This window comes from Mustela lutreola, chromosome 7 (genome assembly GCF_030435805.1).
Source record: "Mustela lutreola isolate mMusLut2 chromosome 7, mMusLut2.pri, whole genome shotgun sequence".
In the NCBI taxonomy this organism is placed as follows: Eukaryota; Metazoa; Chordata; class Mammalia; order Carnivora; family Mustelidae; genus Mustela; species Mustela lutreola.
In genome coordinates, this window is record NC_081296.1 from 39,726,530 (window position 1) to 39,797,902 (window position 71,373).

The following is a 71,373-nucleotide window of genomic DNA, read 5'->3' on the forward strand; positions in this document are numbered from 1 at the left end:
GGTGGAAGGAAGCCACTCCCACCTGGGAGCCTACTCCTGACCCACGGGGCTGGGCACGAGGGGGACACATATGCAGCAGAGCCCCCCCTCGTTCTGCCCTGAGACACCAGTGATCTCTCCTGCCAGCTCTGGTTTCAAAGCACCTGTTCTGTGTATTTTGTATTCTTTTCTCTTATGTTCTATGTCATTGATTTCAGTTATTGATCAATTCCCTTTTTGTACTTTTTTTGTTCACTTATTTTTTTAAAAAAATTCCTTATGATGTGTACTCAGCTCCTTTATTTTTAGTCTTTCTTCTTTAATAAGAAGGCATTTCAGGCCTTGATTTCCCCTGAGTTGAGCTTTTTTGGGGGATCCCATAGGTTTTGAAATAAATGTTCTCCTTTTTATCTGTTTCTACATGGTTTTTAATCCCCCCCCCCTTTTTAAAAAAGATTTATTTATTTATTAGAGAGAGCATGAGAGAGGAACAGAGGGAGAGAAGAGGGGAGAGAACCCTAAGCAGAGACTCCTCCTTGAGCCTGGAGCCCAATGCAGAGCTTGATCCCAGGACCCTGAGATCATGACCTGAGCCGAAACCAAGAGTTGGATGCTTAACTGACTGAGCCACCCAGGCTCCCCTAGTTTTCATTTTAATATTTCTTTTGTTCCATGGATTATCTAGAACTGTGTTTATTAATTCCCCAGTAGTTAAGAATATTTTCAGCCCCATTTTTTTATTTGAAAATTTTGGATTATAGTAAGAGATTGTGACCTATAAAATCTCTAATTTAAAATTTAAAAACTTTTTTCTTTGCGCCCAAGGATACAATAGAATTTTATAAATGTTCTATGGGGAAGAAATAGCTGAGGTGGTCAGACAGAAGCTGGAGAGAATGGAGTTCTAACATGTCCTTGTTCGGCAGATGAATCACCCCATTTCAGATCTCACTTCTCTCCGTTTCCAGCTGTGTGTCCATGGACAAGACACGGAATTTTGGGGAGAATTTATTTTCCATCTTTAAAATGGGAGCAATAGGAATGTGCACCTGTCAGCGTTTCTGGGAAGATGCGAAGAGATTGTGTCAGGAAACACGCCTAGAGTGTTGGCTGGCACAGAGAAAACAGTTACTAAATAGAATTATTGCTATTTTTATTGTTGGTTTGTGCAGAGCAGAAAGGGAGGAACTTTACTGTTAGTGCCCTAAGCTTTATTCCTGCCACAGAACTGTAGTTTCTGGTTATTGAGAGGCCTGGAAGGAAAGAGGAAATGGATAGCTCAGTGAAGCCACCCCCTCCCTGGGAGGGGAGCCACCTGAAGCCCAGAGGAATGGGGCTACTTGCCCAAACAAACACAGCAGTTTGGTGACACAGCCAGGCTTCCAGCTCAGGTCTCACCTGGCCAGTCCCTCTCCCTCTGCTGGCGGCCACTCTTGAGAGAAGAGGCAACTGACCGAAGGTTACCTCTGTGGTGAGGCAGGGCTGCAAGCTCCTGGTGCGTGGCCACCTCTGAGCTGTCATGTGACACCTTCACCATCCAGGAAGGGCAACTCTGAGGTCAGTAACCTTGAAGGGGAAGCTGGGCAGAGAGGGTTGGTGGGGTGTGGTTGGATGCTTGGGACATTGCTGCTTTGTTGCTTCATGGGGGGCGGGGGGAAATCGGGACTTAAGCTGGGGGAGGGGTCCTCCAAGGGTGGCTGCACCGCTCTGGGCTTCAACCCTTTGTGCCAGTCTGCCATGCTTCTCAAGCCCTGGGCTGACCTGGCAATGGCGAGTGCTCCCAGGGACGCCATCTTTGTCCCTCTGGCAAACCTCAGGGGCAGTGCTCCGTGCTGCTGATCCGTTGTCTCGGCAGCACGGCCGCGCTCCTGGAAACTGGAGGGGCAGAGGGGCAGCTGAGTAGCACTGTGGGTGCCTAATTAAGAAGTAAGGCCAAATGAGACGTGGTGCTGGCTCGGCCTTCCCGCTGACATCTGAGCTGTGCGGACACTCCACCCTGGCTTGCAAGGAACTGGGAAGCCATGGGACCTTCTCTTTGATGGGAGGCTTGGGAGGGGATGGAGCCACTAAAAGCAATGTCAAGGCAGAGGGTGTCTGAACTGTCTGCTCCGGGCCACTGAACTTGGTTGCACGGTCATCTGTTGGCTAAGGATACCCTGTATCCATAAGGATCACCTAACTATGTATGGACCATGAGGGGAGAAGCAAGCCTCTAACAGACATGCATGTGTCATGGTAGCCGGACTCTGACCTCAGATAGGGGTAGGTGCTGGAGGATAGGCTGCCGCCAGGTAAGGCCCAGGATTCAGGGCTGATTCTGGTGGCTCTTCCATAGAAAATTAAAAAAAAAAAATTATAAGGTCCCTTATCATTATTATGAAAATTCAGTAAGTCAATGCTTGCTTGGTAAATATCAGCATAAATGCAGAAGAAAGTTGCGGGATTAGACTTTGGTCTGAAGATGCTAGCTGATTCTTTACTGTGTTCCCAGCTCTTTGTTAGAAGCTGTAGAGAAATGGGGTGAAGTCTTATTCCCCCATCATGGGGCTAGAGGGCTTTCTCAATGTGAAATGCTTTGTAAGCATCATCCTTTCCTCTCATCTTCCCCCGAACACACTTCAGTTAAGCACCTACTACAAGTCAGGTTCTGGGCTAGGAGCTGGATAATATAGAGATCACTGCCTACGAGGAAACAGACAACAGCAAATGGGTAGGGACCAAGCTCTGCTTGGCCGCCAGGGATTGTCCCAGAGAAATGGATAGGTTCAATGGGTGCAGGCAAGAAGGCAACGAGCAGCAAACTCAGGAAGGCTTCTGGAAAGCTCCCGATAGAGGGGACACCCGATGTGGCTTTTGATGAAGGAACAGGGATGAGGAGCAGGGTCCTCGTGGGGAACCTGGGCAGGAGAACAGTGCACACAAAGACCTCCAGGTGAGAAAGCCACCCACACAAGCACATCAGGGAAGCACAAGGGCCTAATTTCAAATTTTGATCCCAGGGTGCACAATGGAAATCCTCTTGGAGCTCAGAAAAGTTGATGGCCCCCAATGGGATACATACACTTAAAGAAACTTACCATGGCGTAGACACAGAGCAGGGCCAGAGCAGTAGGTCAACGGTGGGTGTAGTGGGAAAGGCGTGGGGTTTGAAGCAGAAAGCTCTGCTTCTAATTCAGGCCTAGCTCTGTGACCTGGGGTCACTATGAACCTCTCTGGGCTTCAATTTCATTCTCTCTAAAATAGGGACAGGTGACCTGAACATTCTCCTGGAACTCTTCAACTTTGGCTGGAAGGAGTCACCACAAGATGGGGTGGGTGAGCGGATAGAAGCCAGTTTACACGGAACACAGTACGGGGAGCCGAGACGTTGTGATGTTGGCCTTTCTAGAGTCCACAGTGTGGTGGAAAGACAAGAAAGCAGCCAGTTACCACACAGTCTGGTCTGAGTTTTGGCAGGCTGAGCGAGGACAGGACATAGGGGAGCCCAGAGGACAAGCCCCCTTTTGCCCAGCCTGGGAAGTCAGAGAACAAGTTAGCAAGGCAGAGATGCAAGGAAGGGGCTGGCTAGGCAGAGGGAACAGAATGAGCAGAGGCATGCAGTGGGAGGCCAAGAGCAGTTCTGTCTAGCCAAGATCCAGAAATGGAGAGTGAAACGGCTTCAGTAGGTTGACAGTGAACTTGAACGCTGTGTTAGGGAACTTGGACTTTATCCTGTATGTAGCAGGGAGCTATTGAAGATTCAGAAGCACGAGACCAAGGATTCATCAGGCTTGGCCACCCATATGGCAAATTGTGAGTGGATCTGGGGAGGTGGGCTGCAGAAATCCTGAATGCAACGTGCAAGGCACTTGTGGTGGTCTCATGGAGGCTGCTCTTGCTGCGGCTGCTTGGACTGCAAGGGACATTTCCCTCAAGCAAAATGATGACCTTGGGGAAAGGATATGGCAATATTTCACAAAACCCAGGGGTGAGAACTTCAGCCCCGCCCTGGAGGAACTAGAATCAGGAACTACGGAGTCATGCCTAGGGCTCTTCTCCTTGTCTCACGGCTGTTCTTCCTCTTTCTTCTCTCCATTTTCGAGCCAGCTGTCTCTGGTAGAGGGGTGCCCCGCTACCTGACTCCTACTCCTCACCGCCAAATGCTCTGCAGAGGCAGAGGGCAGGATCTCCCTCCTGGCGTTGGTCTCATGGGCAGGCCCTGTGGCTAAGCCCCGGGCGGGCAGATTTGTGGCCTTGGGGCAGGGGGCCTGTGGCTAAGAAAGGGGGTGTCTCCCAGACAGCGTGGCTCCAGAACCCACTCCCGTGGGTCTGTTGGGGGGTGTGCTTGTGGATGAGTGGGGTGCTGGCTCTAGATTGGTCCCCAAGGGCTGTTTGTTCTATAGAGACCCTTACTCCAGGGAGGGTGGGTAGGGTGGGTCACTGGGCTTTTGGGTGAGCCTGCTCTCCAGATATACAGTAGCCAGAATCCACAGAGACCTCCACTGACTTCTTCAGGAAGGGAGAAACCCAGAAAGTAAAACCCAGAAAAATCCCCATGTTCGCTATTGTGGAGAGTGAACACCGACCATGAAAGAGTCTGAGAGGAGCTTGTTTTGGGGGTGTGTGTGTGGGGGGCTGGGCCTTTCTGCAGCAGGCTTGGGGAGCAGGCAGGCTCAGGGCCCAGGGGTCTGGTTGGAGGTGGCCACTCTTGGAGGACGCAGCCGAGGCCCTAGGGCTGGAGGCTACCCAAGAAGGATCTGGCAGCCTGGGGATGAGGAGGGCACCCAGGACTTCTGGGGTGAATCTGTGGTGTTCCTTTGTTTCAGATTCCCCTTGGACTTCACACAGCATTAGCTTGAGGAACCAGAAACATTTGGTGATTTTCCCCAAATGTGGAGGGATCTTTCTTTCCCCTCTCTCATCTCTCGCGTTGGGCTTCCCAGGGGTTCTCATAAACCCAGGAGGCTCTGCCCTCATTTTCCTATAGAATGGATTCCCTGAATAACAAGGAAGGCCAGCTGTAGCTGATGGAACAGAAAGCAGCATGGGCTGCGGGGGGGGGGGGGGGGGGATGAAAGTGGGCTCCTATCCCTGTGTGTGGCAGCCCGTCCCCACGGGAGGGAGTGGCCCAGGGGTCAAGCATGTGGCCTCTGCACCACATACTTCAACTCTAGCACTGTTGCTTACTGGTCGAAATTGCAGGCAAATGACTTAAATCTTGCCAGGTCTTTGTTTTCTCACCTGTGAAATGGGCATAATGATAGCTCAAAGAAAGGTACTGGTCCTCAGGATTTAACGAGTCCCGGAGAAGCACTAAGCACGTTGTATGGATGGGCCCACCAAAGCTAGCAGTTTCGATGCTTACTGTCCCTGCTCTGGCGCACACTGCAGTGCCTCAGCCCAGTCTCCGGTGCTGTATTTGTTTGTTCCCAGTGCGTGGTGACAACACACCTGACATACTAGCCATCCCTACCCCCTCCATGTTTGCTAACCCCTACCCACCCCCTTGCTGCCACCTCTGGGATTTCACTTGGGCTCTTTCTTCCTCTGTCATCACTGCTTGTGAAAGCTGCCTTGTCAAGACCCCACCACACCTCAGGATTCAGCCTGATCTGCTGCCCTTCTTTGTGACAGCTGGCCGCAGATCTGGGAAGGAGCCACTGCCTCGCTTCCACTCCCCATCAATCTGTGTGAGAAGGAGGCAGCATCCTGCAGTCCATCGTGCCTCAGGGCAGCTCTGGAGTTGCCAGTGCAGTGCCCAGTCTAGCGCTGCGACCTTGGCTTGCCTATGCCTCAGTTTCCCTGCGTGTCCCACGGAGATAATGCAAGCAGTGTACTTTGTTCACGGGGCTGTTGGAAGGCGCGTCAGGTGCAGACAATGCTGTTTGGTACCTCTGAAGGGCTCACCAAAGGTGGGATACTTCTATAAATAATCTTCAGGGGTGCCTGGGTGGCTCAGTGGGTTAAGCGTCTGTCTAAGGCTCAGGTCATGATCTCGGGGTCCTGGGATTGAGCCCTGTGTCAGGCTCCCTGCTCTGTGGGGAGTCTGCTTCTCCCTCTCCCTCTGTGCTCTCTTTCTCTTTCTCTCTCTCAAATAAATAAATAAAATCTTTTAAAAAAATAAACAAAATAAAATAATCTCCAAAAACATGACTGTTAATGTCTGCATAGTCTTCTATTATGTGGGGAGGTCCTAATTTATTCAACCAGCCCCTTGCTATTGGCACTTTAGGCCATTTCCGCTCCTTCACTATTATAAATAATGCTGTAATGAACATCTTGTGTATAAATCTTCCTGTTTATCTCTGATGGTTTCCTCAGAAAAACTCCCCAAATCTTGTTTGTCTTCGAACAAAGCCCTGTCCCCTAGACTTTTCAATGATATCCTTTGAAATAAAAGCAAAGCCTATTATCCATCAGGGAAAGAAACATATGGAATATGTTAGCCAAGAGGTAGTTCAGGAGGAAGGTAGAAATAGGTTCAAGATGGGTTTGGATCCATTTCAGGATGTCTGACACAAAGTCAGCTGTACAGCTCCCCTCGAGTCTCCTTCCGGAAGAGAGGCAGAGGCTGATCCTCAGGGACCACTGACTTCTTTCTTTGAGGGAAATTCAAAGGGCTTTGATGTTCTTGGTGTTGGAGAAGTGGCAATGACAGATCAATAAGTGAAGCCGGTGTGTGTGGACAACTCCTCCAGCCAGTAGGGGGCGATATCGCCTGTCTCTGTCATCCAGTTGGGACTGGGATTTCTGGCGAACAAGGACTTCCTCTGTTGTTTTAAAAGTTTGGCTTATGTTTTATATATTTCTCTTGCCTGTTTTTCTTCCCTTCTTCCCACCTATATACTTTTCAGAACCATGGTTTGCCATTTATGCATCCATTCATTTGGGAGAAATCTATGGCATGCTTCCCCCAGGCCAGACGTCAAGGCGGTTTTCAGACTTTCTAAGACCTAGACACACTTGCTTTGGAAGCTCCAACTCACACATATCAAACATAGTGTAATTCACCCATATTCCATATTAAGTGTATTTTTTTTTCTGTAAAGAAAAATAAAGATTATTTTTATAACTTCACGTTTGGAATTATTTGGCTACAAGTAATTCATTCGATCTATGCCTGTCTTTGATTTCTCAGCAGTGATGGGGGTACTCAAGAATTCTTGCAAAGTGAGAAAATCTAACCGGCACATCGTTTCCAAGTATAATGAAATTTTTATGAATTTTTATGAATACTAAATGAAACCATTAATGTGGTTGATGTAATATTTTGTTTTGGAGACATTTCATTAAAATTTTATTAATTTCTACTGCGAAGTTTTTCCTTCGTGTTTTGGGTCCAATCATTTTGTTTTCCGGTCTCAAACTTTTTTTGGGGATCTCTGGAAAGTTCCCAGGCTCTATGGAGCCCCAGTGGCGAAGCAGAGCTCTATCAGTCTTGGACACATAGAAACCAAAGAGTTGGTACAGTTTTTATGGAGTTCCCAGGCCATCGAGTGACAAGTTGTGTGAACTATTCCCACGAGAGTAAGTATGGCCATGATGGAGTGTGAGTGAGGCATGGGGGCCGCAGGGGGTCAAGGAAGACTTGGAGAAAGCAGGCGTGCCCAAGCCAGACCATGCATGGCAAACAGTTTTCTAAGCAGGTTCCAGAAGGGAAAGATGTTGCAGGCAGAGGAAATGCGGAAGGAGCCGACTGGGAGAAGAAACTACGTATGAACAAGGGGGCTGACTACCCAGTTCTGCTCACACTGCTCGCCAGAGCCTTGCTTTTTTGGACCAGCAGCACTGATATTATCCAGAAGCTTGCAAGAAATGCAGTTTCAGGTCCCCCAGCCCTCCTCCACATTAATAGGATCCCTGGATCGGGGCTAGGCCTCCTTGAGGGCTTGGGGCTGTGGGAGCTGGGGAGGGCGGCTGGTGGTCGGCCCATGGAGCTGCAGCCTCAGGCCGAGGGGCAGTTGTTTCAAAAAAATGTTTTTTTCAAGTGTGGCCTGTGATCTTATCTCTGGGGGCCCAGGCGGCTCAACCGTTGTCGGAGGGTTGGGCGCTTTTCTGTTTCAAGGCTCCTCCAAGCGCTGGGCCCACATGGTCCCTTCTGCTGGCCTTCGCTACAGACAGCCCGTCTTGCCTGTTGGCTCCTGAGCCAGCACATCACCGATGACTTAATAGACTGTAGGCTGGGTGCATAATTTATTCCTGTGAGTAATTGATCGTGTTTGGATGAGCAGGGGAAGTACCGGGAAGGGAAGGGAGAAGAGGCATCGATAACCAGGGGAAGGAAACCTGCCACAGTCAGCTAATTCCATGTCTCTCTGAGGCAGCTCTTTCAACACGGTGGCCCCCCCTTGCTGCTGTGGGCCCACCATCCCCTCCTCTGCCCCATGTGTGGACGGGCTTTTTGATGAGTGACGGCTAGTGGAAGAAGCTGGAGACCGAGCCAGGAAACTTGGTTTACAGGCCAGGTCGTTATAGGAAAATTCCATCTCCCTGGGCCTCAGTTTTATGGACTGTGAAATGGGAAGCCTGGATCAGTGGTTTCCAAATGTGGCTGATAACAGAATCACCAGGGATATTTTAGAAAACATGGACTCCCCAGTTTCTGGTACAGTAGGCACAGAGGGCGGCCAGGAGCCCGAGTTGTGACAAACATTTCTGGTGATTCCGAAGCACTGGACAGTTGGAAATTGGGGAACCCCTGGGTTGGAAAGATAACCTTAAAGTTCCTGTCCTGCTCTGATCTTTTCAGACCACCGGTAAGGCTGCACTTCCCCATGACCTCTTCAGGGCATCAGGACAGTCCTGAAGAGAAGAGACTAGAAACTAGAAGGCATCGTCTACTCCTGGGTCTGTCGCCAGTTCACTAGGTGTTAAGCTTTTCCCCGGGCTCCGCCTAGCCTACCACTACCCCCGCTGATGATGCCACAGTACTCTTATCTGAGCACCGGGTCACTGTACCTGGGGAGATTTGAAAACACAGCCGAATGGTTCCCATGGTCTCTGGGATTCTGCTTCACAATGTCTGGAGTAGCTCAGGATGCCGAATGTTTGGATCACCAGGTCCATAAGCCTGTCTGAAGACATCACAGAATGGGCCGCAGGGGTCCAACGGGGCTGACTGGGGAGCATCCGGTTGGAGGAGGCCACTCCCATGCTGGCAGGAAGCAGGGGTCGTGAAAGGCAGATCTTCACTCTCTTTTGGCCTCGTGTGAGTCTAGACACACCTGCCCTTGGAGGAGTCCGCTGCGTTGCACCCGAGCAAACAGAAGACGTGTTGGAACCTGCTGCTTGTACTCATAGAGGAACAGAAGCACAGGAGCCTGTTTTGTTGTCTGTAAGATAGAGTCAATAGAAACTCCGGCCATCCTCCCAGCCCGGTTGGGAGGATTAAGCGGAACCACTCGAAGCCCGTGCTCTGTAAGCGGTCACACTCTGCAGATTGTCTGTCTCATCCCAGCTTCCCCCAGCTGCCTGCCCTGAGACCGGTGGGAACCAGGCTGGCTGAAGGTTGACATCTCTCACTGTGATGGAAGCAGGACGTGGAGGGTCTGTGGCTACACTGGGCCAGAGAGGCGCTGAGGAGGTAGACCAGCTTTTGGTTCCGGTGGAAACTTCTGGAACTCCTCCATGCTGCACAGCCAGCTGCTCAACCCAGTGCTTTCATGTCTTCTCTCATCTTTTGGAGCCTTCCATGATGGCCCCAGGCCAACAGGCACCTTCATGCCAGATACCCAGTGAGGCTGAAGCCAGTTCTATGGGGACTGAAGTTTCTCAAATCTGTCACTTTCTGTCCATCCCCTTCTTCATCACCTTAATCCAAGGAACCTTCCAGGGACCAGTATTGCCCTCTGCAGATGTTTCTCCTCATAAGAGCCAGAGAAGTCCCCTTATGGTGTAAATTCGGTCATGCCATTAATTTTGACTAGCTTGCCATTCTCACTGAGTAAGATCTAAACAGGCATGTGAGGAATGCCCTGGAATGGCTTCTCATTCTCTCTGCATGGACGTCACCCTTCTCCCCCTGGTTTCCATGGCCTTGAATAACCCCACTTCCATCTCTCCTTCCTCGCTTTCTGGGGGCAGGGGCGGGCATTGCTGTGTGTTCTCTCAACCTGTTACTGTCCTTCCACACATGTGGCTACACACCGTCCCCCGTGCTCCTCTGCAGGGAGGCAGGACCAGATCTTTGAGCTCCAGTCAATGGTATATGAGTGCAAATGACCCCCACCACCTCTGGCCTTGACCCCCAAATGTCCAAGAGATTTTTTTTTTTGCTATTGGCTGCAAGCAAAGGATATAATGGACAACTTCACCGAGACCTTAGGGGACAGTGGGGAGTTTGGATTTTTGAGTAACTGAGCTAAAGACCACCCACCAAATACCAAATTGGTTCTGACAAGAACAAGGACTAAACTCGTATTGTCTGAAATCACTGAGATTTGGGCTTGTGTGTTCCATGGCCTGACTCCTGGCTGTTCTCCGTTCCTAGAATATGTTAAGATTCATCCTGCTTTTTGCCAGGCTGTTCCCTCTGCTTGGAATGCTTTTCCCTATCGTTCCTTACAAACGTGTGTCTTTAGCCTCTTGGTCTTCATTTAAAAATTACTGCCAACTCTTAGCTTTTATTTGTGTTCTTGTCTATTTTCTTACAGAACTTTTTACAACTTGGATGTCATTTTTTAAAAATTTGTTTTTCATTGTGCTCTCCCCCTAGAATGTAAGCTCCCAAAGGCACGAATCAAGTTTGTCTTACTCCCCTGTGTATATCCTATGCCTAACAAAGTGTCTGGCAAAAAGTAATCATTTAACAACGGTTAGCTGATGGATTAAATGAACGGATGAACCATTTATCTATGATTCATTTCAATTCAAATATTTACTGGGCCCCAAATTTATGTCAGGCAATTTACACACATATAAAGCATTCTCTACTCAATTCCTCAGAAAGATCCTAGTGGGGAGGTAAGATCATTATCCCCCCTTTCCACATAGGAATCAGGAACCGTGGCAACCGTAACCCAGACCTTTGCCATGGCACCCTCTGGTCATCATCTTACTTCTGAAAGGTAGGTGCTATGATCTCCATTTTATAACTGGAGACACACACGCTCAGACAGACCGAGTCACTTTCCCAAGGTCATGCTGCTAATGAGGTCGTGGAGCTGGGATTTAAACCCAGGTCCAGGGGGAGGGAGTGGAAGAGAATGGAGACCCACCTCTCTTACAGGGCTATGCTTCCTGACAGCCTCATTAGAAGTCCCCAAGAATATCCCGATCGTGGGAGGAAAGGAAGACGTGAAATTCGTCCAGAGTCCCCTGAGCTTGGTTTGCCACAGGATTTCATTTCAAATGCAGGACCCATTCTCTCCTCTGGCGCCTGGGATTGGGGGCGCCATTTTGCATCATGGGAATGCAGCTCTCTTGACCCTGGGTGAGCCGGGCTCGGCTGGCCACCGCCAATAAGCCTGAGGCATGAGTGCCCAGGTTCATCTGGGGAGAGCAGCCGGTGCTGTTGATAGGCAGAGAAAATCTGTGATTAATTATGGCAGATGAAAGTATGAAGTAATGACTCCTTCTTGAGGGCTGGGCAAGCCAAAGAGCCTTGCTTTCTGGGTGCGTCTGGAGACTGCCCAGCCCCTTCTGAAACCAGCAGGAAACTTTAATGGCTGCAAGTTCTGTAACTTGGCGGGCTGCGAATGGGGTGGCGTAGAACTCACAAATCCTCCGGGGTGGGAGCTAATTAGGGTGCAATTTTTCAATTACGGCACATTGAGCGAGCCTCTCCCCAGACCCCCGCACCATCCCTCCATGGATACACTCCATTTGTCTGTTTTCCTTTATTTCTTAATCATTTGATGATAGGACAGCAATTATTTGTCATTTGGAAGGGAAAATCGTCACGCAGCTATTGTTTGCCTCCTGAAACCCCGGCTCTTCAGTGGAGATGGTTACATTTGATAAATGTTTTGCATTCCCGCCGCACCTCCCCCACTCCCACCAGGGGTTGGTGTGGCAACAGGAAAACATTAGCCTGTGACGCTAGCCTGCTCTGATGGAAATGCTGTTTGCAGAATGGCCTGGAAAAGAGTAGGATTGGGTTTAAAAGAGCCGCAGCCCAGAGTTCCAGGCCCACCCACGTCACCTAGATTGAGGCTGTGGGACGCTGGCTTGGGGAAATTTGGTCACTTCTCTGAGCTAATAAGCCAGCATCAGAATCGGGAATGCAAAACAGAAACGGAGCACAAAGGAAAAAGGCAAAGAAGAAAGCCGCACTCTGCCAGAAATGGGAAAACTTAAATGACTTTGTTTAAATGTCACGGTACTCTCAAAGCCCTGTTCTCATATGTATGCAAGTTAATTAAATGGAAAAATGTCAAATTAGTTGCTTAAAATATTAATGGCAGGAATTATCCCAGATTCTAGAGCAGGCAGTATAGAGGAAATGAACCTTTTCGGGCTTAACCCTTTTCTGGGTCATCTTGCTCTCAGAAAATAGAGCTTTCTCAAAGCAAGCATGAGAAGATCAGTCACGACTGAAGGGTTTTGTGGGTTTCAGGACTCGAGCTTTACAATGGGTTTGCAAGCTATGACACAGAACCCACTGGTGTCATTTACTTGGGCAGCATTGGCTCTGCATAGGGGGATCTGAGGTTTCCAGAAAGGCCCAATGATCATGACCGGGTCCTGGTGGTCTGTTCTGGAGTCTGGGTCATTTGCCAATTTTTCTTTCGGCCTTTGAAGGGTATTTTGGTTTAAAAAACCCGTTACAATGCAAAACTGAAAAAGATGGTACACAGAAGAGCATCCCTGTTCTAATCACCGAGTGTTTAATCAGTACGAAGGAGGTCCAAAGGCTGTGCTGAGCAAAATGGTGGGAAAAGGGGGAGTCCCAGACTCAAGGGCTTTGGACCCAGCAGGGAGAGGCCACAGGGCTCTGAATCTAGTCTCCTGTTAGCATGTAGGGGAACTGAAACCTCGAGAAAACAAGGAACATTCCAAAAGACACACAGCTACCGAGCGATGATAAGGCTCATTTATTCATGCAACACAGTTCCTGCCCACCTCCCCCCATCCCGGGACTTCCATATATTTTGGGACGACAGGACAAACAGACACAAGCCCATGCCTGCTGCGTGCCTGACATTGTGGACGAAAGGGGAGAGGATGGAAAGCAGAGCCGTGGCTATCAGGGAGACCTTCCCTCTATCAGCCAACCAGCACTTAAACTGCCCACAGCAGCAGCCCGCGCTCTGTGCCGGCAAAGGCAGGCCAGGAAGTCAAGTGGCGTCTATTGAGAAATTATGGCTGTTCACCGTACAGACACGCTTAATGTCTTTCCAACTTATTTCCAATTGGAATTTGATAAGTTCAACCCTGACAGATGTTGTCCCTCTTTTATAGATTAGGAAAGTAGGAGAACCTTTAAGCCAAGGAGATGGACCAAATAAGATCAGCAGAAATTGATAATCCCACAGGAGGCAACCGGATATCAGTTTAGTGATAACTGCAAATTAGCAATAGAAACACCAGATAATAGGGGTTCCAATTTCAAAAAACTTGGGGAAACCATATATATATATGGCCAATGAGGTCAGCTGAACCACGGACTTGAACACATCCACATCTTCATCTCCAGAACTTAGGAATGCTGCCTCCTATGGTGAAAAGGACCATGCAGATGTGATTCCGTTAAGCATCCTGAGATGGGAAGACTATTCTGCATGATTCGCATGGGCCCAATGTAGTCACAGGGTCCCTGGAAGATGGAGACAGGAGGGTCAGAGTGAGGAAGAAGAGAGGTCATGTAACAGAAGCAGATGCTGAGTGATGTGCTTGGAAGACTGAGACAGGAGCCCTGAACCAGAGGATATCGGTAGCCCCTTGAAGCTGCGAAAGGCAAGGTGGTGGGTTCTTTCCTGGACCCTCTAGAAGGAACTGGCCCTGTCAATATCTTGACTTTCGTCCAGGGAGACAGATTTTGGATGTAAGAGAATAAATGGGCAGTGCTCTAAGCCCCTCAGGTTGTGGTCATTTGTTACAACAGCAGTAAGAAACTGATACAGTCTGTAACTGCTAAGAGATACTGTCTCATTCCTTGGCCCGAAGAGGTTGGGTGGAGCAACACTGGCTCAGATTATGGGTTGCTTTTAAGTCTCCTCCTCAGCTGCATTCTGGGGGACTGGTTGCTAGAGGTGTGCTCTTTTCATGGCAGGGGCAAAACTGGGAGAGAAAACTAGTAGACACTTGCAAAGTCTGTGGCCATTTCAGCTCTGAGACCCCACTTCTGCCCATCTTCCATGGGTCACATGGCCAACCTTAACATCCGTGGGAACCGGAACTATACACGGTCCAGTCTGGGGGAGGCACAGCAAAAGCACACAGCAAAGGGCAGGGATGTACGATCCTTACACTGGGTCGGGGGTAGTAAATAGTTGGGACGTTCCATGGTTTCCTGAAGATCTATAATACACCTTAACATGAGGATAGCTCTGAGAAGTTCTGTAGAACATAAGCCTGGGTAACGTTGTTCACACAGAGTTCCCCAAGCGTCTTGGAGAACAGAGCCTGACTATTATCCTACAAGGTTAAGATTTTGAGACACGCTCATGAAGTTCAAGGGAGAAGAAGACAAGGGGCTTGACTGGGCCTTGAAGAGTGGATTCAAGCAAGGGAGGAGCTTTTCACCATGGGCGGAGCAAAACTGAAACTTTTTTTATATGGGTTCCTGTCCCTTATCCTTGAGGGACCACTTGTCATGGGAATTTTGTCAAATACTCCATTCCCTCAGGATAAGAAGAACCCAAAATGATATCCGTGTTGTCTAAAAGAGCAAACAGCACTGTCTGGGAGTCCAGTCTGTATCAGCCCAAGGGCCTGCTGGAAATTCCTCCAAAGGTGGGCGCTCACCTACCGTCCAAGATCTGGAGCTTCTCTGGTCAACCAGCCTTCCTGAAAATAAGCACCGATTTGGGAAGTATTTCAGACAGAGGTGGTGAAACAGGTTTCCCACCAGAGTTGATCATCAGGCCCGCTACTAGAAGTTTTCCCCTTCCTGCGAGCCCCTAGACGAGGAACAGGCAGAGGAGTTGGAAGCAAGCCTCCTGGCGTGGGCTCTGTCAACTCCAGCCCACGCAAGTGAACAGAGTCACTGACTCCAGGAGGGTCGCAGGGAAAAGCGGGGAGCCTCTTGCTTGCGGGGGGCCTCCACTGCTCTGAGAAACAGGGGTGAGGAGGATGTGCTCTCCTGTGCCCTGCCTGGCTCCCTCCACTGTGAGTCACCACAGCGCTGCCCGGGGAGGGCTGGCCACTCTGTGGGATGATGACTTATTTGACACACTTAATTAGTCTATTTCCATGTAACATGTTTTAACGGAGGCCATTACAGCCTAATAAAAGGAAACAATAGTGCCATAAATCCCGGGATCAATAGAAGGGAAAGCAGTGAGGCTGAGAGCGGCTTCCTCTGAAAGACCCAGAGGGGCTTCAAGAAAGCAATTCCCCTTGAAATTGAAGGATGAAGGGAAAGAATGTGTGCCCGCTCACCCACGCATTCAGCGAATACTTAGAGGGGGCCCCAACTGTGGGCCCGTCTCTCCCTGTAGCCCCATAGAGGCAGACAAAAGGCACAGCCTGGTGGAAGAGAAAGACACAAGAACAGGAATGTCGCCACTCAGTGTGGCTGATGTTATGAACAAGGGCTGGAAAGAGAGATTTCCTGGAGGCAGAATATTTGAATGGGTTTTGAAGGGTAAATAGGAGTTTTCTGGGTGGAGAAGGGAGTCAGGGAGGACACTGCCGAGAGCGGGAGGGGCACAGGGAAAGCACGGGAAAGGGGCATGCTAAGTTTGGGGAACAAAGGATGCGAAAGAAGCAGAGAGAGGCTGCGGCTGGAGAAGCATATTGAGGCACGGTGGATCAGAGCCTACTTTGCCAAGCCGACTTTGGAATTCTTTGTAAATTCAGAGAAGGTGAAGGAGCTCGGAAGGCAGTTACCAGGGACAAGTACTGCAGAGAAAACCCCTTGTCTTGATTCATTCGGGACCCTTGGGGGCTGAGTCTGTCTCTCCGGTGATGATAAGAAGAAATCGCACAGGTCTGTGTGTTGCATTCAAGAGGAGAGGCAGATTTTAGCTTAACTTGGCCATCAGCCAGTGACTTCACTGCGGACTACTCACTCTAACCATCCGAATTTCAGTTTCTTGATGATAAATGAATGAGTTTTCCTCAGTACCTCTCTCCTTCCCCAAAGCATCCAATCAAGTCCCGTGGATTTCACCACCCCAAATATGTGTCCAACTACGAGGGGTGGTTGAAGCCACCGTCATAAATGGTCACTTGGAAAGTGTCGGAAACCCCGAGTTGGGCTTCTGACTTGCTGTCTTGCTTCCTTGTTAGGCGGGGTCTGCGTCAAGTCTGTGAGGACCCGGATGGTAGATACTGAGGCTTTGTGAGCCACATGTCTATGCGGCACTTTCTTCTTTGGGGGAAACAACCCGAATGTCCACCAGCTTGATGGCTGGAGAAACCAAATGTGGTATGTTCATTCAATGGGATATTAATTAGCCAAAAAAAGCCATGAAAAGTAAGGCTCTAACGTCACTGAACCTTGAAAACATTATGCTAAGTGAAAGAAGCCAGACACAAAGGGTCATAGATCATAGGCTCTATTTACAGGAAATATCAGGAATAGGTGAATCTGGAGAGACAGAAAGTAGGGCTGGGACAAGATGGGGGAGGTTGTAGTCAAAGGGTGTAGGGTTTCTTCCTGAAGAGATGAAAATGGTCCAAAATCGACCGTGGTAAAGGTTGCAGGAGTCTGGGAGTACGCTAAAAGCCATTAAATTGTGTACTTCAAATAAGTGAATTATGTGGTATGCAAATTGTTTCCGAGTAAAGTTGTAGGAAAAAAAGATTTTCAGCTCCCAGGCCATACAAAAACAAGCTGTGGACCACATTTGGCTCACAGGCTGTTGTTTGCTGACACGGGGGTTCTATATTCCTGCCAAAATGCAAAATGGATGGTCTAAACTACAGATATGATTTTGTCCCTCCCCTGTCGGGAGTGCCATCTTCAGTGGCTCCCCATTACCCGAAGGATAAAGAACTAATTCTTTGGCTCTCACACCTGTTCTTCCACACTCGGTCCCCAGCTAGCCTTTCCAGTCTCCTGTCCTTCCGTCCCTCTCCACGCTGCAACCCCATGAACGACTCTTCATATCCACTGACACTTCCCTTATTTGGTTCCTGTCTTACCCTCTGCCCTCAGGATTCTGGAAGGTTCTTACTTAACTCTCAAACGTTCACTCAGGTATCCCTTTCCTTTATGGTACCTCCCGCAGTCTTCCCAGGGGAATGGATTGCTACTCGAGTATCGTGTGGTCTTCGATCATATTTACTTAATTAGATATACACTTCCCTTCAGAAGACTGTGAGCTCCTTGGCAGCAGCAAAACAGGAACCCTGTCTTTTCTCCTTGGCCCAACCAGTGCTCAGCACAAGTTCCTGGCGTGCAATCAACATTTAGTAACTGCTTTCTTGAAATGAATTGAAGCCTGGTGAGAAGCGGACTAGCTAAATGGTATCAGAGGAATTCAGCAACATCTCACTGCAGAAAAGGCTCATGGAGGATGTCTAGTAACCTAAGCCCCTCATTTTCTGGGAGGAAACTTGCTGGAGTCCTCCGGCAAGGAGGGGCTGGGGTTCATCTCAAAATCTGAGTCTCCACCCCTGCCCCCCCCCCGGGGCTCTTGTGTGCACACTTCCGTGTCTTTCCACAATCCCTTCCAACATGAATGCTCTAGGAATCAAGGCAGCTTGCCACAGGCAGGTTTTAAAGACATCTCCTTGGCTCGGCTCAGCCAAACATCCTGATGGCCTATGCTTCTCTCTGCCTCCCATTCTGGGCACTCTTGAGCTCCCTAGGAGGGGTCAACTACCTCAGGAGTAGCCCGAAGAGCAGGCCAGCTTCTCGTGGCACGGCCGGCTGCAGAAACAGAGAGTGAGGCCCACCTCGTGACGCAGCTGGGGCAGGAGGTTGGACCCCGGCTCAGACTCGGATCCTACAGTTTGATTTATTTATGGCACTGCGTACTTGTTGCACACATGTTTTTCCTACGGCTGGGAACACCCCAGGCTGCCTGCGGTTTTCTCTTTCTTTTATTGTGAGTGTGTGTGTGTGTGTGTGTGTGTGTGTCTGAGAGAGACAGAGCCAGAGACAGAAAAAGAGGAAGAGAGCTGTTTCTGAGCCCGGTGCAGGATCAAGGTCCTTATAGGCTGCTAAATAATTTAAGAAGATTCTGGGTCTCACTAAGGCGTGTTTCTTCTGTGCAGGTGCATGTAGAGCTGCCGACCACCTCTGTGGCCTGTCGCTGAGCTCCTACTATGCGCTGTTGTGCTGGGCAGGAACTCTTTGTGGTGGGAGAGACTGTCCTTGTGTGCCAGACGAGGGAGCTGTGACCAGGAGAGGTTCCAAGGCGTGCCTAGGGCCCCAGTTAGCAACAGCGCATCCTACACCCGGAGTCTAGCCTTTGTGTCTGCCTTCTTAGCCCTCGAACCCTCCCCTCCTCTGGCCAGACGCCAGGCTTTTGCCACGACAAACACGTGGTCCCCATCTTCTCCGAGCTTCACTGGAGTTTGTACGGTGCCGTTTGTCACGAACATTGACGAAGACTGACCGAACTCTGAGCTCGTGTTTGGGCCCACGTCTATGCTTTTGTATTGATTCTCTGACTTCTTACACTGCAGATCAGCTGTTCCACTGTGTCTCATCAGCAGAGGAAGAGATGCAGGACTCAGGAGGTCAAGCAGCACACCCAAGGTCAGCTAGCTGCTGGATGATGGAGGTGGGGTGCGGGCCCTTGTCTCTCATGTCTCAGCTGAAGCCCTTTCTGGCCTGCAGTGCTGGTCCGTGCTATGAGCTCTCTTTCTCCACTGAAACCTCTTGGACCCCATCTCCCGTCACTTCTATGTTAGCTGTGTGTCGGGTCCCTCCCCATCTTAGGTTGTGTTTATATCCCTGTGGCAGTCTCTTGTCTCTATGGTCCGAAACAGCACAACAAACGGGGAGCCAGGCCACATGGGGTCTTTTTGTGGTCTCCCTGGGGCTGGCTTCCGGGGGCCTCAAGTCCTTGCCCATGCCGCCCCCCCCAGCACGGACACCAGCACAGACTGGAGGGGCCTTCCTGTTTTAGAGAGGAGACTTGGAGGCCAGAAAGGACAGGAGTGACTAACCCAAGCACACAGAGAGATTACAGCCCATCGAAGACCAGAAATCGTTGCCCTGGCTACAAGGTGTGGCTGCAGGTTTGAGGAGACATTTGTCTTTTCCTGTGGGTACTTATGAGCAGGAAGGCAGATGCCAGCTCTTCCAAAGAAGCACATCCTACTGTTCAGTGGTGTTTGAATGGCAAGAAGATTATCTGAGAGGTAGTGAGCTCCCCGTGACAGGAGATGACCAAGTAGAGGCTGTATATATTCCCCCCACTGTGGAGCAGGGTTCAGATTTAAGAGAGCTCAGGGACTTTTGTGCCTATCCAAAGGACCCAGGATGGCAGGGACTTCTGTGCCTACCCAAAGGACCCAGGACACCAGAATCTGACTCTTGCCTTCGTTTCTGGGAGAGTTGGGGAGCAGGAAGGGGTGTGGTATAGCTTCAAAGGTGGAAAAAGCCTTCTGCCTAAAGAGGTCTCCTTGTTGGCCATCAACAAAAGATTTTGTGGGATGCTCTCTGAAATGTAGGTCTGGGCCTTGTTATTTAACCTTAACCCCTGAGGGGTTGTCTAACTAGATGAAAGACCACAGCACTTAGAGGGTGTTAGAGAACCTCCTTCTGGGGAAACAAGCCCAGGAAATGGACGGCCTGGGCGGGGATTGTCCCCGACACTCAGCTGGAATTGATGGGGCAGATGAAAGTGCAGGAAATGGCCCAGCATTCGATTCTGGGTAGCGGCCTGGACATCGTCCTGGACCAGCAGCTATGGGCCTCAGCATTCAGGGGTCCTTGAAGGCTGGGGTCCGGGGAGGCAGCCTCTTCTGGGAGGTGAAGCAGGTCTAGTTGCTTCTTCTGGCCTGGCGTTTTAGGAGTCATGTCCTTGGGTAAGTCACGTGGCCTCTGAGTGTGGGTTCTTTGCTCCAGGCAATGGGGTAGTGACTCTTCCCTCTGGGGGTGGGGAGGGACCATGCTCTGAGAGCAGGTATGTGATGTTCCTAACACTATGTAGGAGGCGGAAGTGGTTTGAATCCCACATCTTGATTTACTTGAGGGTGTAGTCCCTCTTCGAAGTGTCTTCCTCAGCTTGGGGCCAGCCCAGACCAAGTGCGGTTTCCTCTCTCTGTATGTGCGTCTGTGTGTGCGTGCGTGCAAGTGTGCATGCGTGTTAGGGACCTGCCGTTCGCTTGCTGCAGGGGGTTCATGTTCACCTGAGGGGCCCTGGACGCTCAGACCTGCCCAACACGTTGAGATGCTCTGGGATCCCTCCAGACAGACTTATACCACAATGAGAGCTCATGGGGAGCTCACGGACAGGTGGAAGGGGGCGGGGATATTGCCCTTGAAAAATTAAATAATGGTGCAAACCATAGCAAATAAAACCACTTAAGCAACAGAATTCTCTTCATGTTAATTTCGACTCTCATAGATTTTCTTACATCTTTGATGCCTGGTGTTACCTCCGTGTTAGAATCAGGTGTAAGTCTCGGTCTGATTTGACACTAGATCAGCCAAGTTAATTATCTTCTTTGTCTCTAGTTTCTTTCAGAGATCACCTCCCTTTCTAGACTGTTTGTCCCTGTGAACCTTTGAGAATCACTGAGGGTCACCGCTCAGAAAGGAAGATTTCTCTTCCGCAGGCGAGAGACTTGGGATCTAGATGTGGTTCTCCACCAACCCAGCTTTGACAAGCTGCCTCACCTCGCCGGGTCTTGGTTTGCCAGCTCTGTTTGGAGAACAACAGTTCCTTCCCCATCCTCCTACATCTCAGGCACAAACAACGGCTCAGGAGGATGGAAGGAAGGGCTGTGAAATGCTAAGTCAGTCCATTCCAGCAGATTCCAACCTGAGGGTATTCCACAGGGACCCCTAACAGACTCCGTGTAAGTGTTGCGCTAGGCTCCAGGACTTAGAGAGGGCAGGACCCTCTGCGCCCATGAGCTCACTGTCTGTCCTTGTTTCTAGAAGTGGATTTCCAGTCTTTGTGCCTAGGTAGCATAGAATCTGTCTGTCTGTGAGTTTTGGGCTATGGAGTTCTTGCCATGTTTGCCTCCCCTCTTCCCAGCAACGCTCTCACCCTTTCCTCCCCCCACATACTCACTCTGCAGGTGGGTAGAGCAGGAGGGGCTCTTGTATGCCCTCTTGTAATGTGGCAGTTGGGGCTAGTGCAGCTCAGGGGAGTGACTGACTAACCAAGACGCCATAACAAGATGGCGGCAGACGGGAGAAGAGGTCTCCTTTCTTTTTTTTTTTTTTTAAACAGCTTATCAGGATTTAAGGTACCTTTATTTTCTACACATGGAACATATAGTATAAAGATTTCATACTGGACAAATGATGTTCATTAAGCCAAAAGGTGGGGGGAAAGAGGATTTTGCATTGCTCTGACGACAAGGTTTAAAATATCAGCGTGCAGATTTTATCACCGAAAAAATCCGAGTTGTGTTTATCAGGGACTTAAACTGAACCCAAGTGAAAGGACTGTTTCACACCTCAATTAGAAAGAAAACACCACCAAAAAAACCCTCCAAAAAACATAGACTAAAAGTTCTTTGGCTGCCGAGGCAGTGAGGGCTCGTTTGAGAGGTGACATCGGGCCAGAGAGTAAATGGCCTTGTCTCACTTTGTGCAGGTCACCAACTTGCTTACTTGCGATGCTCTGAAAAGGTGGTTGGGCCGGGACCAACCTGTGGGGACCGAGGGAGTACGTGCAACAGGAGCATCTCGTGTACACATTTCTCCGCCAGCAATGGGTGGCAAAGCAGAAAGAGCCGGGAAGCTCAGAGCTCGAGAGGCCCAGAACAGTCACTGTGTCACTAAAGGCCCAGGAGGCATGGCAAGTCTGGGACTGGAATTTCACCAGCTCTGAGACTCAGGACTATTGAGGGCGGACACCCGAGAAAGGGCCCTTCCTCGGTTCCGTGGACACAGGCTGGAAGAGCCAGTGCTCAGGGATCCCTGCATGTCATCTAGGGCCCATGCAGGCAAGAGTAGGGTCAGTGGGCCTGGACCAGCCTTCTGGCCTGCCCTTCCTCAAGGGAAGACATGGTCTTTGTTCCAGGCTTTTCCAAGACTGTCTCCTTGAGTTCTTCCATAGAGGTCACCAACTGGAGACCTGTGGGCTTTATGTGGGCTACAGACAGGTTTTATTTGATGGGATTTTCCTTTCAGGAACTGTGATAGCTGCCAGCATTAAAACACTGGGTATTTTCACATTTAAAAAAAAGAAAAAGAAAAAGAAAAATCTGTCCTTACTTGGGAAATCTGGCCGCACTGGGCTGAGTTCCCGCATGACCACCGTCGCTGGAGCTGGTTGCGTTCCTGACACCCTTGGGCCAAAAGCAAGTTTGCCTTGGTCCCCACCCAACCACTCTCACTCTTTCTCACTACCTTGCCTGGCCCCGTGGCATGGGCTTCTGTGACCCGTGTCCAAGTCTGTCTGTATTTTATAGGCGAGGATGCTGAAGACCTGCCTTAAAAGTCATGGAAATCGAAGCTCTGAGAGTACTTTCCCCCCCAGCTTTGTATCTGTGGTCCCTGTCCCCCATTAGCCCCCCAGGGATCTCCCCACCCTTTTCAAGCAGCTTCAGGCTCTGCTGGCCAAAAACAGCTGGGCCCACAGGACACCCAGAGAGGTTGGTCCTCACCCCACCCCCACCGTGGAATGTGCCCTGCCCCCCACACCCGTCACTGTGCGCACCCCCCCTCCCCCAGTCATCGCAATTTCCAGATTAAAGATTCCAGGCAGGCTGGGGCCTATTTCCCACCCAGTGTCTGGGGCCTATTTTCTCCTTCAAGTCATTACAAGTTCAACGTTTCTAGCAACCCAGGGGCTCAGAGGCGGAGCTGCCTTTCCTGACAGCCCGGGGTGCTCAGACACCAGGTTTTCTCTGTTCCTTTTCCATATGCCCCGCTCTAGCCTTTGGTCTGGGTGCAGCTTGTCAACATTAAATAAGCACTTCTTGTGGTTCACTCATAACAATTCTTTAGATCTTGGAAGCCAGGCTGTGGAGTTCTGCATATGCATAGGTCTCATTTTCACACAACAGGCTGCTTAGCAGATGGGGGCCCAAACCAGCCTCCAACATTTAGCAGAGAGTTAAGATGTGGGAAACTAGGTGGCTTTTAACCAGTCCGGACTGTTGCCAGCATTCAACCTTAGAGAATTTTCACAGGGAAAAGAAAAAAAAAAATAAAAAAATAAAAAAACCAAAAACAACAACACACACACAAAACCAACAAAACCACAGTTTTCCTTGCTCCCCCAAACCAGATGGCAGATGGTATGGAACCAATAAAACACAGATTCAAACGTTTGTTTATTTAACTTTGAATGTAATATGGCTTTGTGGTCCCTTGCAAGGAAACACCAACCTTGCAACCAGAGAGCTGACGGATTAGTCAAACTTCAGAGCGGCATGGGGAGGGGCTCCTGAGGAGGCCATGGAGAGGGACCTGGGGACAATTCATGGCCCAGACCCCAAGCCTCGTGGCCCGTTTGCCTCTCCCGGTGAAAACCCAGGAGGTCCTCATGAACGCCGACTGACGCTTGGTTTCTGTTGCTTTGTCTTTTGTCAAGGTTCAGTCCAAGAAGAAGCCAGCCACATGAGGAATGTTTCTGCGTCATTTCTAAAGCAGCTGTGGACGAGGTTGGTCTGGGCCACCAGCGTGAAAGACCATGAGAAAACGTCCGGAGCCCTTGAGAAAAGGCTCTCTGTCACGGTGCTTGGGGTTTGTGATATCAGAGAAGGAGAGTTTCGTGAGGCCCGCGCGGTGCCCTTTCTGTTTTGGCTTTCCAGAGACCTCGGGCGAAATTATATGCTCGGTTGAAATAACCATCTACATTAGTTAAGATTCTTTTGGTTACGAGTGGCAGAAACCCAACCCAAACTACTTTAAATAAAAAGATAATTTATCAGGTTAAGTGAGAGCAGATGGTTTCAGAGATGGCTGGAATCAAGGGCTTAATGTTCCCTGGGCTCCTTTTCTAGATCTCACATCGGCTTTTTCTACAAGCCAGGCTCTTGCCTTAAACTGTCCCCTGAATCACATCCTCTGAGTTCATCCCAGCAGAAGGACAATCTTGTCCAACAGCTCAGTCAGCCAAGTCCTACTTGGCATGTGGGCTTATTTTTGGAACCTAATAGAGTGGCCGGAGACTTGGGGTACCCTGACTGGCCAAACCTGGGCCATGGTGACCCTCCCTGTAGGTGGGATGAGGGGCAAGATTAGCACTACTCTAAGCATATGGAATATATTCCCTAATTGGAAATATGGGATGAGGCTGGAATGTGCGAGGCTGGTAGATGTCGACTTCAGCCGGGGATTCTGCCATAGCTCTTTGTGCCTTCCCCCGATTCATTTTATGTCTCTCTCACTCTCCTCTCTCTCTAAATCAAGTTAGTAAATATGTATCTTTTATCATAAGCAATACTAAAATTATGGAAAGTAGAATAACTTATTCTGCATGCATGAACAGTGAAAGATTGAATATATTCTAAAATATGGAGTTCTTTGGTAAAACTGAACCATCTTTGACTCAGAATGCCAAAGCTGGAGGGAGGTGCAGAGCCCGAACTCTTCATAATGTTGGTTGTGGATTGGGGCGGGCGGGCAGCTGCCTTGTCCAAAGCCTGGTTGCAGAGCCCAGCCCCTGGAACCTGATTTCAGACTCAGGGCTTTCTCCCTGTTGCCTGATGGTCGCTTCTCATCTTCCTAGGTCACTCTCTTGGGGCCTGACCCTTGTTCTGGAGTCTTCTACGAATTGGCTGGCAAGAATTTCTGGCAAACACATCAATTTTAAGCAGTAAAGCCTCCCAGGACTCTCCGCCATGACTACTTGGGTCTTCCATACCCAAGAGAAGGCATCTTTAAGAATGATCTCTGCATCTGTTTGCTAACTGCTGAGTAACAAGTTAGCACAAACATAGCCACTTAATGCAACACAAACATTTATCATCTCACAGGTTCTGTTGGTCAGGAGACCAGGTATGGCTCAATGGGGTCCTCTGTGCGAGAGCCGGCAAAACCGCAACCAAGATCTCGGCTGGGTTGTAATCTCATCAGGAGGCTCACCTGGGGGAAGATCCACATCCAAGTTCCCTGGGGTTGTAGCCAAAGTCATTTCCTTGTGGCCGTGTGGCCAAGGTCCCTGGTTTTTGCTGGCTGAGAGCTGGAGACCACCCTTAGGTCCTAGAAGCCTCCCCACCTCCCCCACCAAGAAACCCTGCTCCAGTTTCTTGCCACATGGGCTATCTCGCCACAGTTGCTGACATCATCAGGCCAGGGAGATGAAACGTTCACTCTGGCCTGGAGTTTTATATAAAGCTCCATAATCATGTGATTGAAAGCCCGTCACCCTTGTCTTATAACAACTTAACCATGGAAGTGACATCCTATTGCCCTTTCCCTAGTCTGTTGGGTAGAAGCAAGTCACAGATTCTGCCAGGGTGGGTGTTATTTGGGTAATCCCAAAGGTTACCCAAATTCCTCCACAATCCCTCATTCCTTGGTGAATTACCCTGCATGTACCCACCTCTGTGTAACAGGGAGCCCCTCCTCCATGCCAGGCAGGACACACAGCGGTCTCTGCAGACAGCTAAGTAGGGATGATGAGCCTGTGAGCAGACAACAGCCCTATAGTAAGGCACCTGCCAATGGCTGCATGTTTAAAGGGGCTGGGGTCACACAGGATAGTCTCTCCGTGGGCGGGAAGGGCAGGGAAGAGGGCCAGAGAGGGCTATTCAAAGGAAGGAACACTGGCATAGCCTTGATAGATTAGTAGGATGTCAAGGAAGACAGAGAAGGTGGTAGAGAAGGCCAAGATGTGGAGGTAAAAGGGCAAGGGGCATCTGGGGAGCCATGAGTAATCCAGGGTGACCAATGCAAGCTCCCCGAGGAAATGGGGGTGACGCTGAATCCTTAAGGAGTTTATAGGCCAGGCCTAGAGGTGTCTTCCTTCTGGGGTCTATGGAGGGCCACCATGAGGCCATAATTGGGGAATTGGGGGCAGTGGCATGATAAGCTTGGGGCTGCGGGGAGAGAGGACTTCCAGCAGGAGGCTGAGCGGGGAAGTCACTATGGGCAGAAGACAAGCCTCGCTGGTCTGTACTAAGGAGGGCCCCCTCCCTGCTCTCCCCCACAGAAACCCGGGGGAAGGCAGACCTTCTTAGAGCCATTTCAGGCAGCCAGGCTGTCAGAATGATGAGTTCTATAGCCTAGCAGCTGAACCAAAGAAGAAAAAAGTCCCAACAAGCCCCGTTTCACTGCCCTTGACCTTGCAGTAGAGCTCTAAGTGAAAAATCTGTCATCTATTAATCTGTTAGAAGTTGACAAAAGGGACTTTGATCAGAGGTTGTTTTTCCCCCCTTCTTAAGTTTCCTGATGACACATAATAGCCCATTTCAGCCGGAGGGCCGGAAGCACGGCCCTCATTCTGCTCACTTCAACCCCAGTGGCCTCCCGCCCCGTGGCTTTCTCCCCGCCCCAATATTAATTGGCCTGTAAGTGGTTACATGTGTTCCTTTTTATGTGTCAGTTGGAGTCTGTTATTTGAACTTCACAGCTATTTGGGAACACAGGAGTGATGCTCTGGGCCCAAGTTGGGAAATGGAACAGTCCAGAATTTGTTGCACTGGCTCCTACCTCCTGATTTTTTTTTTTTTTCTTCCTCTATCCCTTGAGGTCTTGATGTCTCCCACCACCATCCCTGCTCCATCCCCATCATGTTCCTCTGCATGAGGCCCCCGACACGGCAGCCCAGATCTTGGAACCATGAAATTCACAGCCAAGAGAAGCCTCAAGGATCCCCGAACTGTAGCTTCTGGATTTAAAGGAATTAAAAGCCTCGGAGTGGGGGGAATGTTTTTTAATAAAAATAACATTTGCTGAGGGGTTATTGTGTACACATTTCTTACATATGTGTTCTCTTGTTTCATCCTCAAAATAACTCTGTGAGTTAGGAACCACATTGCCACTTTTACAAGGGGGAACCTGGAGACCGTGGGAGGCTAAGCGAGAGGATTCCCTGGACCAGATTGCCAAAGATTGGGTCCTGCCTCTAACTCGTACCAGCTGTGTGATCTTGGACAAGTTGTTGAGCTTCTCTGTGTCTCAGATTGCTCGTCAATAACGGGTCTACTAATAGTACGTACTTCAAAGGGCTGTCCTGAGGATTAAATTGATTTAGTGTTTTTAGAGGCTCAGGGCAAAGGCTGTTGTATAGAAAGCACTTATAGGGGTCCCTGATGAGGGTCTTCAAGACTGTAGTATGCGGTGATGAACACTGTTTCTGGAGGGAGATATCCTTGGCTTGAATCTCGGTACCCCAGTGTGAGCATGAGTGAGTTATTTATTTTCTCTTTTTGTGTGTGAAATGGGGCTGTTCCCCATGGTTGGGGGTCCCTCAGTGAAATGCTTTGGTCCCCACAGAATAATCCGGTAGTGAATTTCGCCAGCTGATAGGCCCCATTCATGTGATCATTAGTGACCCATTTTATTTTTATTGATTTCATTTTAAAAATTTTAAATGTTTTTAAAGTCATCTCTACACCCAACATGGGACTCAAACCCATGACCCCCAAGAATAAGAGTCATGTGCTCTATGGACTGAGACAGCCAGGCTCCCCTAGTGACCCATCTTAAATGTGAATAGACTTCAAAGAGTTATAAGTAATATCTTCAGTGAGATGAGAAGATTTTGCATTTCAAAAAACAAAACAGAATGTAAAAAGAAAGTGAGGGGATCAAACTGAGAATAAAACAGAGCTCTTGAAAATTAAAATTAACAGACCAAAACCATGTTAAATAACACAACATTTGGAACACAAAGAGGACTCTCAGAAAGTAAAACAAAGAGATAAACAGATTGAAAGTAGGAAGGAAAGATAAGAAAATTGGAGGATCCGTGTAGGATATTCAGCATCCAAATAGAGCTCCAAAGAGAGGAAAAGGGAGAAAACACAGGGGAGGCAATATTTAAGGAAATAATACAAAAATAAAATTCTCAGAACTAAAATCATGAGTTTCCTTGACTGAAATCACCACATACTCCACACAGCAAACGATGAAAAGACCCACATCAAGGCACATTATTGTGAAATTTCATCATACATTGGACAAAGGGAAGATATTAAAAGCTTCTAGAAATGAAAAATGGAGAAAAAAACAAAAACAAGCCATGTGCAAGGGATCAGTTTACAGGATGGCACTGGATTTCTCAACAATGGTTTTGGAAGCTGATTTACACCCTAGAATTCTATACCCAGCCCAACTATTAATCAAGTGTGGGTTTTTCAGTATTAACACTGAAAACTTTAGACGAAGAAGCAATGTTTTCAAAATTCTGGAAAAAAAAAAAAAAGTGATTTGTGGTGTAGAGTTTATATCCAGCAAAATAATAATCCATTAGCGGGTCTAAAGACATTTTCTTAAAGATTTTATTTATTTATTTGTGGGGGAGGGCAGAGGAAGAGAGAGAATCTCCAGTCGACTTCCCATTGAGTGTAGACCCTGACACATGCGGAGCTCAATCTCATGACCCTGTGATCACAGTCTCAGCTGAAATCAAGGGATGCTTAACTGCCCAAGCCACCCAGGTGACCCTCTAGGGACATTTTTAAAATACAAATTTCTCCCAAATTTGCCTTCCATTTTTCCTATTTCAGGATGCTACAAGAGGCAGTGTTCTGCTTAAATGAGGAAGTCGACCACAAAAGAGGCAGATGTGGATCCACAAAGTAGACAGTTCCATAGTGGAGAAAGTGAAGGGATCCTTAAGATTATGTGGAGAGATGCCAGGATGGTAACCATGGCCCAGATGTAGCCCTACATTTCTTCCTGTCGTCAAGACCTGCCTTACTGTGGCTTGCACTATGGGTCCCCTGACAGCTGGCTGGCTCTCGATCACACCCCCTCTGCCTTCCTGAGCCACCCCATGACAGCTCTCAGACCCGCCACCTCTCATGACTTTCGGAACCCTCTGTGGTCCACAGAGGGATACTCTGGTGCTGCCATCTGTTGTCTCCACTTGACTGACTATCCCGGGTGCCTCATCTTTCAAACACGACCATCACAGCACCAATGTCACCAGGTCCTTGTAAGGATTAAATGAGTAAATATTTCTGAAGCACTTCAAATGACGTCTGACATGGTGATGCAACATTGGTATTTGTTAAATGAGAGACATTACATAGCTGTGACGGTAGACCCGTAGTGGACTGGAAACGCATTGGTTTAAATTTTGGCCACAGCTGAGAGGAATCTGCTAGCTCCTCGTCACACACCCAAACACCCCCTAACCAGAGGCATTGTATGAGAGGCATTTCAACCTGGGACGCCAGTGCAAGGGTGACCACATCCGTTCCTGCTGACCATGAATTAGGGACTCCTCATCCCTCTGAGGAGGAAGCTAAAGGCTTCTCCCCAGCCCACTAGTCTTGCTTGGCTGTCCTTTTCAGAGTCACCTCGAACCATCCTCCCACTCCAGACACCGGCTTCGGGCAGACCCTCACTAGCTGTGCTCCCTCCTGCTTCAAGACCCTCAGGCATGCTGTTCCCTCTGCCTGCACTGCTCTTCCTGACACCACCCCTTTTCCCTTTTGTTGCTTCCTACTTACCCCTTGGATCTCAGCCAGGTCATCATTTCTGCCAAGAAGCCTGCCCAGGATCCAAAGGCGATGAGAAATCCCGTGGCGCATTCTCCTGGCCCGGGGAATGCTGAATTCTTGCACTCAGTATGACCTCTGCCCCCTGCCTTGTATCCTCCGTTCATTCAGCGTAGGCTTACTGAGTGCCTGTGCTTACTGGCAGGCAGGGCCTAGAAAATGCAGCAACAAACCCCAGAGACAGAAGCCCCAGCCCTCGGTGAGGTGAGTGTGCTCTCCAGTGGTTTGTTGATGTTATCATGTACCTGGCAAAAAACAGGCTTTAATTAAGTGTTTGCTGTGAAATAAGCCACAGAAACCTTGATGCCTTCCCCTGAGAGTGAAGATGGGGCTGGGCCCCGCACCTCCTAGCAAACCTGTGAAGATCACCTAGTAGCAGGGGCAGGAAGCAAGGGTGCTGGAGGGCGGTGTAGTTCAGTGGCAGGTGAAGAAAGGCCCCACCCAGCGGAAGGTCGCTGTGGTTTCTTTGGCGAATATCCCCCCCACCCCACATTCCCCTGCTTCACCTCCTGTTCATCTGGCCATGTCTGTAACCGGGCAAGCCTTCCAGATTAACCTGGGGCTGTAGGGTGAGCCGGGGGAGGGCCCTTGCGCCAGTGGGTAACCCTGTGAGTAATCCGGAGAAACAGCTCTGGCCCGGCGGTTCACCCCAGGATTGTTTGTGTCTCGTTTCCTCGGGCAAATCAGCCCCTTCATTTCACTCTGAGGTTTAGGGTTTCCCCTAGAGCTCTTGGGGAGTCAGGCCAGGGTGCTGTGCATCAGTGTGGGAAGGATTGGAGTTGGAAGGAAGAGATGGGATCGAAGTGAAGGTGACACCAGGTAGGGGCTTTAGGGAGGGGGGTGTCCCTCTGAAGGGCTTCAGCCTCATCCTCATGCCCTTGGCTCCTCCTTCCCGGGCCATGTGGCAGAAGGGGCTAAAGGTAACAATCAAGGAGAGCAAGTTTAGTTTTTTGTCCCAGCCAGGAGAAAGGTGGGGAGAAGAATAGGAATTAGGAAGCATGAGGCTCTGTGCAGGTGAGAAGCCATAGGGCTCCATCTTTGGTATCCAAGTCGGGTGTGGGGAGCGCCCTTCCTGTGGCCTTTGTCAGTGAGCAGGAGGCACCCGAAATCTCAGAGCACATCCTCTGGGGCTCAGCTCTGTCCCCTTGGTCCCGTGAACAATGGATTCTTTTCTGCGTCGGGCTCCAGCAGCACAGACACAGAAGAGAGATCATTCCTTGGCATTTATCCTTGAGAAAGTCACTCTATGTCCCCGATCCTCACTTTCCCTATATAAAAGACTTCTCAGCCCACCTTGAAGGGACGCGGGGCTCACACAGGACAGCATGCCCTGCATGTGACAGCGGGCCGCAGCCTACGTGCTGAAACCCTAGAGCCCTCTTCAATAGTCTTCAAGGAACCGACGCTCCAGATTGCTGGAGGCTGTCCGTGCCCCTCAGCAAGCACTGTCCCCACATGCCCAGGATGTATCAAACCCTCGAAGCTGGCAGGTACTCTCTGGTGTTTCTGGGCTCATCTGTTCCCAGGAGCTGAGCTGTGTGGGCTTCTCAAGTGTTCTTTGTGTTTGGGCTTGAGTAGTACCTATGACTCTAATGAAATAATGCAATAATTATTCCATGATGCAGTGAAATATGAGTGCAGAAAAGAGTTGTTTCTTTGCACACGAACTGGAGCCCTTCGGAGAGAGTGACACATGTGGGAATGAAACAACGCTTGGTGAACGGATTACAAGGGAGATAATAGTAAAGGTTAGAGGGGGAGAATCCCTAGGAAGTCGAATCTTTTGGCATTCAGCTTTTTGTCCTTCCACTTTAAAGGGACAGAGACTAGAAATTGTCAATGATGTTCTGTGGGTGTGGTTTATTTGGGAAAGATAACAAAGAATTCCAAACGGCAAACACAAACAGTCCCCCCACTTTCTGTGACTGTTTGGACCAAGTGTCCCTTATCAAGCTGGACTTATCTGGTTCAAGAAGGCCTGTCCTGTAACTGTGATGCCTCTCTGGGGACTCAAAGATGCCTCTTTGAGTCAGGGCTGACTCAAGCCCCAAGTTGGCGTGAGAGCCTCAGAGCTGGGAGAAGCGTCGTGGTCTCTAGGCTAGGCTCTGCCAGGGACGGACACGTCCACCAGGGCCCCAAGGCTAAGTGGCTGTACAGGCTTTCTGTGAATGTCCCTGTGACTCAACACCTCTGAGTCCAGAGCCTGGCTTGTCTTGCATCGTATTCTCGTAAGTGTGCTTGACTCATTTCATCTCCTTTTACGGTGCTTCTTGACAAGCCTTCCTTTGCCCACAGGTGAAGATGCTCTGCTACTTACATTCAGTTATGAAGACAGCAGGTCTAGATGGAGACTCACACTGGAGGATCAATTAGCTTAATATAGTCTCAAGGTAATCAATTTTCCCAGCAGCACAGGGTCTTCTCATCCCTTCAGAGGCTCCTTTGTTCTTTCCCAGGGACCTTACCCCCTCTCCCAAGCCCACATACAGCCCTTATTTCAAAAGATTTACCATTGGGGCACCTGGGTGGCTCAGTGGGTTAAGTCTCTGCATTTGGCTCAGGTCATGATCTCAGGGTCCTGGGATCGAGCCCCGCATCAGGCTCTCTGCTTGGCGGGGAGCCTGCTTCCTCCTCTCTCTCTCTCTCTGCCTGCCTCTCTGCCTACTTGTGATCTCTGTCTGTTAAATAAATAAATAAAATCTTTAAAAAAAAAAAATCTACCATTGACCCCATTTATGTAGATTTCTACCTGATCCCATTCTACCTGATCCCTTCTTCGAGTTTACAGGAAAATAACTTACCATGGATTGAGATAAATTCTAATTTCAGCACTCTCCAATGCAGAGACCTTGGAGTGTATACTTACCTCTTCTAAGATGCTGTGCCTTTCTCACTTATAGAAGAAGAGTTAAAATAGTCTATTGCAATGGTTTATTCATTCAACAATTTTTTTGGATACCTACAATGTGCCAAGCACGGTGCTGCCAGGTGCTGGGGTACAAGTGTGGGAGAACTGGAGACCTTCTGGAATGCCCTCAGAAACGAGGCTTTGCTGGCTGATCGATGGGCTAATGCAGGGGCTGGCAAACTTTTTCTGTAAATGGCCAGATGGTAAATGTTTTAGGCTCTCCTCTGCCGCCGTAGCTCAAAAGCCGCCATAAACAACACATAAACAAATGGCGATAGCTACTTTTCCAATAAAACTTTACAAAAACAGACAATGGGCTGGATTTGACCTGCAGGAAGTTGTTTGCCTACATCTGGGCTCAAGTGTTAACACTCTGGCATTGAAGGCCACCTCCAGATCAGTCTCAGAAGGCGACGTTAGCCCTCGGAGTAGGAGTTTCTTCTCCAGATGTCTCTAGATGTCTTTCCCACTTTCCGCAAATCATTCCCTTTGCTCATGTGGAGTTGGGTGGGATGGGTCCCAAGCTGCTTTCTGGAGGGCAGGGTTGAACCCAAGGGCACTTGGTGGTCTCTTGCAACAGATTCAACAAGTGTGCCAAAGAGGCCCCAGATATCTTACTACGAGGGTGGGAGGCAAAGTTACCTCTCCTCTCCAGGAATCAGTTTGCCTCTCTTAAAATGAGAGGGTTAGAGCAGTGGTTTCCCAAACTTGAGCACTCATCGAATGACTAAGGGGGCTTGCAGAAAAATGCAGATTCCTAGGCCTCTGCCTTTGGAGCCATTGTCTCGGATGGCAGGGATGGCTTGGGGATTCTGGACTACCCACAAAGGCCCCTCGCCCGGAGGGTTCTGAAGGAGGATGCTCCAGGGAGCCCAGAATCAGCCTCGTTCAGCTCTGACATTCAGTGGTTGCCTACAGATGAAAGGAAGTCCGTCTGCCTTCGCCGAGCTGGGCAGGGCTGAGCTGTGGTGGGACAGAGAATGGTGGTGGTGGGGATCATTATCTTGTCTGCAAGGACGTGGCAGGATGTGGTTGACCCAAGCTTCCTGTGAATGGGGGAACCAGAGAGCAGGGGGAGACACTGGGCTCAGCCCACATGCTTAGAATGTGCGCGGCGAGTATTGGGAAATGATAGCAGGACGCCGCCTCCCCACTCTGACCTTAGGCAGGTTGTTTCACCTCCCAGAGCTTCAGTTTCCTTGTGTATGAAAGGGGGGTGATGGTAGGTCATTTCAAGGGCAGCACGGGGAGTAAATTGAGTAATACTTATAAAATCTCCCTCTTCATGGATGGTAGGAAATTCTCTTTCGGTGGAACGAGTGTCCTCCTGAAAAGACTCAGGGGCCAAGGGTCAGGGTCTGTTTCGCAGGCTGGGCTTTTTCAGTGACTTATGCTCTATCTTGGAGTGAGCGAGACCCTTAGCCTTACTGGGCCTCACTTTGCTTGACTGTGGAATGGGAGGCTAATGGACCTGTGCTTCCCCACCCCCTTTCTCAGGACTCCCTTGAAGGCTGGATGAGAAACTAGGGAAGGTACTTGTCATGATGAGCACCAGGTCATGCACGGAAGAGAGGACACCTGAGATTAATACAACCCCATATAGGAACTAGTTGGAATTAAAATACAAATTTTTTTTTAAAAGTATAGCTAAAGTAAAAACAAAACAAAACAAAAAAGAAACAGTCATGAGATACCAACGGTATACCCCAGCCTATGCTAGGTGTAGAAGGCGGGGTCCCTAATCATGGAGGCTCACAGACTAGTTGGGAAGATAACAGGTGTATGCGTGGGAAATGAAATAACAATGTAATGTTGTTGCTGGAAATGCTGGAGAGAACGCAGAGGATGGGGGTACCAATCATCCCATGCAGAGGTACCCCATTATATGGTTCACAGAGCACATTCATGACCCTAACTTTTTTTTTTTTTAAGATTTTATTTATTTATTTGACAGAGAGAGAGATCACAAGCAGGCAGAGAGAGAGAGGGAAGCAGTCTCCCTGCTGAGCAGAGAGCCCTAGGCAGGGCTGGATCCCAGGACCCTGGGATCATGACTAAAGCCAAAGGCAGAGGCTTTGACCCACTGAGCCACCCAGGTGCCCCTATGACCCTAATCTTATGTGATACTCAAAACAATCAAAACCAGCCTCCCCAGTTCTAACGAGTAACAAACAGAGTCATAACTTCTCTGAGCTCAGCTAGTCAGAAAGTAGCTGAGTTGGGCTCTGGCTTCTTTCTTTAGGCTCCAAGAGTGCCGCTGTCACTGAAACACCGCAGCTTTCTTCCTCTCCATTGCAACAGAATGTTGCAAAATGCACGTTATCCTTAGCTAGTCTCATAAGTAACTCGTGTGGGCCGTGGAGGCAACAGGGTCCCACCATTTTCATTTGGATGTCCTTGCCCCTTTCTACCCCAGTTTGGTTTCTAATCAAATCAAAGGGCTGTCGGCAGTCTTTGCCCAAAGACGGAGTCCGCCACTTCCGATTTTCTTTTTTTCTTTTAAAAATGTCAGCGTGCTGCTGAAACAGGAACAGCGCTGAGGCAAATAGCAGCTCTGACTCACAGAGAGCACATCAAAGAAACAGCCCTGATAAGGGGCCACAGGAATTGTGCGTGTGAGCAACGTCTGCCTCATAGTCTCTGGGGCTTCAGGGCCCCTCTGGGCAGCCTCGTTGTGGAAAGAAGCATGTGGTTTTCAGAAACTGGGTGACTCACCCCACAGGCGAGGTTTGGAAACAGAGATACGGTCCTGGTCTGCTGCAATTCTCAACCAAGAGCTCCAGCCTGGGGCCCTGAGTACCGCACATCTCAGTTCTCCAGCCAGATGAGACTCATCTTTCTATCCACTTGGGCATCCATCCATCCATCCATCCACCCACCCACCCACCCATCCATCCATTTTTTCAATAAATACCGTGAGCACAGACTATGCTAGGTTTAGGAGGATATGGTGGTGACCAAGAAAGACACAATCATACAACATAAGGCCATAATGTATAGAGGGAGAGAAATATTGAACAAATAATGCCATGGGGAATGGAATCACCATGGTACATGCTGGGAAGGGACATACCAGGGACTCTGAGGACAGGTGTATGACAACACAGCCTGACCTGGTCTGGGAGGATGGTCGGTGAAAGTGGGGCAAGCTAAAAGATGAGACTGAGAAGTGGACAATCAGCTCTTCAATACCTTCCCCGTCACCAGGTCTCTTTCTGCCTAAACACATAGACACACACATCATAGTGAGTTAATGGAGCAATAGTGGTCTTCTGAGTCATAGACCTGGTTTCAAATCCCATAATCTCAGTTTACTATCTCAGTGACTGAATAAATTACTTACCCTCTCTGACCTCAGTTAGAATTCTAGAAATATCACAAAAACAGCAAAACTCTGCACTGGGACCAATACGTCTTATTCTAGTCCCAGTCCCGCCACCGAGAGCCATGGCCTCTGTGACTCTCATTTTCCCTATCTGTCCAATGACAGTGTTGAATGCAAGAGTCATCTAGGATTCTATAATTCCCCAGGAGGCGAGGTCCTGGGCAGTGAGGTCCTGGCTGGTGCACTTTATCCTTCTCTAGCCATGCTATTTCTGCCAGCTGGTGCTATGTGCCAGGGCTCCCATCAGGCAGAGCAGGGATCCTCCAGAAGGAGCAGGAAGCAGACCCAACAGCTCCAGTTACTTACACGGTGTTCCATGGGCATTAACATGCTTTCCTTCCCCACAGAAAAGATGCCCCTGGAGAAGGTCATGCTTACCTTTACGACGTCCCTTGATAACAGGGAACTCCAGGGCTTGGGAGGGGGAAATGTATGGCTTAATCTTATTTCACACCCAAGAGGGGGCTGCTGATTCTTTGAGTAGGCAGGGTAACAACACTTGGGCTGGGGAAGTGGGGTGCAATCCTGGGATTCGAGAGGACAGGCATTGAGGGTGCCTCCTGCTTGGTGGAGCCCTCCCATGGACAGGGAGCAGATGGATGGAGGTCCAAGCCTCTGTTTCATGGTCTGTCATCCAGGGACCAGCTAGTGTGGCTCAGGTCTAGGGGCATCTAGATTCCCTCTCAGCTTAATTTAATTCCTTTGATAGTTACTGGTCTATTAGGATTTTTCTATTTCTTTGTGATTCAAACTTGGTAGATCATGTGTTTTTGGAAATTTGTTTACTTCATCTAGGTTATCCAATTTGTTTGTGTATAATTGCTTAGAGTGCTGGCCAAGAATCCTTTTTATTTCTATAGTATTGGGTATAATGTTTCCACTTTATTTTCTGGATTTAGTAATTTGAATCTTCTGTCTGTTTTTCTTAGTCTACCTAAATGTTTTTCAATTCTGTTGATCTCTTTGAAGAGTCAACTTTTGGTTTTGTTGATTTTTCTCTCTTGTTTCTCTATTCCTGATTTTGTTGGTCTCTGCTCTGATCTTATTTATTTATTTATTTATTTCCTTCTACTAGCTTTGGGTTTAGTTCTTTTCCTAGTTCCTTCAGTTGGAAATTGGGTTGTTGATTTGATAGCTTTCTTGTTTTTTAATTTAATTTTTAAAAAAATTTTATTTATTTATTTTAGAGAGCAGGAGAGATCACAAGCTGGTGAGAGGGAGAAGCAGGTTGCCTGATATGGGGCTTGATCCCAGGACCCTGGGACCATGACCTGAGCTGAAGTGGATGCTTAACTGACTGAGCCATCCAGGTGTCTATTGTTGTTTTTACTTTTTCTAATATAAGTGTTTATAGCTATAGGTTTCTCCCTTAATACTGCTTCTTGTTTCTCATTTCCTGCATTACTGTCTTCTGTTTATTTACTTTTTGGTAGTGAAATGTTCTAATTATTATGTTCCTTTTGTATACATTCTATACCTATTTTCTTTGTGGTTACCATGGGGATTGCATTAATGTCCTAAAGCTGTAGTATTCTAATCTGAATTGATACAAGATTAACTTCAGTGACGTACCAAAACTCTGCTTCTTTATAACTCCACTGCCGCTCCTTTCAGTTATTGATATCACAAAATAAAGACGTTTACACATTGTATATGCAAAATTGTAAACTGATAGCTGTTTTGAGTGCATTAGTCTTTACATGTAATATGGAGTTATGAACCAAAGTTACAGTAGTATGTACTTTTAGACTAATAATCTTTACAAAATGTTTCAGTCTCTTAAATCACATATAAAACCAAAAGTGGTGTTACAAATTGTTGTTCCAATAATAGCTGCTTTTATAATTGTCAATGTATTTATCTTCCCTGAGATCTTTGTTTCTTCACACAGTTTAGGATTATCACCCAGAGCCCTTTCATTTCAACCTACTGGACTCCCTTGACCATTTCTTGCAGGGCAGATCTAGTAGTAGCAAACTCCCTCTCTCAACGTTTGTGAACCTGAGAATGAGAAGGTCTTAATTTCTCCCTCATTTTGAAGGACAGTTTTGCTGGGTATAGGGTTCTTGGTTGACATTTTTTTTTTCTTTTAGCTCTTTGAATATATCATCAGCCCATTGCCTCTGGCTTCCAAAGTCTCTGATGAGAACTATGCTGATAATCTTATATTTTTTAAAGGTTTTATTTATTTATTTGACACACAGAGAATGATCACAAGTAGGCAGAGAGGCAAGCATAGAGAGAGAGGAGGAGGCAGGCTCCCCACTGAGCAGAGAACCTGATGTGGGGCTGGATCCCAGGACCCTGAGATCACGACCCGAGCCCAAGGCAGAGGCTTTAATCCACTGAGCCACCCAGGCACCCATGATAGTCTTATTAAAGATCTTTGTGTGAGCAGTTACTTCTCTCACTGCTTTCAGCATTCTCGGTCTTTGTTTTTCAATACCTTTATTACCATATGTACTCATGTGAGTCTCTGAGTTCACCTTAGTTGGAGTTTGTTAAGCTTCTTAGATATTTATTTTCATGTCTTTCATCAAACTTCGGAAGCTTCAGGTTGTTTTTCTTCAAATAGTCTGCCCCCTTTTTCTGTCTCTTCTTCTGGGATTCCCACAATGCATATGTTAGTGTGTTTTATAGGGTACTTGAGGATCTGTTAACTTTTCTTCAGTATTTTTAATTCCTGTTACATAGACTCAATAATTTCAATTGTCCTATCTTTAAATTCATTGATTCTTCTACCTGCCCAAATATGCCTTCGAACCCTTCTAGGGAATTTTGCATTTCATTTAATGTACTTTTTATCTCTAGAATTTCCTTTTGGCTTCTTTTTAGGTTTTCTTTTTATTGATATTTCCATTTTGTACATATATTTAATTCACTTTCCCCCGACTTACTTTGGTTTTTTGAGCATTTCTAAGACTGTCATTTCAAAGCCTTTGTCTGATAAAACCACCATCTGGTCTTTCTCAGTGATAGTTCTGTTGGCTTATTTTTTTTTTTTTCCTTCTTCTCAATGAGCCATACTTTCTGTTTCTTTGCATACTTTGTGAATTTTTCTTGTTGAAAACTGGACATTTGATTATAATAATGTGGTAACTCTGGAAATCAGATCCCTGCCCCCATCTCCTGCCCCAGATTTGCCTTTTTTCTTTCTTTTTTTTTTTTTTTTTGGTTTTTGTTTTGACTGGTAGGCTCTCTATGTACTGAGGGTCAGTTTGAGGCACACACTTAAGGTTTTCTCTGGTCTTTTCTGAGCCTTTACCTGGGTACACCCAGTGACTTTCTACTTTCCCCCATAATCATAGTTGCTTTTGAATGTCCTAGTCTTTAAATTCTGGGAGTCTAATGTCTTTAGTTTTTACCAAAAGGGGAGAAAGAAAAATAAAGGGAGGAGAAAAAAGTGCCAGGTTCCTAAAAGTTGCTTCAGTTGGAAGAGAAGAGGCTTGCAATAATGGGGAGAGATGTAATGACAATGGTTGTCCAACTCTGTGATCAGAAGCAGCGATTATCAATGACAGAACAGATTCCCGGTATTTGCATCCTTTGTATATCTGGGAATGTTATAATTTCTTTCTTACATTTGAAGGACAGTGTTGCAGGATATAGAAAGCTTGACTGAGGACAGGGTACTTATTGCCTACCCTGCCTCCCACAAACTGTGTGCAAGCTGTTCCTGGAACACATGCATAGCTACCTGCCATGGGGCTGGGCATGAGCCAAGGTTACCTTCTACTAAGTTAAGAGCTAAAATTGACCAAAATTATCATCCAACCCTTCCCTGGAACTCGCAAGCCTTCAGTGGCCTCCAAAGTTCCAAAATAGTTATATTATACATATTCTGCAATTGTTGTCTAAGTGGGAAGACAGATTTCTGGTGCTTACTACTCCACCTCTTCCCGGAATCCTCCTTGTATAACATATTTTTTAAAAATAGGATCATATATGCTGTTTTTAACTTCTTTCCATCTAATCAAGTCAACAGTCATTTATGTCTTCAATTCTTTATGGCAGAGGGATTTATCTTTGTACGACTATACTGTAATTTATTTAACAAATTCCCCATTACTGTACACTTTAGCTTATTTTTCACGTTTTCATCACCATAAACCACATTGCAATGAAATACATACATTTTTTTCCACCACACATATGTACATAGATTTATACATATCTTTGCTCACTTATCTGATAATTTCATTGGGAAAGAGGAAGGGGAGATTTTGATGTACTGCTGGATGAGTAAGGAGGACAGTAAGTACACAAAGGAGACACAGCTTTCTAGGCAGAGAGGACAACTTTAGCAAAGAACCAGGGGGCTGGAAGTACATCTCATGCTAGAAAATGTGGAGAACCATAGAAATATTCAGGCTTTGCTTTTGTTCAAAGTTCTCCCTGATCACTCCAGCCCCAGGACAACAACCATACTCTTAGATATCCTGGGCCATGCTGCTCAGGCCTTCTCCTCGTGGGCCAACTGACTCCCCCAGAATTCTGGACTATATCCTATACAGTTGGCAACACACAGATGAATTCCCCTACAACACTAGGCTGCCATAAAAGGCTGAGAAATATTTTAAGGACAACCTCCTTATGTCTTAAAATAGTGCCCAGCCAGAAGGAAACATATTCCACATGTGTCTAATTCAGTGTGTAACAAAATATAAAGGTTGGAGGTCTCCCCTTCCCCTTTCCTTCTTTTTAATTTAAAAGGAGCTATTTGATGTCCCGGAAACCCTTTGAGGCTTTTTATTGCCCTTGTAGACCTAACAATAAAAGACTCTAAGAAGCAGAACTATTGGTAGTTCTGGGTGAAAAACCCAAGAACCAAAAAGAATCTAGTTATGTGGAGGTTGAGAATCTCAGAATTTTGCAAATGATTCAGGCTGGGGTTCCAGGTTAGTGTTCTCAGGGGGATAAGTGGTGAAGTAGAGGTTGTCTCTGGGCTATGATTTATAAGGCCCCAAGCCAGCAGCTGCCTGCCTTCCCCATAATGCCAGAAACTCCCCATTAGGACTTTGGGTGAAGACCAAAAGAGGGGGCCCCATGCCCTCCCTTCCACCAATGCAAAGTGTTCTACTAGGGAGTACACGAAGCTGCAACAGTGGCCCTCACTAGGGCCATTTTTTCCTCCAGGGGACATTCAGCAAAGTCTGGGAACATTTTTGTTTGTTGCAATTGGAGGGGGTGGTGCTACCGGCATCTAGGTCTAGGTCAGGGTCAGGGGTGTTGCTAAATATCCTACAACGCACATCAGAGTCCCCACAACAAAGAATCATCTAGCCCACAATGTCAATAGTGCCAAGGTTGAGAAGCCCTGGACCACAGGACAAATAGATCCATTTAGTGTATCTCCCAGATTATGTTTTACTCCACGACAAATAACTTAAAACTATTTAATCTGAAAGTAAGTACACCTCTTCAAGTGTAGCCAGGTGGGACAGGTTTCTTCCTTCCCCTCCAACCCCACTCTTCCTCCGCCCTCCCGTTCCCCCCTCACCCTCAACCCGGGATATAACATTCATCAAAAACCTCATTGGGAGCTAGGATGAGGAGGAAGTCCATTTGCAGCCTATCTCACAGGGCTCTCTGGGGTGCTTCTGGGAAGAGGGGAGCATGGAGCGTGTGTGAGGAGGAGGCAGCGGTGCGGGCCGAGATGTGAGAGCCAATGGAGGAGTACAGAGGCTGTGTGTGGGGTGAGAGCAGGCTCCATCTGGACGGGAGTGGAAAGAGGCTCTCCATGGAGTAACCCTTCTCTGCCCACCCATCCCCATCCCAGGTCCGCTGGGTGCAGCCCACCTGCCTAGTGACATATGCCTCAGCGGGTCCAGCTTCCCAGCTCCTCTCCCTGGTATTTTTCCGGGTCCTCCCTGCCACATACCATTTGTCTGTCGCACTGCCCTATGCAAGAACCATCAGTAGCTCCTTACGGCTCATTTCCTCACACCCAAATGGCTCTCCCTGGCTTCCTAGTCCAATGATTAATTCAAAGACTATTTATCTATTTTTAAGTTACCTTGGTGGTTGAAATGGGTATGAACATGAAACATGAACACGGGAAATAACTGACAAACGTACACAAGTATAAACAATGAATCCTGGGTCTAGCTCAACCCTCATTACCTCCGTCTCTCTCTGCGGAGACACCAGAAATGTGCTATAACATCAAATGATATACATGCATGTTTTTTCCTTACAAAGTGGATAGTATATGCTTTACTCTTCATCTTGACTCAGTACTTATAAATACATCTTTGAGATTCTCTCTCTCTCTCTCTTTTGAGATCACTCCTTTTTAGCAAATGTTCCATCGTCTGAGTGCCCCATGGTGTAGTCAGACCCTTACTGAAGACGAGGCTTCCAGTCTTCGCTAAGATAAGCACCACTGCTATAAAATCCTGGTATACCCCTCTTTTGCATATGAGCAAAGCACAGTTCTGAGAACAAATTCCTAGAAGCAGAGTGGCCATATCAAAGGGCACACACATTTTCTGCTCTGAGTAAGGCCACACATCCCTGTCAGGGCGGGGCACAGCCCACCAGCAAGAGTCTAGCCAGCCCGTGTTCTCAGCAAACGTTGTGATCTTTGCCAATCTGGTAAGTGAAAATAGCTCATGTTTTATTTTGCATTTCTTTGATTATGATTAAGGCTGCATATCTTTTCATCTGTTTCAAAGTCGTCTGCATTCCTTTTGTGTGAACTGGCTGCTTTCAAGCCCTTTGACAATTTCTTCATACAGTATAGAACAAATATTTATAGACATCCAGTTACGTGCCAGATAAATCAGAGGTGGCCTCCAAGCCCACCCTCCAGACTTGGTCCTTGTCCTCTCTTATCCACTGTGCTCACTTCTTCCCGGCTCTCCCCTCTGACTCGGCTCCAGTCCCGGCCTCAGCACACTCCCCGGCACAAGGCAAGGGCAGGTGTGCGCATGTCAGGATGACCTCATTTCGTTTGTATCATCTTTCAGTTTCTACTATTCATTGGAAGAAGTGATACACATTCTTAGTAGGGCACGTAGCTGATCTAGAAAAGTGTAAGCAAGAAAGTGTAAGCACTCTATCTTTGGGTACTTCCTTCAATAATGTGCATGTGTGTGCCCTTCCTATAGGCTGGGATCATGCTGTCTGTATAGGTTGGTTTTTGTCTTTTCTCCTTAATACTTTGTGACTGCAATTCTAAAATTATTGAAATGCCTCATATTTCCTGTCCAAAAATTTCTTTCATATGAATGTTCCAAAATTTATCTAACCAACCCCCTCTTTATGGGTTCCCTCCCTCCTCCCTCCCTACCTCCCTCCTCCCTCCTCCCTCCCTTCCTTCCTCCCTTCCACCTTATACAAAATGCAGTTCATAACTATTTCCTTCAGTTGGATTCCTAGAAGAGCAATTGCTAGGTCAAAGAGTTGAACATTTTTATGGTTCTTGGTTTGGTGGATTGGCTAGTTCAAAACACATTTCACCTCCTTCTAGTATGTCTAGGTATCAGGCAGCTACAAACCAAGATTCCTTTACAGCACGCGTTCTAGATGTGATTTTGGTTCTGCTAATGTGATGGACTTCTGTGAGCATGATTCAAGGCTGAGCTATGTTGGGGGTGGGCAGGTGGCATGGAGCGTCTCTGCCAGCACAGGTCAGGACACAACGCATATGGTTCTGGAACCATGAGTCATGGCGGCCAGTCCTTTCTGATCAAGGCAGAAGCAACAGTTCCGATGGCAGCTAGTTGCGCTTTGTGCTTTTGGGACGTATCCTCGGAAGCCCGGCCTCGGATGAGGTACCCCCCTTCCTGGTGATTCTGGGAGCTCTCTCTTCTTCTTAATGAATCCCTTTCTGCTTAAGCTAGCCGAATGGCTTCTGCTGTTGACAGCTAAGAATGTTGAGCGACAAAATCCCTGTTTGGCAAAACGTCCTGCAGGAAGGTCATACCTAGTTTATGGTCCCCCTGTGAGAGGACGTGATGCCAAGAACATTTTGGGAAAGCCTGTTTCTCTCCTGGGGAGGAATGTGGTGAGGGAAGGCATTTCTAAAGAAGTCCCATTAGAATTGGTCCCCTGGCCTGGCTGGTCAGTGCTAATACTTTGTTTCTGAGCACTAACCATGTGCCAGAAACTGGGCCATGCTTCTTACATACATGAATCCCACCAGCCTGACAACTTCATGAAATATGTGGTTGGTATTATCCTCATTCCTCATTTCACAGAGGGAGAAACAGAAACTCAGGTTACTGGACTTACCCTGGGACAAACAGCTAATTCATGCAGATTATAGGTGACAAACCCAGATTGGCAGGACCCCGAAGTCCACACTTGGTTCACAACAATGGGTCACACCTTACTAGTCTATTTTTGTTCCCTAGGCTGTCTGCCTTCAGCAAAAACCTGCTCTGCCTCCTCTGAGCCCGGGGTATCACGTGACCCCAAGTTCTTCTGCTGCTCTTTGCCAGAAGCTCCTTCTGTCAGTCCCCTCCTAAGCCTTGGGCAGATGCCCAGTGAGCATCACGGATGTCCGCCCGGGAACCTCCTCCAGCCGTGTCCAAGGTTTCGCATACACGATCTCATCTGCTTCTGCCCTGAGGGGTACAACCTTTGTTTCAGACGTTCAGAGAAATTAATTTGACCAAGGCCACGTAGCTGGTCAATGTTGACACTGAGATACATTCCCAGCTCTATTTGATTCGAGAAGCTGGGCTTAAAATGAGATCATGTTCCTCAAAGAATAGGAAATCCAACACCTGTGCTGTGGAGAAGGGCTCTCCTCACCCGAAGTCGGTGAACACAAACGTCCCCGTCAGGGGGCGAGTGGAAGTTGTGTCCTGATAAGCTGCCCTGGGAAGGACTCGGCATCTCTTCTGTGATATTTCTGCCCAAAACGCAGGACCTGGGTCTGATCATGAGGAGACATGGTCAGACAAGGCCAATGTCAGGGACATGCTACATAATAACTGGCCTCACGGCTCACAAATGTCAAGGTCATGGAAGACATGTAAAAGTGCAGGAGCTCTTCCAGACTGAGGAGACCTTGCAGTCAAAGCAAAATCTGATTCTGGATTGGATTTCAGACCAGAAAAGCACTGCTCTACAGGACATGATGGGGACAACTGCTCCCATAATGGGGACAAAACTGTTAAAAGTTTTGAACGCACACTGCATTCTAAAGAGTGGTCTTACATCCTTGTCAAGTTTCCTGAGTTTGTTGATGCATGAAAAAAAATGTCCTTGTTTCTAGAAAAATGCATGCTGGTGTAGCTGAGGGGAGGGTGGGTAGTCATAGCAGAGGAAAAGCGGGGTGTGTAAATAGGTAAGTCTGTCTGGTACCTCACAAGCCCTCCATGAGTGGGGATCAGTCACCTTTCTTCCCCCACTGAGGCCCTGCGATGTGCCAGGCACTAACGACGCCCATTTGACAGATGAAGAAACTGATGCTCAGAGACTGGCGGTAACTAGCCTCAGGGCACACAGCAGTTAGTGGTCAACCTGGCTTTCAAGTCTGCAGCTGCCTGACCTGCTCTGGGCAGAGGAGCGGCGGAGGAAGAGCGTGGGTGGGGATGGAAACCTCTGCGGCTGGTCCCAGGACGGCCCCCCCGCCCCAAGTCCTGAGGGGGCAGAGACCCGAACAGCAGAGGCTACTTTGGGAGTATGCCCAGTGAGGCAACAGGATGTTGGGAGAGGTCCCCAGGCCTCCCACACCTGTAGCTCTGGGACACAGACCCCATTGTTACTGAGGCTTCTGAACAGGGCTCCAGAAAGAAGAAAGAGGGCCGGTATCCGAGCCAGCAAGAGCCCGAGGCTACTGGCTTTTGCGTGGAAAAGACAAAGTCTGGTAACTAGGTTTAAATCCCAGATCCACCTGCCCTTTATGGACAAGCCTGCGGCATCTCACTGGAGCGCTAACTCATGAAATGACATGATAAAGAATGGCCGTTGTTAGCTCCCACGCTGTCACTTTGCAAGCGAGGCGTCTTATATTTTATTATCTTAATAACTCTTCAAAGCAAGTCTTACTGTTCCCATTTCACAGAGATGGGGACTGAGGCTCAGGAAGGGTAGGTAATTTGCTCAAGGCTACAAGTAAAACTGGAAAGGCAGAGTTGAGTTTCATAAGTAGGTTGGGAGGACCCTTGTCCTGACCCCATACTCTGTCATGGGGAGGGTCCCTTGGAGACAGACCATGCCTCCTCTTTGGTGGTAGAGGGAGTCGGGTGGTGTGGCAGGGTGGTGTGGCAACATAATCAAGACCCCCCCTGCCAGGTACTGGCCAAGCCAAGGCCACCAGCCAGGTCTCCAGACTCCTAGTCCAGTGTTCTTTTTGGGAAGTGTAAGATGTTGTGTAGATGCTGGGCTTTGGGACCAGGCAGGGTCACCCTGGGCTGAGCTGTGAATTGGCTGAACGCCGTGTTTGATGGTGCAACTCCTGCCGCTACTTTCTCATGTACCCTCAGCTCTCCTGCCCCCGGGCCCTGCAGGCACACTCTGTCTTCTGGGTGGTCAGAGCCCTCAATTATGGTGACCAGTGCCCCGGTAACCTCTACCCCCAGGCACCTGGGAGAAGGGTCTGCTAAACCAATTGGCAAAGAAGAGTCAATACCGGTAACATTATGAGGCATCCCTTTCTGTAACTGACGTGCCCAGAAGACCGCGACACCTGACTTCCAATGAATGAAGTTCTAATGGTAGAATCTGAGGCACCTTGGCGGGCTCCTAGGGTGAAATGTCCAGATGCAACCAATGTAATCAGCTCCCTCCGAAGCCTGAAAAATCACAGTATCAGAAAACCTCGAGCCACCCGGAGTCATCTCCTCTCCTAACCAACCTAAAGCTGGAATCCCCTTAAAGGATCCCCACCAGTGGTTATCTGGCTTGATTGCCTCCAGCGTCTGGGAGCTCATTACCTCAATGAGGCAGTTTTTTCCAGTTTGGGCAGCTGCTCAACAGCTTCATTGTATAAGAGCTAGCATGATCCATCTTTTTCCAGGACTCCAGCTGGTCTTGCAGAGGGTGGCTGGCCGGCGCTGACTGGGTTCCAGCTGGAACAGGTGTGCGTTTCTCCCTGTGACAGCCCAGAATCTGTCTTCCTCACACCCGAGGTCAAACATTTGTCGCCTCTCCATGGCAGCGGCAGGGAGCCTGCCTTGTTTTTCCACATCGGAAGGATCCGATTATAGCACGCCTTTCCTTGGGTTACATGTCACAGAGTTCTCTGACATCAGGTTGTATTTAAAGGCATGGCACCGTGACGGTCCCCTGCCACACCCCACCAGCCTTGGCCCACCCTCCTTCCCCCATCCATTTCTTCTGGTAACGCATATGTCAAGCCCCCAAGTCTCAGCTATGCCTTCCACGCCACAAAGGGTGGCGACAGAGGTCTGGGACCTGGCCCTGCCCTGCAGAGGCATACGACTCTGTCTGGAAGGCACGGTGCCCACGGAAGGGACACCAAACCAACCATGACAAGGGGAGGCCCTATAATTGTCTTTGCCTGCCTTCCTGGCGTTGCCTCGCTCTGCACTGGAGCGAAGGACAGTAAATAAAATAGAATTGGGTGCAGCAACATTGGGTTTGATAATACCTTCTGGGACGGGCGATGTGGAATGTGGGCCCAGAGGCCATTGACATTATCGGGAGATACTTCCTGGGGTGGCCGCCTTTGGGTGGGTTTTGCACAGTGGCTGGAAGTAGCCATGCAAAGGGAAAGGGTTCAGCTGCCATAACTAAAGGCCAAAATAACGATGGCTGAAACACAAGGGAAATTCATTCCCCCTCATGTAACAGCAGTAATAGCTGAAGCAGTCCAGGCCTAATAGGGCAGTTTCGTGGTGTTGCAGACCCAGGATCCATCCATTTTATTGCTCTACTATTATCAATCAGCAACTTCTATCATATGGTCCAAGACGCTCCGGCACCTGCCATCATAAGCGAAGGTTAAGGAAACACTGCTTCCATTAAGGCCGGGCTTGACCGAGACCTTGCACACAGCACCGCCCCTCCTATCTCACTGGCAGAACAGGGGCTCAAGGCCACAGCGCCTCCAGCAAAAGGGCCCTGGGGAATAGAGTCTTTAGTTCTATTACAAAAGGCCATGGGGAGAACAGGTTCTTGAGGGGAACCTGCTGTCTTTGCCAGAGGAAGAGTCAGTCCCGGGCAGCAGGAGATGGGCATGAACTTGGCCTGGGAGTGTGGGGAGGATTCACTGAGTCTGTGGGCGCTCACAGGGGGCGGCTGCGGGAGAAATGTTGGAGAGGTTGGAGGCACCAGGCCTTGTTTACCAGGCACGGCTCAATGGGGATCTCAGCCCGAGGCCCCAGAGAAGGTGACAGGGCCTTGGCGAGCATGGAAGCAAATTCGCAGAATACCACACCTGAGCTTCGCTTATACAATCGCTGATCAATCCACGTGTTTCCAAATTATCCCCTATTTTACATCAGCCTGGAGGACAGGGACCGGCAGGGGTTCGCAACTGAAAGAAAACCTGTGGGTCATTTTGCAACTCAGAGAATCCTTGGGTCAAATGAAAGCTTGCTTTTTCATTAATCGTTTTGTTTAAATCCCACATCACATAACACCTTTTCTGGTACAAGTGTGCACACCTGGGCCAGGACTTTGTTGACTGGGAGGGTCTGCGGACGTCTGTTACCTCTTTTTATCCTCCAAACAATATAATGGGATCAGCAGACTATCCCCATTTGAAAGATGCAGAAACTGAGGCTTTTGTCCTCTGCCTCCTCTGTTCACCTCTCAGAAAACAGGTGGGTGTGTGCAGCGACACTTCCCAAACTTGGAGCAGTGGAACTCTAGACTCTCACATAGGCCATGTCAAGGTACCTCTGCAGGGTCACTCAGATGGAAATCAAAATATCAGCTTTGTTCCGGCAAGTGCTAGACACGCAGGCGAGGCTCAGGTCTGTGGGCAGACTGCGGCCCAGGTGCCTCCTGGCTTTCCCACCCCGGCGCAGACCCAGCAGGCTGACTGCAGGCCTCCCCCACAGCAGTAGGATGGGGGGCACCCTTGCTGCAAGGCAGGCAGAACCCCAAGAGGAAGACCCAGGAAAGGCAGAGCCATGGGGTTCATTCAGGTGAGTCCTGGACCCCTCCTACCACGTCTCATGCCTCAGTTTCCTTAGCTGGCAGACGGGACTAGTGAAACCCATACTTTATGCCTCCAGCGTTGTTACGGGGCTAACACAAATGCTGATAGGGAAACGTTTGACAACCTTAAAATATGGAATTATCTTATTTGGGTATCAGTTCTCATAGTTTTTCTCATTGGGTTGGTGTTTGTCTTCTATCACTCACTCCTTCATTCGAGGGGTGCATATGTCTGGCTTAAGCTGGGTGCTGGGAGGAAAGAGCACAGATTTCCTGTCCAAGGAGCAAGAAAACGTGGGGTCCGTCTGTGGATGAAGACGCGGAACTCAGATCAGCCAGGGGTCTGGCCCACGAGTCGGGGTGGCTGGGGTCCCCGAGCCAGCTCTGTGCTCCAACCTGTCCCACCCTGTCCCACGTCCCTGATGCCTGACGCCTGAATGTGCTCTCCCCTGCCCTCTATCCAAACCGATTCTATTGTTTCTTTGCGAAAGCTCAGGCCCCATTTTCTCGCATACACGGGTGTTTACGAGCCTGTGTGTCACCTCCTCACCTCACTGCCCCAGGCCCCTGTCTCGGGCACAGGACTGGACATGCAGGAGGGGTCAGGGAGGGCGTGGCGACGGACGGCCCGCTGACGGGCGTAGCCAGCCAGGGAAGGTGACAGGGTGGCCATGATCTCATTTTCCTCTTTGGCTGATGTGCTCCTAATTCGGCTTTATGAGATTTTTTTCTGGAGTGTCAGCTGTGCTGTTTTGAGCCGGAGCACGAAGGGCAGAATGTCCAGAGGCAAGGGGAATGGTGTGTGGGAAGGGCTTGGCAGAGGGAAGGGAATCGGCAGTCTTTGCCACCCGCCGGCAGGGTCTCAGAATGTTCTGGCCCACTTTGGACTCTTAAAGGGACATGGCGAGGGAAAAACACTCAAAGAGATTTGGGGAATGTGGACTGTGGGGACAACCTTACAGAAGGCCAAGGGTTGGGTCCTTCAGGGTCAATCACAGAAAGCCCGAGGAATGGGGCCCCGGGGTCCGGGTAGGGGCAGTGTGCTCTCAGAGAATGCTGTCTTATGATCGGGGGCAGGACCGATGGCCGGACGGGGGACGCCCCACAAATGACTCAGCCGCCCTGGACGGTGGTGTCTGTGTGGTCTCTGATGGGCCACTGCTCTGGGTCTCGGGTTCTTCATCTATAAAAAGGGGCTGGAGCTGGATTCTACAGCTGGTCACAAGTTAGCCTCGGGGGTTTTATTTTTAAACTCGAATTGTTTCTATATTTACGAGTTGGAATATTTCACATTGCAAAATTGTATTTTATAGATGTTCTTTTAAGAAGTTGGAATGTCCAGAAATCCTGGGCCAGCAGGACTATCATAATCCGTGCGGTGATCACCCCTCAGGTCCTGCCTTGGCTCTCCCTCTGACGTGACCTTGGGCTCTGCCACCCCCTCTTCCCCCCGCTGGCATTCGGGTTTGTCCTTAACTCTTGCCCTGACCTGACCACAGGCTTCCTGCGGTTCCTGCCATGAGGGCACTGGGGCTCCGTGGTGGAAAGTGGGAAGGCAGCTCGGGCAGAGCAGCAGGGCCCAGGAGAGCGGGTCCAGCTTCTAGCCCAGACCCTGGGCTGACTCGCTGGGCGCCCACCCTCCCCACCTTCAACTTCCTCATCTCTTAAAAGAGGGCATTGGTCATCACCATCAATAAGATCCTTTCAAGTTCTCACATTTCGCATTCCGTGACCCTAGGAGAATGCCATTTAGCAGGATGAAATGGGCCATGACTTCCATGTTGTGGAATCCGGCGGGCCCCGCCTGTGCAGGGGTGTGAAGGGGGGAGAGGGAGAGGAAGGGATGGAGAGGGGTGGCTCCTGGGAGCCTCACAGGGAAATCTGGATAAATCTTTGGCTTGCCCAGACCTTCTCCAGTGGCTGGTGGAGTGGAAGAGGCAGCCCAGTCTCCTGGAATTCCTTCCAGGTCAAGGTCCTGGAATTCCCCCAACCCCACCCTGTCTAGAAGCCCGAGGCTCTGGGAGAAAGCTGAGGATGTATAAACCAAGCATTCACTAGAGTGGACACACAGCCAAATTCTCGGCTACTCCATGCCAACAGAGACTTCTAGACAGAGCCCTGGTGCGAGGGCAGAGCGCTGGGTCATGGCATCCAGCAGGAGGAGTTCGCTCTGGGAGCGAGAGGCTTCTGTGTTTCACGCCAGCTTTTTCCGAACTCACCATCACTTAATTATCAGGCCTCAGTTTCTCCATGTGTTGAATAGGATTGCAACAAACAACACGTAGACCTGTTCTCTGTCTTCTAGAGAGAAAAACGTCAGAGAACTGAAGCCAAACTCTTGGAGAAGAGATGAGTGTCCCTCCAGGGGACCTATGGGGTTTCTTGGGTCCTCTCTGTAGTTTATGTGTCACGATTTCTCTGAGATGTTCCCACTCGCCTGCAGACAGGAGCCGCCCCACCGAGCCCTCCGTCAGAGAAGCCTCTTGGGCGGTGGGAACACCATAGGACACACAATCCCGGGGTCCTGCACCCCTCCAGCTACCGGGTCTCCTTCTCAGCCTGTGCGCCTTGGGATGCCTCAGCAAGGGGGCTCCTCCCCAGAAATTGGACAAGGAGCCTCCTGGGTGGGGGAGGACCCCACAGGCCCCCAGGATACTGGTAGGACTTGGCCCAAGAGCCGCGGTACGCAGGCAGTGCTGGTAAGCTGTGAGCTATGGAGCAGGAATGACTTCAGTGATGGGTCCCTCCCGGGGTGGGCGTGCAGTGCTGCTGCCTGGATGGCTGGCTTGGTGCTGAGTGACCACCTTGCCTGTTCTAGCCTGTTCTTTCTTGACTCCTGGACCTGGTCTCAGCTGTTCCCTCTGCCTCTGTCAGAGTGCCAGGGACCAAGGAGCCACGGGCCTAAGTGCTCCAGCCTCAAAGGAACCAGAGGTCGCTCCCGGCCCCCACCTCTCAACACCTCCCCCCTCCCTGTGGAAATGAACTCACAGTGGACTGGGCAGCTGATTTCTATCCATCTGGAATTTCTGCCCTAGGCTGGCCCAACAGGACCACTCTGAATTCCTGCGAGCTGCTTTTGTGATATTGTGACCAAGGGCACAGGTGAGCTCTGGAGTCAGATGGACTGGGTTCAAGATGCTAAGGGCGCCACTCTCGAGTGATGTGACCTCAGGTTAAGTCGCATTACCCCCTGCATTTCATTTCCACCCTGTGTAAACACTGGACATCACAGAATTTTCCTGCGAATTAAATGAGATCGTGAAGTTCTTGGCACATAGTAAATGTTCAGTAAACACTCATCACTCTGTTTGTCCCTCACCTCTGGAATCTCCATGCAAAGTTTGTGTTCTAATCTTCCCCTTAGCCCACCCCACTTGCTCTTTCTTGAAGGGCATATTTCTCCCGTATCCACCCCTGAAACTGAATTTGAAATGCTTGAGGACTGACCTGGAGAGAAGTGAGGGGTGAAGAGTTGGGTGGGTGGGATCTGCTGTAGGCAGCAAGGTTGTCCCCTCCCCCTTACCTGTTCTCCTTCCCCTGGGTTTGGGAAGCCGAGAGCTCACCAGCTTGGATGGATTAAGGCCTCACCTTTAGTTCCCCGCCTTCTGAGTCACCCCCACTCTCTCCCCCTTTCACCCCAAATGGGGGTGCTGAGCATAAGCCTGGGCCAGGCAGGAGTGAGGGGTGTGTCTGGGCCTCCCTCTCTCCCCTGACAGGGGCCTAAGCATGTGGGGTTCAGGATGGTAATTCCCTAAGGGTGTCTTACAGGTGCTTTACCCCCTTGCTCTCCCAGCCCCTGTAACCAGAGACAAACATTCACATGTCATATCCTACCCAGGGTTATACTGATGGCTGCATCCCTGCTAGGGAATCAGAGGTGAGAGGAGACCCTTTCTCCAAGGGTCCATGCAGTCATATGGCAGTGCAGTGGAGCTGGCCAGGCCCGGGCAGGAGACCTAGATGGGGGTGAGAGGCCCTGGTAGCTGGCCTCAGGCCCACTTCCTGGGAGAATGGTGGAAGCTCCACAAGGAACTGGACCAGCCTGTCCCACACGGTGCTGTGGGGCCACACGTGACTGTGAGAAGTGGTTGACCAGGAGACATGAGTCCCACTGGGCAGGTTCTGGTCCCAGACCTGGATTTTCCCATTGGTGAATATTTTCTCCCCAAGTCTCTGCTGCAGAGGGAGAGAACGGTCAGGGAGATGGAGTTCTGCCAAGGGGTTTCATGAGCATCATGTTATCAGATCCTCAGAATGCCCCAGGAAGGAAGGGAGGCTTGCAACCCCCAGAGTACCCATGTGGGGCTTGCCCCCATTGTCCCACAGTCCACAGGAGCAGGGCTGGGACACAGCTCTTCTGCTTCTAAACCCACGCTCTTCCCAAGATCTGTAATTATAGAGGTTCAGCTAGTGTGTGCTTATGTGTGTGGAGCAGGTGAAAAGTAGAGTAATTCATTTAGGAATGTTTTTCTTAATTATTGATGTCCTGACTAGTTCCAAAGCATTTTAAACCAACTTACAATAGGTAGCTTAGATACAATAACTCTGAAAATAAAATAACATCAAGTCAAGGTTTTGGTAATAAGAAGCAGAGGCAAGGGATAGGAATGAATAACAAGGCCAAAAGGTGAGTCGCCACGGAGAGCCTCCAGGTGCCCAGCCCCAGGGAAGGTTCTGTGTGCAAACGGTTGGATGCCCCCTCTGAGAAAACCAGCCCCTGGACACTCACAGTGAAAATAGAATGGAATAGTGAAATAATAGTCACTATTCGTTGGGTCAGGTCTTGTTCTAGGCACTTTGCTTTTTTTTTTTTTTTCCCAATAAATCTTTATCCTGGAGTGATTTTAGATTTACAGAAAAGTTGCGAAGAGATTACAGAGTTTCCTCGCCCCTTATTCCATTTCTCATAATGCTAGCATCATCTATAGCCGAGATACATTTGGCACAACCAAAAAATTAACACCTCGTATATTATGATCAGCTAAACTATAGACTTTATTTGGAATTCTCCAGTTTTTCCATCAACTGTTTTTTGTTTGTTTATTTTTTCTGTTTCAGGATAAAATCCAAGGTATCACATTACATGTAAAAGTTCTTTTTTTAAAACCTCTTCTTTCCTCCCTCTTTCCTTTCTTCCCTTCCTTTCTTTTCTTTTCTTCTTCTCCTCCTCCCCCTCCCCCTCCTCCTCCTCCTCTTCTTCTTCTTCTCTGATTCTCAATGTTCATAATAATGAGGAACTGAGGCATAAAAAGGCATTTTCTGACAGCTCAGGGCCACACTGCTGGGAAGTGGCATTGCTAAGTTCAGAGCCAGTCAGCCCTGCTCCCGGTGCATGAAGAAGAGGTGGAGAAGACGGAGGAGGGAAAAGAAGGAACTGGGGAAGAGGAAGAGGAAGGGGTGAGAAGGTGGAGAGGGGGAGGGGAGGAGGTGGATTAACAGGTGGGGAAAGACAGGATCCAGGAGGGTCTGGGAGACAAAGTCTTCCTCGGGAGCGCTGGCGGCACATTTTCTATGGCAGGAAAAGAGAAAGGCGTCGGGTCCAGGATTTATGCCTAAACATTCACCCCTTCTCCCTCCCTGCCTCTCCCTCCGCTGGCATGGGAGGGTTTTGTGGGGAACCAAGGCTCAACCGGTTCTCCAGACCACCCCTCTGCTTGGGAGGAAGCAACCCTTTCTTCGGGCTGGCGTTTCCTTTTTGCGATGTGTACGTAACACCTGTTTATATGGGAAATCAGAAAATGTAGCTAAAATAGTTGACGTCACCCAGAATTCTGTGTATTTCTGATCTATCAGTGTACACAACACACCTTTCAACGGTCCTCCTACTTCTATGGGCTCTGGAGTGTGCCGAGTTGCCTTTTCCACCCAGGGATAGATTGTGAACATTGTTTTTAATGGTAATGTGCCCATTCTTATGACATTAATTCTGAAAGAATTCTATTGTATACATGTACCACATTTAATGGAGCCCTTTTGTTGGACACGGGTATTCTTTCTGATTTCTGTGACTATCCCTGAGTTCTGATATCTGTGTCCCATCTTTATCGCTCCATTGAGATGGACTCCCAGACGTGGAATTGTGGAAGGCAGAGGCCCGTGCCTGGAAGCTCCCTGTCGCATAGCTCTTTGGAGCGGTGATGCCCATGTCTGTCCCACACAGAGAGTCTGCAGGTCTAGGCAGAACCCTCTCCCCACAAAATAGTACCCCCTCCTTTTTCACCTCTGCCAAAGGCATGCCACTGTTGTTTGAGTTTGCACTTTTATTTATTTATTATTTCTACTGAGATTGGAAAGATTTCCGCGTGTTTCTTAGCCGCTTCTGTGTCTTTTGTGAATTGCTCGTTCATTTAGACTGACCTTTCTGTGTTTGCTTTTGCTTTCTCTTGACTGCAAGGAGTACTTTGGGGCTGAGCTGATGGCGTAGAGTTGAGCCAGGATATGGGCCTCCTGGCTTCCAGAGGTTTCTAAGATGGAAGGCAATGAGGCGATCGGCCTGAAAAACCTGGGAGTGCACCAGCCCCCACCCCTGCAGGAAGACAGGTGGGACAGCTTTCCATGGTGAGTTTTATTGGGAGAATGGACCATCTCCTGCCTTGACACAGAGGCTGGACCAAATGATTCTGGTGGTGCCTCTGATTCCTAGGTTCCATGAAAGATTGGGGATTTGGAGCCCAAACGCAGGTATGGCTTGGCTTCCAGACCTGTCAGTGTTTGAGGAGGAAGGCTGGAGAGGTCGAGGAGGGGTGCTCCCCTTAGGCTCCTGGAGCGAGCAGGGACCACGCTCATAGAGTTTGGCTCCCTTAGCACCAGGCGTAAGTGGCCCTTGGGGTTCTTTCCTTTCCACCTTTCCCCGGGATTCTCCCAGCCCCAGAAATGTGGACCCCCAGAGCTACAAAGGTCCTGAAATTTCTTTCTGGGGGAGGAGAAGAGCCGACAAGAAGAAAAAAGTAAAAACAAGGATGAACATACATACATAGGACCACATTTATGCATTTATAAAAAGCTAATTATGTGTGCAGTGTACCCAAAAAGAAAAGGGACAAAACACTGCCCCCTACCCCAAAAGAATCATCCCCCAGAATTATTCCACTAAAGTTCTGTTAAAGAATGGTGATGGGGAGGTGACAATCTTATCCACTCTCTTACTCTGCAGAAGGGGAACCTGAGGCCCAGGGGCAGGCATGGCGAGTGGCATTTGATCCTGAACCTCCTGCCACCAGCTCTGGGCTCCTTCCCTGTGGTGTCTGATCCTAGCAAGGGTGCTTTGAAGGGCTGTTTCTGGCCTATTGAAAATATTCCTTGGGGCTGGAAAACTAAATCAGAGAATGGGCTGGGTTAGCAGTTGTACAGGCGAAGGAGATCCATCCCATTTTCCCTCTGACCTCTGTCAACAGGCCACCATCTGGGAAATTGTCCATTTTTGCCTTCACTTCGCATACGCATAACTTTGGGATTTTCTTTCTGAGCCTCCTAAGCCGTCATTTCAGAGCTGCTGACACACATCACACAGAGGAGAGGTAGAGGCATGGAGCAGGAGCTCAGGTGAGAGTCAGGACTCCAAGACGCTTCTGGAATCTTCCCTTCTCGCTAAGAAGCCACAGAGACTAATTTTTTTCTTCTAAGTGGAATGCTGGCTTTCAGGCATTACGACCCCCCACCCCGGTCTAGAATATTCTTCCTTAGTTTCTCTCTTTTGACTCTCAATGTCCTTAGAAGCCTCTGAACCTGCATTACTGGGTCACATTCTCTTTTTCAGAACACGTTCCCAATGCGTGTCTCGGTCGGATGTCACAGTGCTCTGTGGGGGAGACAGAACCAGGCCTGGGGGAATGCCTTCTCTGCAGGAGGCCATACCCCAAGATGTGAAGGGACAGTCACAGGGGCACACCAAGGTCAGAACTTCAAGACTTCTGACTCCCACATCAGTGCCCTCTCTCATTCTCCAGCAGGTGCTTGGTGGGCGTTTCAAGAAGATAGAACTTGACTGACTCAACACGCTTCCTTGGAGGGGCCGCCCCAGGACTGAGCTCTGGGTGACTTCGAGGTCTGCCTGAGAGTGGTGGGCTGCTGCCAACCGGCCAGATGGCCCTTCCTGTGTCAGCCGCTCTGCCCTCCTCCCCAACCCTGTGATTCTGCCACTTGCTGACTCCAGCCTCATTCGAACTGCTGGAGGCTCTGGGATGGTGGATCTTTATTTTCCAGAGTTGCCCTAAATGCTTTACTCGGTTGCACAAAACCATTTCTTCATGGGCTGTTTCTCTTAATGGTCTGATGGTGCTACCCACACCCTTGGCAAAATTAGGAGCCCAGCTGTCTTTGCTGCCTGCTCACCTCCTGTCTGGCCTGGCAACCTGCCCACTGTCCCCGCAGTGGCCCGGCCTCGCCCCCGCTGCTGGTACCTTGTCAGCGCCAGGCATGAGAACCCCGATCCCGACAGCTCCCTGCAGCCCCGTGATGTTGCGGATCAAGACAAAACCCATGGCAATGCTGGAAACTGAGCCTGTAGCAGGTGACACCAGACTGAGAATAGGATGGTTGGTGGAATTCCCAGGTCTCCTTGTGCACAGGGGACACCGTGCCGATGGTTAGACACCTCCCTTTCTCCTCTCTTTCTTCTGGATTGGACTTGCTGAGGATGGGTCTGTCTGGTGACTCTGCTCCAGAACCAATTCTAATGCTTCTATCTCAGCTCCCCCCCCCCACCCCGTCTTATTTCTCATGACGGCCCCCTCTTTGTCCCCTTTGCATTCCAAGAGAGCTGGCCACGTTCTTTTTCTGCTTTGCTGGTTTGTTTTTCTGGGTCATCAATCATATTTTTTTACTACCTCCTTCAAAAGTGGTTTTTAATTCAGCTACTTTTAAAAAAGATTTTATTTATTTATTGGACAGAGAGAGAGAGAGAGAGAGAGAGAGCCAGCACAAGCAGGCAGAGAGGCAGGCAGAGGGAGAGAGAGAGAGAAGCAGGCTCCCCGCTGAGCAGAGACCCCAATGAGGGACTTGATCCCAGGACTCTGGGATCATGATCTGAGCGGAAGGCAGAGGCTTTAACCCACTGAGCCACCCAGGCATCCCATTCGGCTATTGTTTTTAGCTACTTGGTGAAACTTCCATTTCTCACCTCCATCTAATACCCCCTTGTGATTTCATCTTGAAATGAGATCCATATCTTCTCTCCAAGACTTTCTGTGTCTCTTTAAAGCAGGTCATGCCTCCCCTTTACTGAGCTCACTGAGAAGGTAGATGAAGGTGTTTCTGGAATCTCCAGCAGGGGCAGCAGCCCAGCTCAGTCCCTCATTCCTTGTTGGTCTGCATTGTGATTTTGGTAGGGTCCCATAACCCCTATCCAGGCCTCTAGCACTCTAAGTGGAGTGGTGTTTCCTCTATGTGGGGCTCTGGCCCCAGCTCACTGTGGTCCCAGCTCCGGCTGTCTGATGAGCAGGGTGATTTCCAAAATGTACTTCCCATTTCTGCAACTTGTTGTTTCTGGTCTGTAAGTGGGCAGTGACAAGGGTAGAGGGGGTACTGTGTGAGGATAGGTAAGAAGACTACTTCAAAGATAGCTCATCAGAGATGGAGAGGAATGGTCGACCCCTTTCTAATAGGTCCAACCCTGGGCCACTGAGACAGAACAGATGAGAGAAGAGGTGAGAAGAATCTTCTTACCTTTTCCTAGTGGGCCTCTGCTTGATGAAAAGCATCCTAGGTAGGTCAGATGATAACTGCTGGGAATTCTCCCTTTGTCTAAATTCCAAGCTATACTTACTCAGTGAGAAGGTTTAAAGGCTAACTGGTGAGTCACTCACTATTTCAAGCTAGAAATCTCATGTCCAATTTATAATGCACTCTTACTGTTTAATCCTTCCCCTGCATTGATTACCTTCCAACAACAGCTCCTGAATTTTCATTTGGGCTCCAGCCAGTCTCTTAGTCCTGGTGGCCTGGGTGGGTCTCTGGAGGTGGGGCCCATGACCTTGACTCTAGCCAATCAGCACTTCGTATTCCCTGGACACAGTGATTGGTTCAGGGCTGCGCATGTGACTGGAGGTTGGTACAATCAGAGTGAGGTTCAGGACCTTTGTAGAAACTCCTAGAAAGGAAACTCAGGTTTCCCCTCTAGACTTGTGTCTGAAAGCCTGTGAGCTGAGCCTGCAATGGCATCCTGGAAACTGAGCATGAAGCTCTTGGGCTGTGTCTTGGGGATAACAAAGACCTCTTGATCCAGCTTTGCCTGAAGCTGACCCAACTTCTTGGATCTTCCAGCAATGAGAACCAATCAATTCTCTTTTTTGTTTAAGCCCCATTTGAGTCAGATTGTCAGTTGCCAGAAGGAGAATGATTCTGCATGTATACGGGTGTGATCATAGGGTTAGGGAAGAAAGAAGAACCAAATATCCTGAGGCTATATTCCCAGATATGTACAGTTATCTTTGGGTGGCAGGATTGTAGGTTATTTTTATTTTTCTCTTTGTATATTTCATTTTTTGACTTTTTGGGGTAACAAGCATGTTTGTAAACAAGAGCAAACAAAGAAGAAAAGCACCCAGTAAATACTATATCAAACATTTACTTCTTCAGTTTGGACAGGCAAAGAGGCTAACGGGGCCAGCTGCTCCTCCTGTTCTTGCTGAACTCGTGGAATCACCTGTCAGGACCTCCTAGAGGGGCGGGGGTGAAGTGGAGGCAGACCTCCCACCCCAGGGCCCTGTAACAGCCATCTGAGGAACTCCCCTAAAGCTGGAGGGGGAAATCCTTCTTTATGCAATAAGGAACGAACTTAACAACAGATGTTCTCACCAGAGAGGGTAGGAGTTGAAAATAGAAATGGTTTCAAGAGGTTTTGAAATGCTCCCGAGTGACATTTGAGTGGCAGAGTTGGAGAGGGGAGTGGTCGGTGTTGGGCTGTCTGGGGCCTCCTGGTGGGTGTCAGGGAGCACCCACCCCCCCTGCAACTCTCCCAAAGAGGCCAAGCCCAGGACACCTAGGAGGAGGGCCAGTGGGCGGTGCCTGTCCTCGAACTGCTGGCGTGTGTCCTACTTGAGTCTGGGACTCAGTGAGGCAGCGGGCAGCCCATGCACCACGTGGTAGCTGAGCGCCCAGGGCTGGGAAAGCACACGTGTTTTAGCAGTTGCTGCATCTCGAGTGGCACAGAGGACCCATGAGCCATGTGGACCACGGAAACCCTAAATCATGAGTCGCTGTAGACTGTTGTTGCAGACAAAGAAAGAACTCCTCGAGGCATCAAATGCTGCCTCTATCTGTACATGCAGGAAGCTAAGTGGTGTTTAAAAAAAAAAAAAGAAAGAAAGAAAGAAAATGTAATCAGGCTGGACCAGGGAGTTCCTATGTGAGCAAGTTTGTGTGTGCGTGCATGAGAGGGGAGAGGGAAGAGGGAACAGGAGAGAAAATTTTAGAAATCGTGCAAGATGTTGTCTTTTCTCTTGTGACATTTGGGATCTATTTTTCTCCAGCACTGTTTTTCAAAGTGTGTTCTGTTGTATTCTAGTTCTTGAGATAAATAAGCAGCAAGGAGATGTGTTTGTGACAAAACTCATTTGGGAAAAAATTGATATATCCTACAGTCCTGTCTCTGGGAATCGCCAATGTATATTGGCATATTAAGGGCTCTGACAAGTCCTGCAGTGAAAGGACCTGGTTGACTGAATGGTCACAGAACTTGTTTTGGGTGGGTCACCCATGTGCTGCATGGAATGAGGTATGAGGCCAACCAGGTTGAGGGTGACTACTCCCTAAAATGTGGACAGGGGCCACCTACAAGACGGTGGAGTTTTGGGCATGGATGAGTTAACCAGCCAAGTTAGCCGTGTGATTCAGCCCCGGAATATTTAAAGCATAAGGTAGATTGTGAGATCTCAGTGTTCACCGGATTTGAACACCTCCTTTTGTAGAGAGGGCCAATGAGGTCTATAAAGGGGAACGCTGTGACTGATTATGACCCATCAGAGCTCAGGGCTATATACTATGACACCAGTGCTGGATAACCCAGGGGAAAAGAGAATTGATGGGGGGATAACAGGGCGCCCACCAAACCCACTGGAAGCCTGGAGAACTAGGCTCAGAAAACAGGCAGGAGACCAGAGAAGGCGGGCTGCTAAGGGCATGGCCAGACCCTGCCACAAAATCAGATTAGGCTGCTTCTGTTAAGGGCCACGACACATTAGAAATGGACCTGTGGCTCTCAGTGTTATTCCCCATGGAAGCAGCTGACTGGCCCCATGCCCCTCTCCAGCTGTCAGGGTCTGGGAGAACAGGTGTCTGGCTGTTTGGGTTTCCGCAGCTGAAGCCTGGAGCCTGTCTCTCATCGAGCCTCACATGGGAAGGGAAGTTCCCCCATTTGGCTGGGGGCAGAGTGAGGCTGTTGGTCCCGTCTCCTAACTTCCAGGTCACGGGATGCAGCCAAGAGTACTCTTTCCTATAAACGTTGGAAGTCTTGATGTAATGAACAGTTGGACCTCGATGCACCCCTTTCTACCACGGAGGATGACATTCTGAAAATATCTGAAATCCTCCCCTCTCCTATTCTTGGTGTTTTCTACCCTTTCTCCAATCTTTACTCGCTGACCTCATGGTACAGCAGAAACACAGAGGAAGAGAAACAGACGAGCGCGTACAGACCTTGTGAATTTCATAGCAGAGACTAGAGTTTGGGAATCTCAAAATTGCACCTTTTGAAGGCCCAAATCCTGAGCATTCAGGACACAAGCCACTTTTCCCCACCTACCCAGATTAGATTAAAGATTCCCTGAGGGGGTCTGGGGGAGAAGAGGAGGCTTCAGAAGGAAAGAATGAGTTAGATGGGTCTCTGGGAATGGTCCTGCTGCCTGCTCCATGCCTCCGCTGCCTGAAGTGGGGAGCCAGCAGAGGACAGGCGACGGGTGTCCCGCTCCCCGAGAGAAGCTGGGAGCCTGGAAGCTCCACAGAGGGATCTGTGAGGGACCCGCAGGCCAGAAGGGGCTGCTTGAAGCCTGGTCTGCATTGCAAGGTCCCCACGAGGCCCCAGGTACCATGTTGAAGAGCAGCACGAGCTTTCTGCCCATGAACTTGACATCCAGCAAATGTGGTGGGGAGGTGAGAGCAGGTGGTAGGCGTGGACCATGAGCCGGAGAGCCACGGGAACGAGAACTCTTCACCAGCCCGTGATGGGGGCACCAAGGACTGGGTGAGCGATGCCCAGCGCAGCCGAGGCGTGGACAGCAGATCTCAGAGAACCAGACGTGCACCCCTGGGGGCCCTCACGTGTTGCCTCCCCCCACCCCGACAGGGGTCAACCGCTGAAGGACGAAAGGGAAAAACCCCAAATAAATCCCAGCAGAGGTCCTGCTGAAAGCAGAATTGTGGATCAAGGGAGAAATCAGGTTTCTTTCTTTCTTTCTTTTTTTTTTTTTAACCCCATGTGAATCTGTGGCCTATGAAATTCATCCTGATACAATACAGTTAAAACTAAGCCACAATCTTTACAAGGTTTCAAGCATCGATCTCCTTGAATGACTATCAAACACTATCTGCCTTGGGGTTTTCCTTACCACATCCTGGGCCAAAGTTAAAATGATGGTTGGCAGCTCTGTCCTGTACAGGAGGGCTGGCCTGGGGGTGGTTGTCTTCTGGGCTGTGCTGGTGGGCCCTGTCCTACCAGTGGCTTAGTGTCCAGGAGCGGGGCCAGTCCACCATCGAGCCCAGGCTCCCAGGCGGTGCTCTCAGTGACTCACTCTTGTTGCTGGTCAAGTGGTCGTGGACACCGGTGACATCTGCCCAGGAGAAGCCTCTGAAAGCCTCCCTCTCTGCTGGGACTGTGTGGACTTTGGTCACTAGCTGCCACCCAGCCCTCATGCCTCCAGGCACGTTCCCTGTGGTGTCTTCCTGCAACGTCAGGATCCACCCTGCAGGCCTCGGCTGGCCCCAGGTCACAGGTGTTGAAGAAAGGGACTAGGAGACCCAAAGCCCATGTTCTCTACATTCAGTCAAGCTGCCCCATGCGGATGTGGGACTTGGAAGAGCCGCGGGACAAAACAGGACTTCCAAGCGTGCGGCCTGCGGTGCCGACACAAGGACTCACCCCGGGGGAACATGGGTCAACAGCTGAAGGAAGAAATCACCTGCTGGCTCTTATGGAAGCAACCTCGGTTAGGCACGTTTTCAGGGGATTGGAATTTGGGTGAAATTCTGTCACAATACAGAAAACTCCCTTTTTGTCAATGGTGTCCGATGAAATCTCGTAAGCCAACTGATCCAGGAACGGCTCGCCTTGACACAGACTCACGTCACCGAGAGAGAATCAACTCCAAAACCAGGGTTGCTGAACCACTGGAGGTCTAAGAGCCTTGCCGCCGAGGGAATGGACAAGAACAGAGCCCACCAGGCTGCCTGGGCTCCCCGTAGCTGTGCTGGGCCCTAGGGCTGGTGCAGGATGCTCAGGGGTCTAATTCTCCTCTGGCCCCCCCTTGGGGGGAAACTGCTTCCCTGGGGCCCCATTCTTGCCTGGGGAATGTGTCCCACTGAAATGGAGAGTCAATCATCTCCGGGCCCCAGAAACTGCCTTGGGTGCAAAACCCTCCCCCCAACCAGACCTTCCTCTCAGACGTGGCCTGGATCCAGACTCTCAGGCAAGCCTCGTGGGGTGTCCACACCGGGGGTATCCCCCTCTGAATCTGGGCCTGTCCCTTTCTGCCCCCCCTCGCTGCCTCTGTCCCCTTTGCAGACGCCATGTGGCACAGGTTGGCAGTACCGTTCCCGGCCAGCCCTTCCGGGAGCGTATCCCGGGCCTCTCAACCAGCAATCATTATCCCAATTTAAAGACGTCAGACCTGAGGCTCAGAGAGGCCAATAAATAACACATCCAAGGCCACACAGCCCATAAATAAGAGAGGCCTTCACCAAGTCTACGCTGCCCAGAATAGCTCCCGAGTCAGTGTGAGTGCTCCATAAATTCCCCTTAGATGACAGGACGAAAACGGCCTGATGAGGATAATGCTAAAAAGTTCACCGGGAACTAACTGCTGCTTAATTGTATTCATTGGAGCACCTGCTTTCGTGCCCCGTGCAGACCTACAGAGGAAGTGGGTTCCAGGCAACACACACACACACACACACACACACCCATCCCCCCACCCCCCCTCCTTTAATGACCCGCCTGCAATTGATACACTGCTAAGTAGCATTTCTTGTACCGGGGAGATTCTATTTCCACACTAGCAGCAAATCTGACCTTTGTGTCAGCTGCCAGCTGCTTATAATTCTGACAGATGCAAGCACATTTCTGGGAAGCTGCAGCCACTCAGGGCCTTGCCGATCAACAGGCAGGGCTGGCGGCTTTGGGAAGATTGATCGGCCCCCGAGAATCCCATTTACGGCCCAAGTGGAGCCTGGGTTGACCACAGCCAGGGCACTAATGACTTCGGCAGCCCCCATCTAAATCTGTCAGTTGGGCCGGGTGGCGATATTAAAGAACGTTCTATTTATACGGAGCAGCAATTAGAGGAATGCTTGCCAATGGGGCACTGCTTCCAAGTAAATCCCCGGCCTTCCAAATGGTGTCATGCTCGTGGTTATTTTAATCCGCTTGGAATTTCAGGGATATTAATGTGACGGGCCATCGTGGAGGATTAGCCAGGTTTATTTCTGCTGACATTTCGGAGAGCACACTCAGGTCCCCAAGACGAGCCTTGCGCCTCTGCCAGCACACGGCTGGGGTGGCAGCCTGGGCAGGAGGAGCAGCTGCAGAGAGGACGAGGTCTCCCTCCAGCTCCCAGCGCCCGTCTCTCTCCTCCTCCCGCCTTTTCCGAGACACCTCCGTCTTCCCACCTCCTTCCGGGCCCCCTCACTCTCATTTCCCCCTCTGCTCCACTCTTGTTCCCTCCAGGAAACAAAATTGTATCCTGGATGGTTTTACAGGAAGATGTGGAGGGATCTCGTTTGCCAGTTAAAAGGCACTGGTTGTAACTGACAGATATGGGGTTGCCAGATAAAATTTTTCAGGGTAAGTATATCCCATGCCACATTTTGGGATATACTTATACTACAAATTTTTATCATTGCTTACCTAAAATTCATATTTAACTGAGTACCCTGAATTCTTATTTGCTAAGTCTGACAACCCTACATAGTGAAAGTGAGTATAAAGTAGAGACATCACTACTGGACAGAAGAGCATCACACCTCAATCCCTGGGTGGAATGTGTCCTTTGTCTCATTCACCTGATTGGGGGCCCTGAGGGCCCTATGCGTTCTGTCATGCAGCCCCTTACTTTCTGATGGTCTTTTCCCCCATGACACTTTCTCCTGAAGGCAGAAAGCAGGCCTATTTCTCTTCAGATCCTCAGGTCCTGACATCGGTGACATCTGGAGGCTGTCAATAAATATTTATTGAATGAATGGATGAATAAAGGCACCGTTTTACTTTAATATTGGTGACGTCATCTTTCAAAGCATTTTTGGAACTCTTTAGTTCAGTGATGAACCCAGTGAGAAGTGCCGGCCCCTTATACTAGCTATTACTAGCTATGAGCTCTCCAGTTTCGAGATTGTGGAACATCTGGGAGGGCCTTCAGTAGCCCTCAGGGAGATAAGCAGCTGACTGTCACCAGCTGCTATGGGAACATTTCAATATTTTAGCTGTTAGCATGGCTGCATTGTTTGTTGTATACAGCCTCGGAGCGCTATTATCTACCTGTTCTGGAAAGAGGTAGAATTATTGCCACTCCCATCTGACAGCTGAGCAAACAGAGAGGTTAAGAAGTTTACCACTGAACACACAGTCCCAGCGGCAGGGCCAACTTTGGACCCAGGCAGCCTGGCTGCTGGCTCTGTGCCATGTTTCCATTCCCAGTGGTTGCCACTTATTATTTTTTTTTTAAGATTTTATTTATTTATTAGAGAGAGGGAGAACACGAGCAGGGAGAGGGGCAGAGAGAGAAGCAGACTTCTCATTGAATAGGGAGTCCAATGTAGGGCTCGATCCCAGGACCCTGGGGTCGTGACCTGAGCTGAAGGCAGATGCTCAACCGACTGGGCTCCCCAGGCGCCCCTATTTATTAACTTCCTATCATGTCTGCCCGCTGGGGATGATTCTATGTGTGCAGTCTGTCTGAGTCACGCCGGGCCGCTATAACAAGACACTGGAGACCAGCTGACTAAACCACAGATGCAGAGTTCTCACAGGTCCCGAGGCTGCAAATCCAAGTGAAGGAGCTGCTGGTTCAGTTCCTGGTGAGAACTTTCTTCCTTGTTTGCAGAATGATGTCTAGCTGTGTCCTCACATGGCAGGGAGAGAGGGAGAGAGACAGAGAGGGAGAGGGTGGGGGGTTCTCATGTCTCTTGTGAAAAGGACACTCATCCCAGCACAGGGGCTTCAGGTGGCTCAGTCACTTAAGCACCTGCCTTCAGCTCAGGTCACGATCTCAGGGTCCTGGGATCGAGCCCTCTGTTCAGTGGGGAGTCGGCTTCTTCTCCCTCTGTTGCTCCTCCTGCTTGTGCTCTCTCTCTGTCAAATAAGTAAATAAATGAAATCTTAAAAATAAAGAAATAAGCCCAATTCTCCTCTAAGGTCACCACGTGGGGGTTAGGGGTTCGATGCAAGAATCTGGGGAGGACACACCCTGCCAATCTGTAATGCAGTTCCCATAACAGCTCTACAGAACGGGCTCTTGTTCCCACTTTACAGATAAGAAATGGAGCCAACCTGAGGTGAAGGTACTTGCCCAAGGCTCCAGCAAGGGTCAGAGCCAGCATCCTGCACACATGAGACACCTCTCCACAGCCTGGTCTCAAAGCCCTCTGTGGCTGGATTTCAGATGGTGGGTTCCCTTGATTCAGCCTGCAAAGTCCTACGTTCCAGCCCCAACTAGCTGCTCTGTGTCCCCTGTACCAGCCCAAGGGTTTTTGACCCTGGGGCCAGGGTTCTTATTTCTCAAAAGCCTGGCTCTCCCACAGGCCTGTCCACATGACCTTGGCTCACTGTGGTGGACACTTCCAACTTCAGAGAGACCAAATGGACCGGGTTTGCTAGGAGTCAAGGGTCCAGGGAGAAGGACGGAAGCCAGGGACATGAGCAGTGGCTTCTGGGTGGCAGAGGGGACACCATTTCGGTAGAGAGGTTGAGATGTGGGTATGAGGAATGGTGAATGGAGCCCCCAGACAGGGTGACAGATGGGGTTAGCCGTGCAGTGAAGTGGGCTAGAAACCCCCATCACCCTGTAGAAGAGGGACCATCTGAGTACCGCTAGCAAAATCTCTACTTACCCACTGGTGGTAACTTCGGGAATAAGAAGAATTTGCTTCTGGTCTCCGCCCAGATTACTCTGGTCATGGCCTGGGGGCTGTGCCTGAGCGTCCTCTGTGGTTGGCAGAGTATGGGGAGTCTCAAGGAACATCTTCCGGCCAGGGATTCCTTCTCTCCCGCTCAGTGGCTGGAGGTGGATGTGTGCAGGCAAGGGCTGGCTGAGCGCTCGGACCAGGCACGCTCTGCACTGTGGTATTCTTGGCCCCTTGTCCCAGCTCACTTTCTCTTTTCTCTCTCTCTCTCTCTCTCTCTCTTTTTTTTTTTTTTAACATTTTATTTATTTATTTGACAGACAGAGATCACAAGTAGGCAGAGAGGCAGGCGAGGGGTGGGGTGGGGGGAAGCAGGCTACCTCTGAGCATAAAGCCTTATGTGGGGCTTGATCCCAGGACCCTGGGATCATGACCTGAGCCGAAGGCAGAGGCTTAACCCACTGAGCCACCCAGGTGCCCATTTTCTCACTTTTCACCTCTTCTTTCCCATACATGTTCAGGGCAATGAAAACAATTCTGGATCATCCCGGGGAGGTCAGGGCAATGCGGGGGGTGGGGGTGGGGCTCCAGCAGAGCTTGATGGGGTCCAAGGAAGGGCTGTGTCTCGGTAGGGACACTCGTGGGCTATCAGAAAGCAGAGGGGGGACCAGGTCTCAAGACGGACAGAACTCAGGGCTGGTCTGGGAGGGCAGCCGAGGAGGCAGAGTGGTGCCCCAGAACTCCCTCCAGATTCTGGGCAGGAGGGATGATTCTGGCCTTTCTGCTGTACCCACGTGACTCACAGTCGAGCTTAGAGCAGACGGACCCTACATGATGGGACCCTGGGCCTGTCCCTGGATGGGAAGGATGAGTATAAGGCCTGGCTGATCCTGCTGTGTGCCTGGTGCTGTGTGGACACTTGGCACATGGTCACCCTGAAGCCTTGCTCCAGCCTACGACGTGACAATTACTGTCGACAGGGACAAGCGGGCCGTCGCATGTGAAGGAGCCCCTCAGGTTGCAAGGAGAAGAACTTGGGGGTCCTGCTTCTAACTCGGAGCTGCCTTTTTCTGGTGTCAGGTTGCAGTTTGCCCCCATCGCCACATATACACACTGGTTAATTCTACGTGCCTACTGGATGGGCTAAGGGGTAAGATATTTTCTCTGGATGTGTCTGTGAGGTGACTCTGGAAGAGATGAACATTTGACTCAGTAGATTGAGTGAAGCAGGTGGCCTGGCTATGAAGTGGGGGTCATCCCGCCCCTCCCCGGGGCCTGAATAGAAGACCATGGTGAAGGTATGCAGCGTCATTCTCTCTTTTTGAACTAACAGGAGTGGAGCCAAGACAAACTTAAGCTTCTCGGGTCCTTCGACAGCCGTGCTCTTGGTTCTCAGGCCTTTGGACTCAGACTGAATTCTATCATTAGCTTTCCTGGTTCCCTACCTCCCGGACAACAGATGGTAGGACTTCTTAGCTTCCATAACCACATGGGCCAATTTTGGGGGGGGACATGGAATTCTTAGAACAAATCTCTTCTATCTATTTGTCTATCCATCTATCCATCACAGATCTATGCATTCATCCATCCATCCAACCGTCCATCCATTCATCCTTCCCTCCCTCCATCCATCCATCCGTCTGTCCATCCATCCATCCATCCACTCAAACATTCATCCGTCCATCCATCTATCCATCCATCCATCCATCCATCCATCCATCCATCCTATTCTTCTGTTTCTCTGGAGAACTCTGACTAATACACACTCTTTGGGCTCAAGGGAAGTGTATATTCAGCTCTCTGGTGTTGTCCACTTGGACATCTGCTCCTCCAAAAAGCCTTCCAGGACCCAGACTGACAGCTCCCCCTCCTCTGTGCCTCTGTAACCCTGTGCAGCCTTGTTTGATTATAACTGCCTGATGACTCGTTGGCCCCCCTCCACTGGGTGTCAATGTCTTTCCCTTTGCTGTGTTCCCAGACACCACTCCTGGCACACAGTAGGCGCTCTGTCTTTGTCCAAAATGCGTGTTCCTCCTCTCTGCACACTGAGGCTCCAGCCAGCCTGGCCAACCAGCGAGGAGGAGCCGCTGGGCAGGGATGCAGGCCACCTCTATGCAAAGTGAGGCCCTCCAGGGTAAGAATTGCTCTGTAACCTGTGTCTTGGCCTGAGCATCAGGGGCTAGGAACCTCATGACAACCCATCTGGGCAAGTAGAAATGTAAAAGAGTGTTTTATTGCTGTTTTAGGAGTGTTTGGACAATTCCTCTTGGAAATAATTTTGGATAGCTGCAAGAGCCCAGGGTTGTCCAGAACTTGGCCAGGGACTGAGAGGGAGACAGGCATGGCCTCTGGGGCTAGCTGTTTCATCCAAGTGGTGGCCAATCTGCTTGTGGGTGCTTTGGCTTATTGGTACATTGGCTCCCCATCCCCAGGACCTGCTCACAACTGTCCCTACCTTGGCTCCTTGGGGAGAGCCCCTCTTCCTGAACTGGAGTGGGCCACAGAGGGAGTGGTGAAGGCGGTGCCTTCTGTCTGAATCCAGCTGTGGTTTGGGCGCAGGAGAGGATGGAGGCCACCGATAGAGAAACCACTGATGTCTACAAACAGCGTGGGTTTGAGGCCCGGATCTGCTGCTTTCTCTTTGGCCACTTGTGAGCAAGTTTCCACATCTTAGTTCTCTTGTCTACAGAGTGGGAAACAGACTACCAGAGGGTCACGGTGCAGGTTGCGGGAGACCATAGTTTTGAGAGTGTCTGTGTAACTCAGTCATCCTGCCAAGAGAGTTCTTCAGACTCTACCTAGGTCTTGAAATGAACCCAGACTTCCTCAGTTGATGGAGTCCTGACTGGGGCATGAAGAACATACCAGACTCTGGGCTCCAGCCCTGCCTACAGGAGTCTACAGCATCACGAGGGAGGGTGCCTAGCTCGACCTCACCGTTCTGGGACCTTCTGCCAGATGTGGGCAGCTGAGAGTGCACAGAGGGGGACAGGCCAGGTGGTCCCAAGCAATCGCAGAGCTTCTTGATGGAGGATGGGGGCCGGAGTCAGGAGCTGCCCAGAGCTGATTCTTTCGAGATAGGCGGGGTTGGGGGAGCAGAGGGCTGAGGACCCAGGCTGGGAGGTGGAACCGGACCGTGGAGACACTCTCTGTAGTCAGTCGGAAACCATTTTCCATTTCCTAGAATTTTCCCAAGGGTGGGGGATGGGAAGCTGGAAGCCAAGCTGAGGCCCTGGGTCTACGCAGGCCCTGGGAAGGGAGCCTTCACATGGCAGCACATTCAGGCAGCCCTGAAGCCAGGTTCTCCGTGTCTGTCAATCCCTGCCTCCAGGCCCAGAAATCTCCTGGCTCTGGCGTGATTACAATGGGCCCATCTAGCATTGTCTTGGGTGTCTCTGTCAACACTGCCCTACTTTCCATCCACCAGAACAAGCAAATGGTTTCAGAGGGCAGCAAGTACCACACCCCTCAAAGAGGCTGAATTTCCATCTTTCGATCTCTTTCTCTCTATATCAATTTTTTAAAACTTTTCTCACCCGAGGGAAGTCCCGGCCACTCTTAACTTTTGGAGCTGACGCTTCCATTCAGAAAAACAAGATTGGGTTGGTCTGTCTCTTCTCCCCACCCTTGACATTTGCCAAAGGCTGTGCTGCTGGGTCCTTGGGAAGGCAGATGCTCCACACCTGGGGCAGAGGCACGTGGCTGGTTCAGGGCGGACGTGGGCCGCTAACCTTGGTCCTGGATCCCTTGCCTTCCGGGCCAGACAGAGAGGACACCTCCTGGAGATGATGAGGCCTGTGCATGGAGAGGGAGAGGGTGTGTGTTGGTCTCTCTGCTTTTCCCTTTCTTTCCTGCTCCTGGTCTTCCCCCTCACCTCCCCAAACAGTCTCAGGAGGTGTTC

The 71,373-nt window shown here is 49.6% G+C and overlaps 1 long non-coding RNA gene across 1 annotated transcript; it reads left to right on the forward strand.

The window, feature by feature from the left end:
• Positions 1-1,057: 1,057 nt before the first annotated feature.
• Positions 1,058-6,044, forward strand: LOC131835824 (uncharacterized). Its single transcript, XR_009355377.1, has 2 exons — positions 1,058-1,536; positions 5,593-6,044. It is a non-coding gene; the product is annotated as an uncharacterized LOC131835824 (long non-coding RNA).
• Positions 6,045-71,373: the final 65,329 nt, after the last annotated feature.